Source organism: Lepidochelys kempii, chromosome 1 (genome assembly GCF_965140285.1).
Source record: "Lepidochelys kempii isolate rLepKem1 chromosome 1, rLepKem1.hap1, whole genome shotgun sequence".
Taxonomy (NCBI): Eukaryota; Metazoa; Chordata; order Testudines; family Cheloniidae; genus Lepidochelys; species Lepidochelys kempii.
Window position 1 is genome coordinate 235608622 of NC_136380.1, and position 58716 is coordinate 235667337.

The 58716-nt window shown below is 41.8% G+C and overlaps 1 protein-coding gene across 1 annotated transcript; it reads right to left on the reverse strand.

The window, feature by feature from the left end:
* Positions 1-624: 624 nt before the first annotated feature.
* On the reverse strand, positions 625-37726 carry SLCO1B3 (solute carrier organic anion transporter family member 1B3). Its single transcript, XM_073329735.2, has 14 exons — positions 37592-37726; positions 34759-34900; positions 34538-34670; positions 30615-30739; positions 29619-29765; positions 28491-28589; positions 21164-21409; positions 19228-19392; positions 10872-11067; positions 9961-10123; positions 7281-7465; positions 6035-6099; positions 2349-2466; positions 625-1165 (listed from the first exon to the last, which is right to left on the reverse strand). The coding sequence occupies exons 1-14, from the start codon at positions 37718-37720 to the stop codon at positions 949-951; spliced, it is 2130 nt and encodes a 709-aa protein (XP_073185836.1). The 5' UTR covers positions 37721-37726; the 3' UTR covers positions 625-948.
* Positions 37727-58716: the final 20990 nt, after the last annotated feature.

Consider the following 58716-nt stretch of genomic DNA (forward strand, 5'->3'; position numbering starts at 1 on the left):
TGATTGGTTTTGATAAGGTGGAAATATTTCATTTTGATAAAGTTAACATGTTTTGTTTCAGTAAGGTCGAAATGTTTTATTTTGACTTTATTGGTTCAAGTTTATATCATATTATCATTTATAAAAGCAATATAATATAAAAGTAAAAATTTTATGACATTTATATTATAAATGATAATGTAATATGACATAAAAGTTGTAATTATGTCAAAACCAAATGTTTCAATAAGGTTCTTTTGATGTTTCCTAAACAAAATATTTTGAAATTTTCATTTCACAGTAAAAATCTTGAAATTTCAACTTTTTGTTCCAATTCAGGATGAAAGCAAAACTTGAAATGCTGGAGTTTCTGATGGAACAGAAATTCCATTTGATAACCAGCTCTCCTTACAACGTTAGTAGGCACAACATTTTCAGTTGGAAATATGATTTTTCAAGTTGAGTGTCCCTGAGGATGCAGGAGGAAAAGAGGGTTTGGGCCTTCCACCTAGCTATTCCCTAGCAGGCCAGAGTTCAGAAAACTACACTAGCTTCTTACTGTACTGTGCAGACCCTTGCAACTATGCAAGTCCTTTTGACTTCAGTGGACTCAGTACAGGTGGATCTGTGGGCAGGACTGGGGCCTTCCAGTGTAGTATCTGGAATGCAGTTACTGTGCCAGAAACCACATTCAAGCCATTTAAAAATTACAAACAGTTGCAATTAACAATGCCAAACAGGATTTTCCCTCGTTAATTAATGGAATTTGTTGTGCGTGTCATTGATAAGCAGGTTCATATAAGGTAGTTAAATATAAATCATATGTGCACCTAACTGCCCTTGTCATTGACTATGTGTTCATTCTGGTTTTTCATTCTGAGCAGTGTTATTGTTTTATTCAGGACATTCTGAAAGTTGATTTTAAAAGATGCTGTCCTGATTCATGCAACATGGACGTAAGTGGTTTTTCTAAATACATGATTCTTTTTCCACATCGGAAGAACCTGATAAATATTCACTGCTCTTTGAGTTAGCTTCTTTGTTCATAGGAACGCTTTCTTGCCCTCCATTTTCTGTGGATTTGGGACCCCTTGCTTGGTACTGTTTCTTCACCATTGTATAAAACAGGAAAGCTAAGAAGTAGGATGGTAGTCTGAAGCCTGCTGTTAGGCCAAGGTAGGTATACCTGTGAAGGGAGAAGACAAAAGGTAGTTCTCCTAATATAAACAAACTTCAAAAGAACTGCAAGTACTAACATTACTTATAAACGGATCTTTTCAGGAATGGTACAAAAATCAAAAATGCACAGTAGTCCCTGAACTCTTTAATACAATAGTTAAGGAGACAAAATCTAAAGCGACCTTGTGAATGGTGCTATAAAGTGGACATTTTCACTGTTTGTTTACACTGTGATTTATGCCTTTGAAAATATGTGTACAGTAACAATCAATCATTTCTCCTCTACTCCTGCTGAATTTGTAGGAGCTTCTGGGGCCAGGATTCCTGCAGCGCCTGTATGTGTCATGGGCTCCCTAGTCCTGGCTACTCTGCATATAAATAAAAATCCTCATGTGGCCATCAAGAGTTGCATGAAATAAAACAAATGTGAAAAAAAACCAGTTGCTTTGAGTATTCTTCAGGCAGATATTTTTTGGTTGTGCTTAAAAAGCATTTCTCTACCATGTCCTCAGCTGCCCAATAGCTTTTATTTTTCATTTGTTCACACATTAAACATGGCCAATAAAGCAAAATTGGCAGTCTTCCCAATGTGCATGGTAGGCACTGTGAATTTGGATGTCTTTTCTATTCCTGCTTGTGAATCACATGACGACTATGGATTTCTGAGCTGGTCCAAAGTGTAGAAAGTATATCCACTATTCAGGAAAGACTCAGTCATTGATGTCAATGAGAGTTTTGCCTGAATGAAGAAAAGGAGTACTAGTGGCACCTGAGAGACTAACCGATTTATTTGAGCATAAGCTTTCGTGAGCTACAGCTCACTTCATCGGATGCATGCAGTGGATGCAACCGATGAAGTGAGCTGTAGCTCACGAAAGCTTATGCTCAAATAAATTGGTTAGTCTCTAAGGTGCCACTAGTACTCCTTTTCTTTTTGCAAATACAGACTAACATGGCTGCTACTCTGAAACTTGCCTGAACGAGTAAGGCCTGTATAAAGAACTGAGAAGAGACTTCAGTATTTGGCCCCAAGAGTAGTTAATGTGAAGATTTCTTGACATTTGAGATCCTGTACTGACCTATATGAAGGTGAAGCCAACATTAGATGACCGGGGCCAGAGCATCAAATAATTTAGAGTCCCGATGCAGAAAAGAAACTCACGACCACTCTGTGTTTTGATTTAACTTACCTGTATGCATCAGAATCATATATCCTACAAGCTCCTCGCTGCCCACAGCTTCCGCTTCCCCATTTCAAGCATGTCCTGTCGATTAATGCACCAAAATAAATGGGGGCTGGAATTCCGGCTGCAATAAAACATTCAAAAATATATCACTATGTCATATTATGAGGCACAACTTTAGAAAATATGATAGCATTTTCATACTAAGCTCCAACCCTGCCCTGTCCTGTAGTGGTACTCTGGTGGGCAGTGGGATATAGGGAGCCGCTTCTTCCCTTTATAGAAATTGGACAGGATCCTTCAGAATAGTGAGCTGGGTGACCACTTTTGGTGCTGTTTGGAGCTCCACAGTGACGTGGTCTGACACCTAGTGGGCCTGGCCAAGCTATCAGCCTGTGGTGACACACATGGCTTTCTCCAGCATGTATTAGCTCAACAGTTCCCAAACTGTTCTGTAAAGCACTGGTGGTTGGCAGCTCAATCGCTGCAGCAGTTTTCAGGACTTAGTGGTGCATGGACCTCATGCTGATCCTCTACACTGGGGTGAAATTCATCTTATGGCTCGCCTCTTTGTTTCCTACTGAAAAAAGTACATGGCGGGGGGTGGGGGTTAGGGGAAGAAAGAGAGGGAGATGAAACCAAGTCCTAAAGTAGACGGTAGGCAAAATTGTCAACGCTGCTTCAGACCCAGATTTTAAAGGTGTTTAGGCTTAACCCCACACAGTGTTACAAGGTATAACTTAGGCACCTAAGTCACATTTTCAAAAGTAACAGGCACTTAAGGGCTAAATTCACAAAGGATTTAGGTGCTGTGATACTGAATGTGGCAATGCCTACCTTTTAGGCCTATAGAAAATCATTGGACCAACACTGTGATTCACAAAGACCTGAGTTGGGCACCTAGGCTCCTGTATAATGCATGGGGAGAGACAGGCACCTTAGAATGTGATTCATATAAGCCAGCATGCTAGGTGGGGAGCTATCTAGTGGGAGATGTTGCCTAGATGGGTGTGTGCTAAGCCCTACCCCTCTCACAGAGAGACTGAGACCCACAGCAGAATACCCCATAGCTCAGTGGTTAGTGTTCAAATCCTTTCTGCCCCTTCAATAGCAGGAGGGATTGAATCCAGGTCTCCCACCTCATAGGTGAGTGCTCTAACTGCTGGGCTAAAAGGCATAAGGTGGGCACCATCTTCTCCTCCAGTGGCCAGATTTTAAATGGGACCTGATTCGGTAGGCGTCCTCTGAGCACACCAATTGGATTGGGCCCCACACATGAGTCAGGCCAGCAAACTCCTAGCTTCCTCTGTTTGTGAATCGCTCAGGGGTTACGGGGGAGATAAGTGTCCAGATGACTAGAGTGAGGTAGCAGCACACATGTTCAGATGGGTGCTGAGGGAACTTTCAACCTGAAACCTTAGGTGCCAAGTGATTTTAGGTGTCTACAGTGTTCGGTGGCAGTTTTGTGAAATGCAGTGGAGCCTAAAACTGAGATTTAAGCACCTGAGTCTGGGATTTAGGAGTTTAGGTACCTTTGTGAATCTAGGCCTAGAAGCTAAAGTCCCACTGACTTTCAATGAGACTTAAGCTACAAAGTCAGGTAGATGTTGCAATACTGAGCAGAACAAAGCCTAAATACTTCTCAAAAGCTGGGCCTGAGTAATTTAGCAAAGTCCTATTTATTTCTAAGAGTGATGTAGACACTTAGGAATCTAAATCTCATTGAAAGTCAGTGGAACTTAGGCTCCTCTTTTGAAAATGGGCTTTAGGTACCTTTGAAAAGTTTACTCAATGTAATTAGTTTTTCAAAATAGAACAAAACATTTACTGCACTGAGGACAACTAAAAATGCATGCACACATTCCTAAAATAACTGTCCGAGATGCTATATGTGCCATTGGGATTTTGTGTCTCCGAATGGAATGAGAGTTGGTCTGTGCCTTGCAAATGAGTGGGGCAATGATACTTGGCACAATCTTCGTATTATACTGTAGTTCAGACTATGAAAAAGCTTAGAAATTCTTGTGACTGGCCAAAGGAAGAGCAAGATGCATCTGTCATTGCACCCTCCACTCTGGCTTGCTCTGCACTGTGCTGCCCTTTACCCCTGTAAAATAATTTTAAAAAATCCTGGCCCTGTTACAATCCATGGGAATTTTGGCATCAACATTAATAATGCCTGGATTCCAACCTGTACTGAACCATGTTTGTGCCAGCTTTGTTTCTGCATTAAAATATTGCACTCCTATATAGGAAAACACTGGTTTAATCTAAAAGGAGTGTATTCTCTGTGTGTTCTATCCAGAGGGCTACATGTATATATTCTGCTCTTATGAGCGTATCTATGATCTGCTTCTGCAGGTCCATTTCTAACTTCGATGGCCCTAAACAAGCTGGGAGTGTGGACTTTTCTAATCTGATATAGCTTGGTCTGAAACCTAGAAAACCATTATGACACTTCTTCTTACACATTTTTTCATTTTTGGATAGTGCTCTAGGCACCTGTCCCATGAATTAAAAATCACAAAAACAAACAGACAAAGAATTGCCTATAACCATATCCACCTCAGCCCAGGGGTGCTGGAACAATTTGTATAGAGGGGGTGCTGGGAGCCACTGAACCAAACTGTAAACATAAGAACGTAAGAATGGCCCTACTGGGTCAGACCAAAGGTCCATCTAGCCCAGTATCCTGTCTTCCGACAGTGGCCAATGCCATATGCTCCAAAGGGAATGAACAGAACAGGTAATCATCAAGTGATCCAGCCTCTGTCGCTCATTCCCAGCTTCTGGCAAACAGAGGCTAGGGACACCATTCCTGCCCTGGATGGAAACCACTTCAAGCCATGGGGTGTTGCCACACCCCTAGTTCCAGCACCTACACCTCAGCCCACTCCCTCCTCGCTGCCTTGGAGAAGAGAGAGAAAAGATAGGTGTTATAGCATGTCTGGAACATTCTGGGCTCTGACGGACCAAAGAGGGGATTAAGTTCCAAAATGGAGGACCCTTCACAGATAAGAACCTGCCAGCAGTTCCCTCTTGTTTATATTAAATGAGCGCCAATTTGACTCTCTCTTCTGATCTCAACTGCGGCAGTATGTCACAGGGCGAGAGGCCATCTTCCAAGCAACCAGGGCCCTAACCTTTTAGGGCTCTTTATGGGTTAGAACCAACACCTTGAATTCCACCCAGAAGCTTATTGGAAGACAGTGCAGATTGTGGAGCACTGGCCTGATGTGCAATTCCACTTAATAAGCAGGCTGCAGCATTCTGCGAAATAGCATCAGCTTCTGAATGGTGCCAGGGTGCAGGCCCATGCACAGCGTATCACAGCAATCTCAGCTCAAGGTGAGGCATGCGTAATTGTGGCAAGGTCCAAATCAGAGAGGAAAGGTTGTTTTGTCAGGTGCAGTTGCAAAAATATGCTCTTGGCCACATCTTGGACATCCAGGAGCAGCCCAGAATCTAACACAGGGACTGTCTTTTTGTTTTTTGTTCCTGCAGTGCCTACCACAGTGGGGTTCTGCTTGATGGCTGGGGCTCAGTATTACAGTACTATTACTACTCCCACTAGTACTATTAATAATAATAGCACTGCCAAATTGTGCATCTGTTTTGCGAATGCACTTGGTGCCATTTAAAGCCACACAGACAATCAAAGGTATCTAAAAAACTCAAATAATTTATCTTACCTAGGGCTCTCATAATGAGTGTGTACAGACCAACTGCAAGAGATTTCAGCTCTGAGTGAACACACCTAAAATAGATAGATGTCAGTCACAATAATATGTCTCCATAATACCCAGACGCACTCATTAAAATTTATTATTTCCCCATAGAATTATTATTCTTAATGACAGAATACAAAACTTCAGAAGAAAGCTGTCTCATAGATTTGCCAAAAACACATTAAATAATGTGGGAAAAGTGAGCTAATCAATTACTCTTCATTGAATATTCACTGGGAAGTCAATGTACTGCACATAATTAGTGAGGTGAATCTATATGAAATACTGGCACCTTCTACCCACGTTTTGCAGAAGAGGGTGTCCCTAAATACCCGTTCTACTGCCTTTTCATTATGAGCATTATGAAGTGATGCGGACTACAATATTGCCCTGGGTCAAAACTTCTAGAAATGGCATAATTGGAGCAGCATCTTGTAACATTGTAATGACATTCCCAAAAGCTGTGTTTTCAAGAGCCACATTCTTAGCAAAGATGCAAAGCAACTTGCCGCTCAAATTTCCAAGAGATTAAACTAAACTGCTGCCACAAGGGAATCTGACAAGGGTTCTGAGTTAATTATATACCCAAACTGTGTTGAATCCCTTTAAAGTTATTGTCATGAAAAACCACCTTCTTAAATAACAACTTTATCTATATACTACATTAGCACCTCTTTCTGCATATTCATATATGACAAAGTAATTTTTAGAACTCCTTAGAATTCCCACTGATTTTGCTTCCAGATTGCCTTTGGGATTTCAGAGTGACCAAACTTTCTTCCTATCAAGCTTTTATTCATCTCTTCACATAAAGAAACAGTGGCAACAAAATATGTTTCAGCTGGACTTCCTTTTGTTCTTCAGTCTACTTATACAAACTACAGAACCATTTGTGTTTGTAGCTTTTAATCACAGAAGCAGATCTAATTGTTTTCTGTGCTACAAACACAAAATTCAGATGTAAAAGCCAATGTGGGTCAGATTAATAGAAACATGGAGAAATTAACTGTAATGTATGAACATAATAGTTAAATTTGGTGGTAGTGCCCACCAACTGATTTAATTCTTCATAATTAAAAATGGATTCAGAGAAGACAGCAGTAAAAGTGTGTTAGATTTCAAGAAAGTTAGTGTAATTTGGGGAAATTAAGTCTCCCACGATGGGAAAAGCCCTTAGTGATATTAAAATAATTATTTTGGTTTCACTTACCTAAACATAACCATGTATAAAGGGGTGCCTCCTAAAGCATAGAAAAAGGCACTTATAACTTGTATTACTGTATAATAAATAAACTTTCTTGAGCAGTCACCACTTTTTGGACATTGTCCCAAAATTACAGAGGTATTTCCTGATTGTAAACCTGTAATTTCCATGCAGCTGCAGTTATGATACACCTAAAAGACACAATTTTGATTTGTCGGTATATCATTAATGCAATAGGACATACAGCATTAAAATACAAGCAAAACCTCACATGAAAACATGACCCAGGTAAACACACCAGGAGCCTCTAACCAGCTCTTGTTTGCATTTCTCAGAGGTTTCAATGTTCAGTAGTTTCTTTCCTATGTGTCATGTACTTCTTGTACATAGTAGGTTGCAAGGCTTCTACTAGCAGGTCAAGCTTCTGTATCAATTATAGACTGTCTACCAGGGCTGTCCCTGTCAGGGCAGGGCCCGGGACATTAGAAACTTGGTGCCTATCTGCCAGCAGAGCGGGGAGGGTGGGGTGCTCTCTCCAGCTCCACCCAGGCCCTGCCCCACTCCACCCCTTCCCCCAAGGCCCCACCCCAGCCCCACCTCCACCCCGCCTCTTTCCCACCCAGGTCCACCCCCTCCTGCGAGTGTGCTGCACCCCTGCTCCTCCCTCCTCCCCCTCACAGCGCTGCCTGACGCCGCAAAATGTTTGATCCACGGCAGGCGGTAGGTGCTGGGAGGGAGGGGAAGGCACTGATCGGCGGGGCCCACCGATGGGCAGAAGGCACTGGGGAGAGGGGGAGGTTGTGGTGGTGATGGGGGGCTCCTAGTCACCCCCCCCGCCTGCCTGCTGCTCACCTCCCCATTTGTCTCCTCACCCCACTCACTCACCCACCCACCTCACCTCCCCGCCTGCCTCCTGTGGGGCCCCCCGAGGCCCGGGGCGGATGCCCCAGTTTGCCATACCCTAGGGACGGCTCCGCTGACTACAGAGCTTATTTCTCAGAGATACACACCAGGTGTCTTTGCCATAGAACCCTTTAATACTCTGCCGGGTACAGCTAAAGATTAGCTTAAATAAGGTAAAAAGAAAAGGAGTACTTGTGGCACCTTAGAGACTAACCAATTTATCTGAGCGTAAGCTTTCATGAGCTACAGCTCACTTCATCGGATGCATACTGTGGAAAATACAGAAGATGTTCTTATACATACAAACCATGAAAAAATGGGTGTTTACCACTACAAAAGGTTTTCTCTCCCCCCTCCCCACTCTCCTGTTGGTAATAGCTTATCTAAAGTGATCACTCTCCTTACAATGTGTATGATAATCAAGGTGGGCCATTTCCAGCACAAATCCAGGGCTGAAGGTGACGGCTAAAACGCCCCCAACTAAAACCCCTCCAACGCATTATTAAGGATCTACAACCTATCCTGAAGGATGACCCAACACTCTCACAAATCTTGGGAGACAGGCCAGTCCTTGCCTACAGACAGCCCCCCAACCTGAAGCGAATACTCACCAGCAACCACATACCACACAACAGAACCACTAACCCAGGAACCTATCCTTGCAACAAAGCCTGTTGCCAACTGTGCCCACATATCTATTCAGGGGACACCATCACAGGGCCTAATAAAATCAGTCACACTATCAGAGGCTCGTTCATGTGCACATCTACCAATGTGATATATGCCATCATGTGCCAGCAATGCCCCTCTGCCATGTACATTGGTCAAACTGGACAGTCTCTACGTAAAAGAATAAATGGACACAAATCAGATGTCAAGAATTATAACATTCATAAACCAGTCGGAGAACACTTCAATCTCTCTGGTCACGCGATTACAGACATGAAAGTTGCGATATTACAACAGAAAAACTTCAACACCAGACTCCAGCGAGAGACTGCTGAATTGGAATTAATTTGCAAATTGGATACAATTAACTTAGGCTTGAATAGAGACTGGGAGTGGCTAAGTCATTATGCAAGGTAACCTATTTCCCCTTGTTTTTTCCTACCCCTCCGCCCTCATTCCTCAGATGTTCTTGATAAACCCTGGATTTGTGCTGGAAATGGCCCACCTTGATTATCATAAACATTGTAAGGAGAGTGATCACTTAAGATAAGCTATTACCAGCAGGAGAGTGGGGTGGGGGGAGACAAAACCTTTGTAGTGGTAAACACCCATTTTTTCATGGTTTGTATGTATAAGAACATCTTCTGTATTTTCCACTGAATGCATCCGATGAAATGAGCTGTAGCTCCTGAAAGCTTATGCTCAAATAAATTGGTTAGTCTCTAAGGTGCCACAAGTACTCCTTTTCTTTTTACCTAAGTGTAGTTACACTGGTGGCTAAAAACCTCAATGTAGCCAAGACCTGATTTACAAAAGGCAAACAAATGGAGGTCTGCCTTTAGGCAATGTGTAACACTCATCAGTGCATGTTGTGTGTTCCCTCAGTGCCCAATATGAGTTTGTTACAGCCCCCAGATACAGAGCCTGGCTCTTTTGCTCAAGCTGCAGAGACTCAAGCATCGAGCTCTGGAAGTTTGTGGTTCTCAGTGATCCTCACAAATACATGACAGTTCCTCTTGCTCTGTAATTGATTTGATCTTTTCTAAATATACATCACTAATACACCAATGTTCTTAAGCAAAAAAGATAGGAAAAAACTGGGTAAGTCTCTTACTGTGTTCTTCCCATGTCCTGTCGAAGCCTTGCATCCAGCAAGACAAGCTGACATATACGTGATTCCATTGTCTCCACAGACAGGATCCCATTGGTTCGTGGCACATTTGCAGTCAGAGTTGCAGACAGAAAATAAGGCAGTTTCATGTTGTGCAACTGGTTTGCTTATGAGGTAAATTTACAAAGGCACAACATTGTTTTATTACAAAATGCATCATTCAATTAAACATTAAAGGACAATATAGCAAATTTGTCTTTCACTCCTACTTGATATCCTCATTATTATAGAACTAAACTAATATTCCTGGTAAACAAGGTTAAATTGTTCCTATTCTTGTAACAGTGATCCTATGGCCTCAGCTTCCATCTCACACACATTGAAATACAGATGACTACTGGGTTATGAAAAATTCTATGACAAAGAAAGGGATTTCTGCCCATTATAGCCCAGAAAAACCAGACCTTTAGTTCTAACACACAGTGAAATTCTTGACACTATCGGTGTCCAGTCCCACCATTCTAGCTGCCTAAAACCACACCCTAAAACTGTTATTCATTTTATACATGAATCACACTGACACAGTTATTCAATTCAGATCCATACCCCAAACTGATGTAATTATGAAGCCTCCCCAAAAAGTAGCAGTATGTAACTTGCAAACAAAGTATATCAGTATAAAAAGAGGGCTACATTCTCATCTGGTGTAAATTAATCTAGCTCCATTACAATTTATACAAACTTAGAATCTGACATTTTCTAATGGTATAATGCTTCAATATTTGTGGAAGATACACTAAGTACTAAAATGGTGTGTTTGTATTCAATCATGACAAAACATCATGCTATTTGTAATGCTTCTCTGCTACCAGACAAAGGAAATGTGCTGTATCTTACATAAGATGTATACATACCCATCATAAGATACTGTCAATCCCGCCACTTCATGGTTCTCACAGCCCACAAAAAAGTGTGAGAGGGTTATGAGAAAAGCCATCAGTGACATCCCAAATCCAAATTTTGTAGCTCCAATCATGCCCATTTTGTATTTCTTCATTATCAGCCCTCCTAAGAAAATCCCAATGCTTACAGCGGGTAAAGCAGTTACTCCTGTAATAAAAGAGAAAGGAGGGATACTGGAGAGGTGTAGTCACATTCTGTCACACAAAACTGATTTAACACATGAGCTGATTGAAATTGGTGAAAATTTTCATAACATACTGCCTGAAAAAATTCATCCATTTATTTCATATGTCTCAAAACACGACGACATTTCAAGGGTCCAAAAATCTCCCCTAATACGTTTGCCAATGAACCTGTGAAAATTACATCTAGATCTATGTAATTAAGGACCAAACTCTGACCCAACTCATGCAGCACCATGAGAGGGTAAGGGAGCATAAGGCACCTCCTTATGCCCTTGTGTTGACTACCTGTACCATAGGTTGCAGCAATGAAGAGGAAATTGGATCTGGAGAACAGCTAGATTTTTCCCTCCCACTGGAAGGAGCATTGGCTTTGCCCCCTCCAAAATATCAGCCAGAATAGTTGCACCAGCATGTTGGGTGACATGCACTGCACCATGCAGAGGCCCAATGTGGAGTACCACCCAATCAAGGCAGTGGGGACACCAGGAGGCAGACAGTGACAGACATCTACACTAGCAACTATATATATGTCCATGTGCAGGCTTGTGACATAACCCCCGCAATGTCCACACTTAAACCCCAGAAGCATGTGTCTCAAGGTGAGCAGAGGGCACGTAAGCTAGCATGCCTGAGGGTGTGAGCAAGTACACACCTTAGCTGTGGAACAGCCCCATAGCTGTGCCAGTTTGCAGTGTGAATGGAAATGAGGAGCATCTACCAGGTTTCAAGTTTCAATACTCCTTCAGTTCTAGTTCCACAATGCACTGAATCCTTTTCTTCCTGATCCTTACAAAACCTAGGTCCCTGTCACCTTGTGCACTGGTAGTAGTGTGCTGCACTGCCCCCGGCAGAACAGTTGTCTGTTGCAGTCTTTACGGGTGTGTGACATTACCCAGGGTATTATCTGGACCACAGGTGCCAGCTTCCTCATTTCCCTGGGAGTGCCCAATCCCCCATTCCAGCTCAGACCCTGCCCCCACTCCACCTCTTCCCCCAAGGACAAATCCTGTTATCCCAAATAGAGTTTCCCAGACACTTCAGTCCAAATACAATGGTTTAGATGAATTCAAGCAAAGGTCTCTCTCACAGCAGTCTTACTGACTGAATTCCTTTCAGTCAGGGCCCCTCCCCAGTCCAGTGATGCTTCCTTTGTTCTTCAAGTGTTGTTGATGCCATGAGTAGAGATGAAGGTAGAGAAAGATGTTTTGGGGCATTTGCTCCCCCTTCTTATATGTTTTTCACTTCTTTGAGAATCACCTCCAGCTGAGGTTTAGGAAACAGAAAGTCTGCGTGGATGGGACCGCTCAGCTGTTTCTTTGTAAAAATGTAGATTTCCCCCCCACATTCTTTTTCCACCCAAAGAATCGCCACTTAACCAAGTGATGGGTCATTTGATTTTGATGACACTTGGCTGGGGTGTTGGCTAGCCTTTTGTCTCTGGAAAACTGCTTTGTGACTGCTCTCAAAATTTGGAATTTGTCTTAGTACCATCACACAGTAGAATCTGATAACTTTACATACAATGGTGCCACACATATTTAACCAGGACAATAATGATCAGCAAATTACAATAGAACTGCAGAGTTACGAACCGACCAGTCAACCACACACCTCATTTGGAAACCAGAAGTATGCAATCAGGCAGCAGCAGAGACAAAAAAGAAAAAAGTAAATACAGTACAGTACTGTGTTAAACATAAACTACTAAAAAAACAAAAGGAAAGTTTAAAAAAAGATTTGACAAGGTAAGGAAACTGTTTCTATATTTGTTTCATTTAAATTAAGATGGTTTAAAGCAGCATTTTTCTTCTGCATAGTAAAGTTTCAAAGCTATATTCAACTGTAAGCTTTTGAAAGAGCAACCATAATGTTTTGTTCAGAGTTATGAACATACCAGAATTATGCACAACCTCTATTCCTGAGGTGTTCGTAACTCTGATGTTCTACTGTATGAGTTTTCAAATGATACCTCAACAAGGCAGTCACTTGGCCCGTGGAGCTGATCAGTGTGTGGAAACAGCATACCATCCTCCTTAATTTCAGCCAGAGCAGCAGGAACATTCACCTCTACCAGGAAATTGCACAGAGTCTGGCTCAGTGCTATGAATGCATGAAGCATTTGAGGCTCCTGTACAGGAAGTAGTAGGTTTGGAAGGGCTTATCATACATGCGTTTTCTACAAGGAGCTTGACTCATGCTTTCAAGGACCTCCAGCACGGAGCCTGAAGTGGCTCATGATCACTTCCTCAACCCTGAGGCCTCATTGTCCAACAGCACATTGATGTGGGCCAGAGCAAGGAGGCAACAGGGACCACACAAGATGCCCCAAAAGACCCAGAGGATGAGGAGCATGTGATTCTGCATCTTTACCCAGAGAAGCAGGTTGAAGAAACATTCCATTATGAACCTGAGGAGGACCCCAAGCCATGCCAGGAACCAGAACCCCAGGCTGGTGAGTTATAGTGGATGTCCACACTCCCTAGCAATATCCCCTCTTGCTCTGGTGCTAAATTCCCTATTTTAATGTCAAGGACTTTTGAACTACTGTGCACTGATTTTTCTTCCCTGGATAATAGATCATGCATTGCTACAGTGTTGAAGACATGGCACTGCCATGATTCATCCCCTTACCAAACACCTTCAACTTTCCTTCCTCCATCCAGTCCCCTCTCTGCTCCACCTCCGAAATGGTCCTCAAACAAGACAGAGTTCTAAATCAATAACTTTATTGATTTCTGATGAACCACAATTATGCATTTGGCTTCTAAAGCGTCTTTTTTTTTTCAGGGGAGGAAGGACTGGATGTGGAAGGGACCGGCACACAGTTGTAGAAAACTTACAGTTGGGTGTTGAAGAAAAAGTTAGTAGCAGTGATCTTTTCTGCCTTGGAAGATTACGAAGTCTGTACAGTCCCTGTCTTCACCCTATCACCACCCAGAGCTATGCTGCATGAGCCAGGGCTAGTGAGGGTGGCAGAAGGGACTGGTCTGGCAGTTGGAAAAAACAGTGTAGTGCTGTTTCCCTTTCCAGTTATCTGAGGTGAAAGGTTGCGATGCTTAACTGTATCTTCAGGAAACCTAATGAAGTTACAGATTGTCCCTTTCTCTCCCTTTCCATTTCACCTTTGCTACACAGACATAGAGGCAGGATTTTCTCACAAAATCAGGTGTTGGGATGGTTCATGGTTCCAATCTCCTTTTCCATTAAACCTCTGTATTCCAGCTCAGAATTTCATCCATTTCCAGCCAAATTCCCTCCCCATCCTGTAAGCACATTTCAGCAAATTTCTGTTGAAGCAAAAACTCCAGTTGATTCTTCAGGTTCACCAGCAGTGCAAGTCTGCCTGGTCCACCTTTATAGCTGACCAAGCCCCTTAATTAGGCAATATGTAGTAGTGGGGGTGACCATTAGCAGAAACAGTTCTTTGGCATACTCTCCTTCACAGGACTGGAAAGCCACTTCTCTTTTCCGTTTTAATACTCTGAAAACAACCATATTCTCCAAATGTTGGCTAGTCTTAAGGGAAGAAACTGTAAACTGATAACATAGCTTCTGGAAGGAATTACTCCACCGCCACACTCCTGTTTGAACATTATGAACATTTTATATTGCTACAAACAGTAGTAAGGTTTTCTTATCATTACTAGCCTCTGCTCCTTCCTCATGGACCACAAAAGGTTTCTGAGAATCAAGGATAGTGAGACAGCTACATTCCTGGAATGCTGAAAAGTAACAAAATTGTGGGCCTTTACAGCAAAGTTATGTTATGTGGGGGGATTTCTCAGCTTATTATAAAGGCCAAAAACATAATGCTCTTCTTCTCTTTGAGAACTAGCAGGACTTTCAGCTCCCAAGAGTGAAACCATGGCACCAAGAGGGTAGGAGCAGCATCTCAGGGACAGCAAAGGCAGACAGAGAAGGATTCTGGAGGAGCTCCTCATAAACTGGAGAAACCAAGAGCAATTTGAATTCCCCAGAGCACTGGAGGAGCAGTCTCTTCAGCAGGAACTGGTTCATGGACATTGAGACACACCACAGGGAACAGGAACATTCTCTAATGGAGAGGCTCATTTGATGGCTGAAAGGGTGGGGCATCCACCTGCTGCCAAGACCCCACAATCATCCCATCTGCTGCTGCTGCCGCCGTGTCTGGCTGCCAACCAAGGTGCTGCTGAGCTGGAGGATCCTGTTGCAATAACTCCCTCAACTGAGTAGGAGGAGAACACTGAGCCTGCAGTAGTCCTAGAACACTAATGTGCACCAGCCTCCAAAACCCTTTGCAAGAGACATCCGCAGATCTCACCACAAGTCATTGTCCTACTTCGTTCACCCCTTCTAATGAGGAGGGGAAGGAGATGGGTGCAAAGACAAACTGTGGGCCGTGTTCTCAATAGTAAACAGATACTTTGCTAACAATATGTTATTGTTCTGATTTCAAAATCTTCCCATTGAACCTTCTACTTCATACTTTTAGTAAATCTTTTGTTTTGTTTAACTTGTGTTGGCCCTCCTTCCTAATGATGAACTGAAGGTGCTTTTTCATTCTTGAATGGGCCGCAAGCTTCCTACTTCATTTAATGGAATGGTGTGTAAAAATCTGGTGTCAATAGTTTTGAATCCCCCCAAGGTTCAAAAATACTTTAAGTCACACAATTACACAGAAGGGATAGGGAACCACTACTATTTTTCAACCTAGGAGATGTCCAAAGCATAGAAAAGGGGTCAATCAATCTTTTAAAGGCTTTATTAGACATGTTGAAAATCAAAACCAAAGAATAGTAACAAACAAAAAGGGAACATGCCAGCAATAACAAACTATGGCAGTACCCTGTACAGAAATACCCCCTTCCTGCCTTGCCAAATTTTTAAGAATTTCAACTGTACCAGGGACTAGTGCTCTATAACAGTCCTTAGTTGCACTTAACTCTGCTGACAATAAAAAGTCAAAAAGCACAATGCAGTACTTTCCCCCATCAAAGCAAACAGTCATAAACTAATTTAAAAAGTTTAAGTGCTCCAAATAAGCGAGGTTTCTAAAGAAGTGTGAACAGTGTAGACAAAAACATTGCTCAATGAGCTCAGAATAACTCAGTTGCCACCCTCCACAGCAGAAACCCAGCACCAAGGTGATAACCCAATAGCGGTGCCCTGTTAATTGTCATTACTGTGTGCATTGTCACAAGAATGAATGGCTAATGACCTTTGGCTACAGGGGAACAAAACTCTCACAAAGCTGTGTAGCCCTATAAGTACGTACCAATGTTTCCTCATGTGCATATCCCGCAGCTATACAGGATGAATAGATGTCCCTTGGCACAGGCAGGTGTCATCCTCTGCCTCTCTGCTGTGCCAAGATATATGCACATATGGCATCACTGATTTTCCTCTCCCATTGGGAACCAGGACCATGTGTTAACATGGGTGGAATCCAGCTGCCTGTACAGAGTTTGTAAATCAGACTTGTCCTGAGATCACTCAGGATGGAAACACTCCCCTCTATCTCACAAATGTTATGAAGTATGCAGCAGACAATGATTATATGAACAGTGTTTGCCACATTGGCATCCAGACAGCTGCAAAGGCAGCACCAACAAGCTTTCAGTTTATCAAATGTGCACTCCACTACCAGTCTGCAGCTACTTAGCTTGAAACTGAATTCCTGTTTTCCAGGGTCATTGATGTTGGGTACAGTTTCATGAGCCAAAGCAGAAGCAGGTATGCCACAATAAAAGTTGACACAGACACACTGTATAGAACCAGAACATTTCTGGGAAATAAAAACCGTTTCCCCCCACTTCAAGTACAATCTTGATCTCCTCAGCACCCAGCATCATGCACCTTTCCAGTGTTTCCCACATTTGTATTAATGAATCATAGAATATCAGGGTTAGAAGGGACCTCAGGAGGTCACCTAGTCCAACCCCCTGCTCAAAGCAGGACCAATCCCCAACTAAATCATCCCAGCCAGGGCTTTGTCAAGCCTGATCTTAAAACTTCTAAGGAAGGAGATTCCACCACCTCCCTAGGTAACGCATTCCAGTGCTTCACCACCCTCCTAGTGAAAAAGTTTTTCCTAATATCCAACCTAAACCTCCCCCACTGCAACTTGAGACCATTACTCCTTGTTCTATCATCTGCTACCACTGAGAACAGTCTAGATCCATTCTCTTTGGAACCCCCTTTCAGGTAGTTGAAAGCAGCTATCAAATCCCCCCTCATTCTTCTCTTCTGCAGACTAAACAATCCCAGTTCCCTCAGCCTCTCCTCATAAGTCATGTGTTCCAGTCCCCTAATCATTTTTGTTGCCCTCCACTGGACGTTTTCCAATTTTTCCACATCCTTCTTGTAGTGTGGGGCCCAAAACTGGACACAGTACTCCAGATGACACCTTGCCAATGTCGAATAGAGGGGAACGATTACGTCCCTCGATCTGCTGGCAATGCCCCTACTTATACATCCCAAAATGCCATTGGCCTTCTTGGCAACAAGGACACACTGCTGACTCATATCCAGCTTCTCATCCACTGTAACCCCTATGTCCTTTTCTGCAGAACTGCTGCCTAGCCATTTGATCCCTAGTCTGTAGCGATGCATGGGATTCTTCCGTCCTAAGTGCAGGACTCTGCACTTGTCCTTGTTGAACCTCATCAGATTTCTTCTGGGCCAATCCTCTAATTTGTCTAGGGCCCTCTGAATACTATCTCTACCCTCCTGTGGTCTACTAAGCCCCTGTGGTCTACTAAGCCTTTCAGAACAATTGAATGGTAACCTTTTTGGGTCACATACTCAGTTGTGCCCCTTGTGATGGGCAAAATATTTGGATATGAGTGCCATTAATGGTCCCTGCACAGTTCGGAAACTGCATCCTCTGAAATTCATATATTATTTTTGGAACTTTTCTTATGGCAACCCATGGGTAAATTATTTGCCTCACAAATCTGCACAACAACCACCTTGACAGTGGACTTTCCAAACCCAGACCTATAGCTGTTTGGTGTTGACAGCTTCCAGAGGGCAACAACAACCCACTTCTGAATCGGTATGGCTTCCTTGAATGTAGTGTGCTGGAAGGGTGCTGGAAGCTCTTCACACAGCTCAATGAAGGTGTGTTTCTTCATTCAGAAGTTTTGAAGCCACTACTGGTTATCCCAGGTTTCCAAAACAATATGATCTCACCACACTGTGCTAGTTCTCCTCCATCAGAAGTTACGGTCAACTAAAGAGACTACCATGACAACACTGGCATTCATCATAGCTGTACCATGTGAGCTGAATGAATTGTCATTGACCTTAAAAGTCCGCCATCTTCCATGTGTCAGAAAATGCTGTCCAAATTCCATCCCGTGTCTCACAGAGTGCATACTCCACTGCATAACCATTGGTCTGCAATAAGGAGCAGAAGCAGAACCAGATAATCATCCATTTGCTCCATGTTTTTCACCTAGTTTTGTAGAGAATAACTGAAGGGCAACATGATCAGGAAGTGCCATAGGCAAATGTGTGAAAGCAGGGGACCATACCAACAAAACACAGCAAATCTGTTCCTACAGTGTCTCCCTGTGATGCACACAATCCTGAAACACTGTTCCTGAAACATTAAGCGCTAACATTAAGTACCTACAGCTAGAGTGTGGACACAGGTATACATGTGTGCACAGCTTTATACTAGTGTCCAGCTCAGCATGCCTGTGTATGTGTATATGGGAAACACACACAAGTATGAACATGGTATGAACATAATCCAGTGCTCCGCTATGCGCACAAGTATAGACATAGCCTGTAATACTCTGAGGTTATGTCTCACGATCTGCCACCTGGTGTGTCTGCTCCAAAGTTGCTCATGACAAAGCCACAATAGAGTCCTTAGCAATTCTATATATTCAAAGCTTCATGTAAATTTATCCTGGAAGCCATCTATTACAATTTTGGCTCATGTAAAGGAAACAAAAAGAGACACATTACAGTCACCCTAACTGTCCACCACAGAATCAGGCTCTATGGTGGCTTTGTATAATTCCCTCACAAAAGGTGTCTCTTTTTTTTCCTTCAAAAAAACCCCCAAAACTCACCATGCTCAATAAAATGCACATCAAAACACTTTTCCAAGCACTTTAACACTCACCTGTTATAAAGTTAGACTTAGATGCTGACTGACCATACTGCTGTTCCATGTATTTTGGTTTGTAAGTCAAGAAACCAACAAAGCTACTGAATTGTAATAGTGAACAACACAAAAACATTACATAAATTCTATTACTCAATACTCTTTTCAGAGAGATAAAGAAATCTGAAAGACACAATATACAATTTTATTTTAAAAAATGCTTGGCATAATTATTGGTAAATAATCTATGAGATTCAGAGCCAAATTCTGCCCTCAGACACCTATGTGCTTATCTCACTGTAGGATTTCAGGTGAGTATCTGAGGGCAGAATCTGGTCCTCAATTAGAATATAGGCTGTGATATTACAGTAAAATCCTCTGAAATGGTAAACTTCAGTGGAGACATACCAACTGAGGCCCCAGTCCACCAGTGAGATCTACACAGAAGGCCCCTGGGGAAACTGAAGTCAATGGGGCAGCACACAGGCCAAAGGGACTATCTGCTCACATGAATCTCACTGTAGGATCCAGGTCTAAGTGATTTCTCCGTGGTTCCTCTGTACCTTGTGTCATGTCTTGCATTGGGAACTGTAGCCAATGATTTTAGTTTATTGTTCATTTATTGTGTGATGTTATAATTAACTAACAGGTTATGTCATATATAATCATTGTATGCAAAATAGAGTTAAATTGTAGAAGTATAAAATAGATCAGTAGTTAGAAAGGATAATTACATAGTAGGTATCTAAGTAAGTAGGGCTGAAGCACAAGGCCTACAGGCTGAGGCCTGTAAGATTTTAGCTTAGCCATACTAGGCTATAGCCTTAAGAAATGCTTGACATAGGTAAGTGACCAAAGAATGACCCTATCCCCCACAAAATTACAGGAAAAGATATACCAATGGATGAGACTGTGAAAAATTAACAGAGTAATTTTTTGCTTACAAGATATCCGGTAGTCACATTTTTCTAACACATGCCCTAACCGCAGGGTGCACTATGTGCATAAATGCTAACGGGGTATAGTCAGAATCACATTATAAAAAGAGGGTGCCTGGATTAGGAAAACTGAGCTCCCTATGGGAAACTCCAGCAGGAACCATCCTTCTTCTGATGATCAATTGGCAAGGCAGCCATCAGACCTTAAGAATAGCATTAAGGATGTGTGAGTATAATGATATTTTTAACTTATGAATAGGTCTTCATAGAATTTTTTATATGCTTAGGTAATCATAACTTCAATTGTAACTTTAACAAAACTTGTAAAAGAGTCTAGACCTTGTAGGTGTGAATGTGCGTGTGGTCACTAAGGTTGGTCTTTACGTGTTCCTAGACACTCTAAATCTGAAGCAAGTAGCAGAGGTAACGTTCACTCTGTTGAACATGCAACTCTAGCCACCAGAGCCAAATCCACAATGGTTTAATACAACATTACTAAATTCACTTTAAATAAAGTAAAAGGCTGCAGAACTGAACCAGAACAGGAGAAGTGTAAAGATGACACAACGTCATCTTTTTCCTTGCCTCTACCCTCCCACATTCCTGCACTGAGCACAGCTCAGCCCTGAAGGGAAAATCAGGCCTCCTGTATTTTTCATTGCAGACAATTCATTTAACATTTTCCATTACATCTGTGATGATCATGAAAATAATATGGAAATAATTGTGACTTGCTGGGAAAAGAACCTTCTGATTTTTTTAGGCTTAACCCTCACTAATTTTAACACAGACTTTAGTTAATTTTGGTCACTCATTTTTCCTTAGTTCCAGTTTGATTCTAGTACAAACTTTTAAATGTAAGACCTAATTACATAATTGACTCAATGCAGGCCAACCTTCATGACCACCCAGAAACCCAATGACTTCAAATAATCCTTGTGGGGTGGGCTTGGGGTGTTCCTGTGTTACATTGTACTGGTAGGTTTCCAGTTTAGCAGAATATATAAAACACTTGCCTTTTGAAGTTACTGACCACTTCACTGGCTGATGATTTTCAGATTCATGATGCTTGCTCTGGTCTTCTTTAATTTTGGAGAGATCAGATGAAATTTTGTCATTGTTTTCTTCCTCCTGCTTTTTCAGACTTTTCGGCAGGAAACAGAATGGTATGGCAGCAATGAGATTAATTATTCCAGCTATAATAAAACCAAGCCACCATGCACCTACCCACCGGGAGTCTTTTGGAGTTATGGTTATGCTACCTAGAATAAAATGAGACAAAAAAGAATTCTATTAATGAAGAAAAAGACCCCCCCCCCATCCTCTATAGTTGCTGGGAAATCCACATTATAGACTGGAAGGAAACTCAGTATTTTCAATATTTAGTGAGATATATTGAAAGATAACATAAAGCAAGCAGGGCATCAGCAGTCATATAATATCTTGGTTGGTGTTGTTTTTCACTTGCCTTCACACATTTGCTGACTTAGAATCATAGAATTGTAGACTTACAATTAAGACTTACAATTACATAGAAGGTCAGAAGGGACCATTATGATCATCTAGTCTGACCTCCTGCACAACGCAGGCCATGGAAAATCACCCGCCCACTCCTGTAACAAACCTCCAACCTATGTCTGAGCTATTGAAGTCCTCAAATCGTGGTTTAAAGACTTTGAGGTGCAGAGAATTATCCAGCAAGTGACCCGTGCCCCATGCTGCAGAGGAAGGCAAAAAAGCCTCTGCCAATCTGCCCTGGAGGAAAATTCCTTCCCGACTCCAAATATGACAATCAGCTAAACCCTGAGCAGGTTGGCAAGACTCACCAGCCAGACACCCAGGAAAGAATTCTCTGTAGTAACTCAGATCCCACTCCATCTAACATCCCATCACAGGCCATTGGGCATATCTACCGCTAATAGTTGAAGATCAATTAATTGCCAAAATTAGGCTATCCCATCATATCATCCCTTACAAAAATTATCAAGCTTAGTCTTGAAGCCAGATATGTCGTTTTCCCCCACTGCTTCCATTGGAAGGCTGTTCCAGAACTTCACTCCTCTGATGGTTAGAAACCTTTGTCTAATTTCAAGTCTAAACTTCCTGATGGCCAGTTTATATCCATTTGTTCTTGTGTCCACATTGGTACTGAGCTTAAATAATTCTTCTCCCTCCATGGTATTTATCCCTGATATATTTATAGAGAGCAATCATATCTCCCCTCAACCTTCTTTTTGTTAGGCTAAACAAGCCAAGCTCCTTGAGTCTTCTTTCATAAGACAGGTTTTCCATTCCTCGGATCATCCTAGTAGCCCTTCTCTGTATCTATTCTGGTTTGAATTCATCCTTCTTAAACATGGGAGACCACAACTGCACACAATGTTCCAGATGAGGTCTCACCAGTGCCTGGTATAACGGTACTAACACCTCCTTATCTCTACTGGAAATAACTCACCTGATGCATCCCAAGACCGCATTAGCTTTTTTCACGGCCATATCACATTGGCGGCTCACAGTCATCCTGTGAACAACCAGTATGCCGAGGTCCTTCTCCTCCTCTGTTACTTCCAGGTAATGCGTTCCCAGTTTATAACAGAAATTCTTGTTATTAATCCCTAAATGCATAACCTTGCACTTCTCACTATTAAATTTCATCCTATTACTCCAGTTTACAAGATCATCCAGATCTTTCTGTATGATATCCCGGTCCTTCTCTGTGTTGGCAATACCTCCCAGCTTTGTGTCATCCACAAACTTTATTAGCACATTCCTGCTTTTTGTGCCAAGGTCCGTAATAAAAAGATTAAATAAGATTGGTCCCCAAACTGATCCTTGAGGAACTGGACTAGTAACCGTCTTCCAGCCTGACAGTTCACCTTTCAGTGTGACCTTGCATACTACAGATGTCAAACTAACAGGCCTGTAGTTACCTGGATCACTTTTTTTTCCTTTCTTAAAAATAGGAACTATGTTAGCAATTCTCCAATCATACGGTACAACTCCTGAGTTTACAGATTCATTAAAAATTTTTGCTAATGGGCTTGCAATTTCATGCGTCAGTTCCTTTAATATTCTTGGATGAAGATTAACTGGGCCCCCCGATTTAGTCCCATTAAGCTGTTCAAGTTTGGCTTCTACCTTGGATGTGGTAATATCTACCTTCATATCCTCATTCCCATTTGTCATCCTACCATTATCCCTAAGCTCCTCATTAGCCTCATTAAAGACTGAGGCAAAGTATTTGTTTAGTTGGTCCTCACAGAATCAATTCTGAAGCACTTTGAGGAGAGGAAAGTGATCGGGAACAGTCAGCATGGATTCACCAAGGGCAAGTCATGCCTGACTAACCTAATTGCCTTCTATGATGAGATAACTGGGTCTGTGGATGAGGGGAAAGCAGTGGACATGTTATTCCTTGACTTTAGCAAAGCTTTTTATGTGGTCTCCCACAGTATTCTTGCCAGTAAGTTAAAGAAGTATGGGCTGGATAAATGGACTATAAGGTGGATAGAAAGCTGGCTTGATCATCGGGCTCAATGGGTAGTGATCAATGGCTCCATGTCTAGTTGGTAGCTGGCATGAAGTGGAGTGCCCCAACGGTCAGTCCTGGGGCCGGTTTTGTTCAATATCTTCATTAATGATCTGCAGGATGGCATGGATTGCACCCTCAGCAAGTTTGCAGATGACACTAAACTGGGAGGAGTGGTAGATATGCTGGAGGTTAGGGATAGGATACAGGGGGACCTAGACAAATTAGAGGATTGGGCCAAAAGAAATCTGATGAGGTTCAACAAGGACAAGTGCAAAATCCTGCACTTAGGATGGAAGAATCCCACGTACTGCCACATACTAGGGACCAAGCGGCTAGGCAGCAGTTCTGCAGAAAAGGACCTAGGGGTTACAGTGGATGAGAAGCTGGATATGAGTCAACAGTGTGCCCTTGTTGCCAGGAAGGCTAACGGCAATTTGGGCTTTATAAGTAGGAGCATTGCCAGCAGATCGAGGGATGTGATCATTCCCCTCTATTCAACATTGGTGAGGTCTCATCTGGAGTACTGTGTCCAGTTTTGGGCCCCACACTACAAGAAGGATGTTGAAAAATTGGAAAGAGTCCAGCGGAGGGCAATAAAAATGATTAGGGGGCTGGAGCACATGACTTATAAGGAGAGGCTGAGGGAACTATATCAAATATCTAAACAAATACTTTGCCTCAGTCTTTAATGAGGCTAATGAGGAGCTTAGGGATAATGGTAGGATGACAAATGGGAATGAGGATATGGAGGTAGATATTACCACATCCGAGGTAGAAGCCAAACTCCAACAGCTTAATGGGACATCAGGGGGCCCGGTTAATCTTCATCCAAGAATATTAAAGGAACTGACACATGAAATTGCAAGCCCATTAGCAAAAATTTTTAATGAATCTGTAAACTCAGGGGTTGTACTGTATGACTGGAGAATTGCTAACATAGTTCCTATTTTTAAGAAAGAAAAAAAAGCGATCTGGTAACTACAAGCCTGCTAGTTTGACATCTGTAGTATGCAAGGTCTTGGAGAAAATTTTGAAGGAGAAAGTAGTTAAGGACATTGAGGTCAATGGTAATTGGGACAAAATACAACATGGCTTTACAAAAAGTAGATCGTGCCAAACCAACCTGATCTCCTTCTTTGAGAAAGTAACAGATTTTTTAGACAAAGGGAATGCAGTAGATCTAATTTACCTCGATTTCAGTAAGGCATCTGATACAGGTCCATGGAGATTTATTAGCTAAATTGGAAAAGATGGGGGTCGATATGAAAATTGAAAGGTAGATAAGGAATTGGTTAAAGGGGAGACTACAGCGTGTCACACTGAAAGGTGAACTGTCAGGCTGGAGGGAGGTTACCAGTGGAGTTCCTCAGGGATTGGTTTTGGGACCAATCTTATTTAATCTTTTTATTACTGACCTTGGCAGAAAAAGTGGGAATGTGCTAATAAAATTTGCGGATGACACAAAGCTGGGAGGTATTGCCAATACAGAGAAGGACCGGGATATCATACAGGAAGATCTGGATGACCTTGTAAACTGGAGTACTAGTAATAGGAAGAAATTTAATAGTGAGAAGTGCAAAGTCATGCATTTAGGGATTAATAACAAGAGTTTCTGTTATAAACTGGGAACGCATTACCTGGAAGTAACAGAGGAGGAGAAGGACCTCGGCATACTGGTTGTTCACAGGATGACTGTGAGCCGCCAATGTGATATGGCCGTGAAAAAAGCTAATGCGGTCTTGGGATGCATCAGGTGAGTTATTTCCAGTAGAGATAAGGAGGTGTTAGTACCGTTATACCAGGCACTGGTGAGACCTCATCTGGAACATTGTGTGCAGTTGTGGTCTCCCATGTTTAAGAAGGATGAATTCAAACCAGAATAGATACAGAGAAGGGCTACTAGGATGATCCGAGGAATGGAAAACTTGTCTTATGAAAGAAGACTCAAGGAGCTTGGCTTGTTTAGCCTAACAAAAAGAAGGTTGAGGGGAGATATGATTGCTCTCTATAAATATATCAGGGATAAATACCATGGAGGGAGAAGAATTATTTAAGCTCAGTACCAATGTGGACACAAGAACAAATGGATATAAACTGGCCATCAGGAAGTTTAGACTTGAAATTAGACAAAGGTTTCTAACCATCAGAGGAGTGAAGTTCTGGAACAGCCTTCCAATGGAAGCAGTAGGGGAAAACGACATATCTGGTTTCAAGACTAAGCTTGATAATTTTTGTAAGGGATGATATGATGGGATAGCCTAATTTTGGCAATTAATTGATCTTCAACTATTAGCGGTAGATATGCCCAATGGCCTGTGATGGGATGTGAGATGGGGTGGGATCTGAGTTACTACAGAGAATTCTTTCCTGGGTGTCTGGCTGGAAAATCTTGCCTACATGCTCAAGGTTTAGCTGATCACCATATTTGGGGTTGGGAAGGAATTTTCCTCCAGGGCAGATTGGCAGAGGCCCTGGGGGCTTTTCGCCTTCCTCTGCATCATGGGGCACGGGTCACTTGCTGGATAATTCTCTGCACCTCAAAGTCTTTAAACCATGATTTAAGGACTTCAATAGGTCCGACATAGGTTAGGGGTTTCTTACAGGAGTTGGTGGGTGATTTTCCATGGCCTGTGTTGTGCAGGAGGTCAGACTAGATGATCATAATGGTCCCTTCTGACCTTGAAGTCTATGATTCAATGACTCTGTAAACTGGGATTATTTAGTCTGCAGAAAAGAAGAATGAGGAGGGATTTGATAGCTGCTTTCAACTACCTGAAAGGAGGTTCCAAAGAGGATGGATCTAGACTGTTCTTAGTGGTAGCAGATGACAGAACAAGGAGTAATGGTATCAAGTTGCAGTGGGGGAGGTTTAGGTTGGATATTAGAAAAAACTTTTTCACTAGGAGGGTGGTGAAGCACTGGAATGGGTTACCTAGGGAGGTCTCCTTCCTTAGAGATTTTTAAGATCAGGCTTGACAAAGCCCTGGCTGGGATGATTTAGTTGGGGATTGGTCCTGCTTTGAGCAGGAGGTTGGACTAGATGACCTCCTGAGTTCCCTTCCAACCCTAATATTCTATGATTCAAGCAGAGTCCCACACACACCATGGATCCGCTAGGACACAGTACTTTTTACTAACCTTTTTTCTTATAGGACCTTCCAGCAAAATGCTTAATCATGTGCTTAATTTTAAGCACATGAGGAGTCCCATTGGCTTCCTTGAGATTTGTCACATACTTAAGTCCGTATTATGGAGAATGTGGGAGCTGCCTGTAGTATTTTTATGAATATCATATGTCCATCTATTTGTTGGATTGTTTATCTATTGTTTGCTGTGTGACTACCGAAGAGTTAAGTCATGCAAGAGCTGGGAACACTGGGCTGAGGAGCAGATGATGGCTTCAAATAAGCCCTACTGCTGGTACACACATACAATAGAGTTGTCAATTCCTATTAGATTTTACTTCTACCTTGTAAGGGCACTGTCTGGCTGGTGATTCCATGTGTGTGTGTGTGTCTGTGTTTTGACAGGGTGGGGAAATCCACATAGGAAATCTAAACAGAGAGCTTTGTCACTGATGGAAGGACAGCCTCTGATGAGACAGTAAGAGACAGGGATTGATGAGTCTCTTAGTTTATCTCAATTTGCAAAGCAAATGTGGGGGTGCCTGGGATAAGCCAGGCCTGCCTTAGCTTAGCTTAGGTAAGATATAGATGTATATGGACTATTGTTTTAAGATCTGTTTTTCTGAATGCCTTGGTTCTGACTCAACAGTGCTTTGCTTTAAGAAACTTGCTTGGTCAGTGTAATAACCACTTGTTGAAGCTCCCAAAGGAAAGTATGTACGAGGGTCCAAAACCCGAGTTGAACCTGCTAAGAAATCACGGTTCGTCCAAAAGGGACTACAGCTGAAGGCCAGGTCTCATAGTGAGAGAGTTGCATGATTCCATCTCAAAAAGAAGTGGAGGTAATGAGGCCTGTCACCTGAGAGATTGCACTTTAGGAGACCAGGAGTAGTTATAGCTGTAGTTAATCCAGTGACCACGGCATATATGATCAAAATTTTGTTGGGATCAGGGCCTTAAAAAGCAAAATAAGCAAATATCTGTATGGGGGCACTGTAAACAGTCTCACCCTGCAAGCATATGCTCAGATATTAGGCTATTTAAAGATCACCAATGGGTGTTACATTTCAAATGCCTTTATTAACATTATTTATTTATATTACACATGCACAGGTGTGTGCAATGGAAAAGAGTCGGCATACATGTCTGTGTGTGAAAAGTTGAATGCACACCAATGGACACCAAATAGAAAGCCCTTTGAAAACATCACCTCATATATTTTCTTTTTTGTTTAACCCTTAGTAAAATTTGAACTCAGTAATAAAGAGTAATATTAAACAATTAACATATTATATTCTCAGCCAACATTTGAAATTAACCACCTAAAATGAAAAATTGATATGCTAGGCAAAGCCCATCAGGAAGGGCATGACTCAGCAAAGCATTCAGTGAGGGTGCTTAAGCACATATTTAAATTTAAGCATGTTTAAATGCTTTATTGAATAGGTATGGATTTAAGCCCATGCTGAAGTGCTTTCCTGGATTGGGCCTAAAATATTTCCCATACCTACAACTTTTAAAATTATTTTTTCAGTGAAAACACTTTGTTCTCACCTCACCTTGAAACAAAGATATTTATTATTTACCGAAAGGCATGAAAATATTTGGCGTATCCTGATATAAAGCACTGGTCATATTGATTGTTATACAACAGTTTAATATAATTGGCTCTCCATTTTTCCTTACCTAGATCCACAAATCCAATATCCACATACAAGCTGGCACACAGTGATCCCAACAGGTAGCCGATTATTGGCCCGATCATTGCTATTGTGTGCAAACATGCTGAAAATATAACGAAGTAGACACAGATAAATTTACAGAAATGTGGCCCTATATGTTTTCCACCTATTTTTCTTATTCCTCTCCTAGACCCAGGGTATTCCAGGAAGTGCAAAGACTAGCATCCTGCCATGTGAGATAGGTTTTTTACTCTTCTCCTATTTGGTGAAAAAAGATCACCTTAGGCAGTATTAATGTATCATTTATTGATTTATTTAAATTTGTTTAGTGGCCATCCAAGACTACAAGAGCCAAATTAACTCCATTCATATAAAACTCAAGTTCAAGTCTCAGTGCAGGTAGAATGAACCAGGACTCGGTGGGTTAAGACAAAAACATTACATGGAAATTTATACAGCCTCGTCATTTTCTTTTGAAGGCAGCAATGGACTAGGAATGAAGGCTACCTCACTACTGTGAGGGTAACTAATTCTTTGGTTAGTTGGCCAAACTAATTAAATAAAATAGAATAGTTTTGAAACAACCCAAAATGAATTTTTTTTAAAAAATTTCAGCACACTGAAAAAGTCACCAAAATTTCATATCAGGTCAAATGAAATGTGTTGTACAATCTGAAAAAAGATGTTCGTTATTGCGGGGGTTTTTTGCCTTTATAAAAAGCTGTTTATAAAAGTGAATAAAATTTTGAAATGAAAGATAATTTCAAATTGAAAAGCTGACGTTTCATTTAGAAAAAGTCACATCCAAATATTTTGACTTTTTCTGATTTTGTAATGTGTGTTTCTGGGTTTTTTGGGGGGAGGGAGGTTGTTTGTTATTTTATTTGACCAAAACAATTTAGCAAATTCAACACAAATTCACAAAATGTTTCAATTGATGCAAATCTGTATTTATCAGAAGAAAAAAAAAAAAGCTTTGTCAAAAGATTTTGCCTGGTTCCAATGGAGAGAGCTATTTTTTTTTTAAAGGACTCTTTAGGGGAAAGTGTAGATGATCTACTTTTAAAGCTAAAGCAGATTTGCTCCTGTCACTGTTTCTTTGTAACCAGCCTTTTCATCCTCTTAAGATTACCTATGTATAAAGGAGCATCTTCTTCTTTAGCAAAATCATCAAGGTAAGAAATTCCTAGTGGTGTTATTGGCGTTTCCCCAATTCCACGTAACAAGTTGCCCAATAAGACATATATCCACATATATGATGATGCTTCCTTTACACAATCTGTAAATAACAGTAATTACCATCTTTACAGTAGAACAATAAACCATGAGCCTGGCTATAACACCATTTAACACACTCTCTCTCATCTTGCTCAATTGTTTTTTCTTACATAAGACTAAGACTCTGTCTAGGTAACCAAACTCATTAAACCTGTCTAGGTTGCCAAAATCATCAGCCCTCCCTTTAACAACACTTCTAGATATCAGTCACATGCTTGTCTATCAAACATAGTCATGCAAGGATAATGGTCTGTATTGTTAGGGAAAGAATATCTAGGAAAAAATAAACAGATTGAAACTGTGATAGACATACTCTATGACATTTCATTTACACCTTCAACTATGTCCCCTGATCCAGGCTAACAGTTGGCTCATGGGTCCTATAGTGACATTTTTCTCCTCCTATGCAGCATACAGCTGGAGATGCTCTTTTGGTATATTCTAAACTGATAGTGAGGTGTGTGAAGATCACAGAAATGCCAGTTAATTTCCAGTTAACTTTAACTCAGCTTGGACCCTTAAATTTTCTTTGGGAATCAATTCTCCTCACAAATTATATGAGAAATTCCTTTAATGTCAATGTGAGGTACTTATATCCAGAAGGGTGGGAGAAACTGGGCCCAAGTAGTTCAGATACTTCTGGATTGGTAGATGTGCTTGCTCTGAGTGAGATTTACAAGGCTGCTGTATCACTGAATTGTCACTAACACCCTCCAAATAAGTTAAGGCTTAAATGGGGTTTAGAATTGTACTAGCCCTCCATACTGGGGTGAATTGCCCTCTTGTGTGAAGACCGATTTATAAGTAGGTCAAAATTGTCACATTTAGACGTATTTACAGTTACACTCACCTGAATCTGGATGTTCCGATAAGGTTTCACTGACACCAGTTACATTTTGATCCACGGAGCAGGGAGAGAGACTTGAAGTTGAGTTGACTGACAACACTGCATGAGATGCTGTTTCATACTTATAACTGAACACATACAACATTATATTTAGTTGTGATGTTTCTGGGCAGTTGAAGAAATACAGGGGTATATTTTATCTCAGTACAGGGGGAATTTTGTGACTGCTGTTTTGGCGAATAGACAGTATGGGCATCTAACTGGAAAAAAAAATTTGAATGCGGTGCACAGACAAAGTGTTAATTGAACAGTTAAAAGAGGGTCACTTAAGTAAAAAAAAAATAAGGGGGTGGGGAAAAAATGAGCAAAAAAATATCAAAAGCAACTGTAGTGTAAATCTACAGTCCTCTAGCCTGCCACACGCTAATTGGCAATATGGACCTTGCTACTGTGCACTGAAAGTCCATTGTGCAAACAGCAGTGTATCAAACCATACTACCGAACTACAGAACTTTTAGTGTGCAGTAGAAGGGTCCACACAGCAAGTTAATGCATAGTATACTACAGCGCTGTAGATTTACACCCAGTTTGTCATGCACTAATTCTCCATATAGACAAGCCCTTCGTTATTTCTTGTAACTACAGTCCTATAGTCTCTTTGAGTTAAGTAATAGAAATGATAAGCCTGATGCTACTGCAAAACAGCAGAAGAGTTAGAAAGACTTTCTGCTGAACATAATTCTTTAGTTTTCTTTTTATGATTATAAACTTCTTGTGATATATATGGCAATTTCCTGCAATATCCGGGACAAACCTTATTGAAGTGAGTTTAAGTATTTTAGGAGTTCATTGTATTAAGAATGTAAATGTTTATGTATTAGTGTGGAATTGTATGCAACTTCTTTAACTGGGAAACAGGACTAATGTAAACCTTGGAAGTGGTATGAGCTTCAACAGGCCAAACAAGACTGAACTTTCAGTTGAGTGAGTTTCCTAGGAAATACTTGGCATGAGGGGAATGTAAATTACCCACCTCAGGAATCATTCTTTTGAATCATTCTGCATCTTGAGGAGAAACTCATTGTCTGACTGATTATCTATTCATAGTCTCTTCAAAGACCCAAACTGGATAAAGGAGTGACACACAGATTGATGGGGATTCTTGTTCCAAGACAAAGCAGTTATGAACTTGTAACCCCAGAAAACTCCTTTGGTGAGAATTGGGGGAGTATTCACCTGCCACAGTTGGGGTGATCTCTGGCAAACTAATCAATATGCATGTCAGTTATTTTATTGTTTTAATATGTTTTCTCTATAATGCTTTTACCATAAGAATAAAGGTACTTGCTTGGAAAGAGCTACGTGCTAACTTAACTGTGGGCAATAACACTGTTTATAGCCTCTGAAGAGAAGGCAAAGGAAACCTGCTTAGGCAGTCTCTTTTGCTGAGAATATACAGTGTAGGCAGGAAGTGTGCAGCCTAAAAATCTTCCAGTCATGCGGGAGAGAGACACACCCATTTTCCTGAGAGAAGTAAGAGCTGGGGAACTGGAAACTTGTGAGTGGGTGCCCTTGCTGGACCATAGAGGGGGAATACAGGTGCAGTTGCCTTGAACTGTGACACCCATAAAGGATTCTATTGTATTGAATATAGGAATAGAAATGTGTTGCATTGTTTATTTGTCACTGTATCAAAACTTCTGCTAGAAGAAATGTCATGGGTAGACAAAACAGTGCTTCTCTGAACAAAGAGAGGATGCATTTGTTGGCAAATTAGTTTCATGAGACATGAGGATTTTTAGCACCCTGAACAGAACTTTTGGCCCAGTTCTGCAAACACACACCTGAAAAGTCTCACTGAAGCCTCACATGAGTAATGACTATTTGCTCAGGTAGGGGTGTGCAGGATCAGCCCTTACAAATGTATGGCATAATACTGTAAGCTACTAATTAGACTCCTCCTTTAAAGTTCTGGATTTCTTCAACTCCCATTTCTGTGGGGCACCTTCACAGGTGAAGTTTGGAACCTTATATGAGTGACCTATGTCACAGTTTCCAGGTAACTGCACATGTATTCCCCACTCATGGTCCACCAAAGACACACACACTAGGCTCCCAGCTCCTCAGTCATCACTTCTCTTGGGCTGAGACCTACGTCTCTCTCCCTCCTGAGCAGAGTGTTGAGGCTGATCTACTGATTCCTGATTTACAGTGATATCCCCAACAAGCCAGACTTTCTAAAAGGCCAGCGTCTGCAATTTGCTTTCTCTCCGGAGGCTATGGCAAGTGTATTGCCAACAGATATACGTTACCACACAGCTCTTTCTAAGCAAGCACCTTTATTCTTAAGGTGAAAGAATTACAGAGAAAACACATTCAAACAGTAAAAGAACCTATATGCAGAGATCACCCCTCCCCCACTCCAACCTCGGGTTTTGGTAAGTGTCAGTGCTTCAAAATGCAAAACTGGGTTTCCCCCATGGTTACCATTTCATAACTGTTTCAGATTCAGAACCAGAACCAAGACTGGACAGATCAGCCAGTTTCTTTTTATAGCTCAGGCCTTTGATCTCCCATCTCCAGGAACAAATAATCAGTAAAGATATTCTCCTCAAGATGTGGCTTTGAAAGGCTGATTTTCTTGTATAACTAGAGGTTGGGAATTTGCATTAACATTAGGTATTCCCCAGGAAATCCACTTCACACTTCTTGTCCCAAAAGTCCATCCTTGTCTGGCACATTTTCAGTATAATCCTTTGAACTCCTGGGCCTCACATCACATCTTCCCCCTAGAGAAGTTATGCACAATCCTGAACCACAATAATACATTTAATACAGTGGACCTCAAAGATACTTAAACTTAATTCAATAAGGCTTTTCCCCAGGATATTTCAGGGAATTCCCATATTTGTCATGTTCTACTCTTCCATTTTACCAACATACAAATGACTGTGAGCAATTATTGAAGAACTAGAGTTTGTGCTGCCGCGGAGACACCATCATGTTGGACTTTAAAGATATTGGACAATGTAGTCAAACACGCTCTTGGAGTAGAATGCAGCTTTTCGACTTTTTTTGGATTAAGGCCCCAATATAGCACTGAAAAACTTTAATCACAGGAGTAGTCCCACTGACTTCCATTGGATTATTCCCACACTTCAAGTTTCACACATGCTTAAGTGCTTTCTTGGAATGGAGCCTCAGGGTCCTGTTCATAACTACAAAAATACCCAGTTACAGAAATCATATGAAATAGTTTTATAATATAATTATTCTACTGAAATTGTTGTGATTCATCATACTTTAACCTTCCGTGCAATAACCCTGTTTAAGGTCAGACTCTACCATCCTTCCTCACACTGAGCAATATCTCAGCCCTTCAGTAGTCCCAGCATTTTCCCTTAGACTCTTCCCTTAGAGTTAGCCATAGTAATGTCTTGAAAAGCAGCATGATGCACACTAGGGCTGACTGAAAAATTTTCTGTTAAAACTGGTTTTTGGTGGAAAATTTTGGTTTTCAGGGAATATAAATTCACATGGAAAGTGTCCACTTTCTGCAGAAAACGTCTGCTTTTCCTCAAAAGCCTACAACCCAACCAAACCAAAACATTTCTAGCTGAAATTTGAGACATTTTGGTGGTTCTGATTTTTGAAAAAAAGTTGACATTTTTTGAAAAAGTTGACATTTTGAAAAAAAGTTGACAAAGGACCGGGGAAGGAATTCCCACCAGTTCTAATGTGCGTTAATGTATGTGTGGAGTTGCCTGGCTTGAATATTTATTCTGATATCCAGAATATTAATTTAGTTTTAGGCCCTTTGATAATCCCAGATTTTAAAAACACAGTGGTGTTCGTTTGATAAAATGGAGAAAGTGGTATAGAATCCCAGTGCTATGGTACTTAAATTAGCCTTAGTGAATACTTACTATCCCATGAAGAAATGAGGCATTGCTGTTAAAATACTTCCAGCTGACATAATACAACACCCCAAAGCAATGATTTTTGGTCTATGAAATTTGGCTCCAAAATAACTTACAAATGCCAGCACCAGCAAATTACCTAAAAAAGCAAAGAAAACATTACTAGTAGATGCTGTTCATTGTATTTGCTCTGAGGAATTTACTGTTTGTTACGGAATAACAATTACCAATCTCAAAACTTCCATCAATTAAGCCAGCTACAGAGGAGGGAATATCAAATCTTCTTTCTATCTGAGTGATGGAACTTTTCATAATTGTTCCAGATAACGTTTTGCACAAGTAGCTGAATGACAAAGCAGCGAGAAACACCTGAGGAAAGATCAAGACAGAAGGTGGGAGGTAAGGGAGGAGAAATTGATAATATAGAAACCAAGAGAGCTTAAATCTATAGAACAATCTGTATGAATTAAATTTTAATTTAATTAATTTTACTAATCAAACTCCAATAGGGAAAATGTGATTTTTCTAACACAACATGAGGTCTTGATCCTGCAAGAAGCTCCCTCTGGGCTTTCAGAAGGTGTTTTCTTCCCATTCTTGGCTCACTGTGATCGAGAGAAGTCATGTGCATGGGACAGCCCAAAGCAGCAACTAACTTTGTTCGTGCTTAGGGATGGCATTGCCAACTTCAGCATCCAGAAAGCACAGCCTCCTTTGCTTTGCTGGTCAAAGGCTCCCCAGAATAGAATTTGTGCTTCTGAACCTAAAAGCCATCTGTAGATGGCAACCAGTTCAGTAGAGACAGCTTACCCTACTGAAACGTAACATCAATTTTCAAGCTATCCACAACACTGAGACCAACTGAAGAAACCTTGAGGCCTCGAGGTGCTACCAGAATACTAATAATTAACAAGAATAAGAGCGCTGGTCAGAGGCCACTTGCTGAAACTAGTGCAAACTGTCAATGAGTCTTAGCTTCAGTTCAGTTATTACTTTTTTTAAGCCAGATTGTCAATCCCCAGGTTAGAAATCGTGTTGGTATTACAACACTGGGCTTTGCCACAAGCTTCACAATATCCCTTTTTTTCGGAGGTCTTGTACAGATTCTTTGGCAATCTCAACCCTGTTGGGATGCAGTTTGAACTATTTGGATTATATTTTTGTTGTACCCCTTTGCAAAGGAAATGTTTGTATTTGACTTTTTTATAGGTTTAAAACAAGAGCATTTGAATACACACTTTGCTTTGACACACAAACTCTATTAAGTATTGCAATGATTGCAGATAAAACCATGCTTATGATGACAAGACAGTCTAGGAGTGCTTAAATATTATCCAGATATTTCAGCATAACAGATTTGTACTGAATCCCAAACAAATAAACCTATTGCCCTCAGGGTAAAAGTTAAAATAGCTTGTTTAACCTGACAGTAGATAAGTGGACAAATTAAACTGCGTTTTGAACTTTATGATGCTATTTACTGCAGCAGATGACAAGCAAAGCAAATCCTAAGAGAAAATGTTTTTAAAAGGAGTTGGACGCTGGTTTTGCCTGGAAATTTGACTGAAAAAATCTTACAGAAGCAGGCTTTAGTCTAAGAATTTTCATATTTACTGGGTCCAACAATTCTGAGATTTTTGGGGTGGGGGCCACTATTTTCAGTAGTTTTACATCTGGTCCAGACTGAAGCCATGAAATGCAAATAAGCACGAAAGTAGGAACAAAAAAGTTAGTTGAACTGTTCTAAACCTCACCACACAAGCAAGAATTTAGCAGAACTGTTCTGACACCTCCCCCCTGCAATGGACTCCAAAGTCTGATAGGAAGATGAGGTGATTCTCATTGTAACTGAAACATTTGTGCCCATCCCAAACATTAAAGTTATTGTGTCTATTAAATTCTAGTTTCTATAACATTCTGTGCCACACTCACCGCTGGGATAAGTGGATACAAACTCACTGACTTCCATGCCTGCTTATGCCAGTGGTGAAGCTGGTCCAATGAGACTCCCAGGGGTATGAGAGTTTTGAGAGCAGTTCAGCTACTACTGGAGATATATAGGGGTAGCAAAACTGGTTCAGCTCAAAAAAGAAATGTGCTAACCTTTGCCCAAACCTTGAACCAAGCCATTTTAAATATGTGAAAAAGTTGGATTCGCTAATTTTTATAATTCTGTTACAGGCCTCTGATTGGACCAAATTCATCGCTGGTTGCAGCTCCATTGACTTTAATGGAGTTACAGCAGGTATGAATTTGACCCAAGGGCCTAGCCTGGGCAGAAATCAGACACATCATTATACCATAAGAAATCCTGATTTCATGGTACTTCCAGCTCAGCCAGAAGCAGTAAATACTATGTCTTTAACAAGAAAGCAAAATTCTCATTAGTTTTCCAGCCCTATTTGCCCAAGATTTTAAATAATTCAAGTGAGGCAGTGTGATCTAGTGGATACAGCATCAGATGAGGACTCAGAAGATCCAGGTTCTATTTTGGTTATGGCACTCTGCTGGGTGACCTGGGGCAAGTCACTTCACCTCCCGTGCCTCGGTTTCCCTACTGTAAAATGAGGGTAATGATAATTACTTTCTTTGTAAAGTGCTTTGAGATCTGTGAATAAGAGCTAAGCATTATTATTTTCCTGACACCTTGAGTGTTTGGCCAAACCAACTCGTTGAACTTTGCCTATCAGGACAGGGACTCAGTAGACCCACTTCAATTCCTGGCTCTGCCACTGGTCTGCTGGGTGACGGTGGGTAAATCACATTCCTCCCTGTGCTTCAATTTCCAAATATGTAAAATGCGGATAAAGATGCTGACCTCCTTCGTGGAGCACATTGAGATCCATGGATGAAAAACTCTACAAAAGAGCCATATATTATTTATTTATTATTATTGGCTTATATGTTTTTTAAATAAAACTCCTACTATTCTTTTATTAATTGGGTGAAAAAAATAGTGGGGAAAAGAACCATGCCTGCTTATGTACCTTGAAGAAGAACACACATATTATCAATGATTAACAAATAACAACAGTAATTAATAAAAGTAATCCACTGAACCTTCAAGCCAGTGCAACAGGAAGTTTTCTTTTTGACTGGTACTTGTTTGATTGCTCCATCTTCCAAAGGTTGGGGAGGCTCCACTGCCAGGTTTGAGTGATTAGCATTTGAATCCGTTTCCACTGTCATGGTTTCTTACCTTGAATTGGTTATCTGTTTTGTACAAGAAAACATGAGAAAATTCTAATAAATCCAGGGCTTCTTCCACAGAAATAATGAAACAGAAATCTGTAACTAACTTGCCCCTAAAAAGATTTACACCATGGCTAACATTTTCACAAGTGGTCACTAATTGTTTCTGAATAGAGACAACTTGCACTTTATTTTCAGATGTACTGAAAATCTGCATTTCCCACTAGGACAGATACTCTGGAGATGGTATCCCAGTAGACAAGTCCACTGGCACTTCAGGGCCTCAGCAATGCTAAAAATCTGGCATGTGTTGGGCACCAAAAATTAGTGAATGGTTATGAAAATGTGGCTGCACATTTATAGAACTAAATGGGGGTTGGGAGAGAGATTCTGTACTAAGATTTTATGAATACCACAAAATAAAGAACATTGCAAATTGAGTTTTATTTATGTCGCGGATCCCAAAAATGATCACTGTGAAAGTGGAGGAGGAGACGTTGTAATAGGAAAGGAAAGAGATGGGGAGGATAAATACACCATAGGGACAAGCAAAGGGTTTAGTAAATAAGAACCGGAGCAGTGCTCTCACAAGGGAAAAGCGTCTCTATAATATATAACAAAAAGTACTGGGGGCACTGAAAATTAAGTCCATATGGGAAAAGAAAACATAGGATATAAGTGTTATAAGGAGACCTTTAGAAACTGATGGCAAAAGTGAAAGCCATCAACATCTAAGTGTCATCAACTGTAACCAAGTTTTTAAGTCTCAAGCTATATGTTACATTAGCAAGAAAAGGGTAAGTCATAGCAAACACTGAACAACTGGGATGCTTACTGAAGCACCAGCTACAAACACTGTATCCACTACACTAGAGTTGTACTTGTAGGAGGAGATTACGAGAGAAAGTGAGCGGATTTCACACAAGGTCAAAGTAAGACAGGGTTATGCAATTCTGAGATAGCTGTGTATGCTGGGTGCTCAATGAGGCACAAGACTTGGTACATTCTTTGCTGGAATGTAAATAACCAGGATCGCAACAAGTCCAGTAACAACATGAAAAGGTAGTGGGCTTATCCTGTGTTCCTTGTGTACCAAAAATATCCAATGAATTCAAGACTTCACATTAATTTGGGAAGGGGAATTACTCCATCTATTTCATGTCATAGAATAATAAGGAACTGCATTAAAAAAACCCACCTGCTCCCTAACACAACCAGCACAACTCATGTGCTGTCCTCGGGGCTACATCAGCCCTGTCTTTGCCTTGCTGGTTGACAACAGATTAACCCCATCCCCAAAGGCCCTTCAAAGTCTCCCACTGGGGTATTCAGCCCCTGATCACTGGATACCCACAGGAATCCCATATGCTCTGTTCCCAAAGGAAGAGAGTACCACAGTTTACCAGCCCCTTGGATCCCTCCCCCCTGCTCCTGTAATGCTTGCAGCACTTGACATCAATTATTAAAACTAAGGGGAATGTATTTAGAAAACATAGAGATTCAAATAAAAAGCAGTATGAGAGATGGAAACAAATGGTGACATATAAACCACGGCCATAATATGCATTTTAAAGCCCAAAGGTAACTAACAAGTTATCCTTCTGTCTAAAGAAGTTTATCTCACTCAAAGTTCTCTCCAGCATTTCCAACCACTCCTGATTGAGATCCCTTTTCACTAAACAAACTCATGGTCAGTTTACTTCCTAGGTGAAGGATACCAGGGTGTGTCTTTGCATCCTCAAATATACCAGTACAGACCTTTGAGGTTCACCTCAAGCTAGCCCCCTCTGTTTACCTCTTCTTGTCAGTTTCCTTCTTAAGTCTCCACCTGCTCCTCATTTGCTTTTGACTTAGAATGCTAATAGACTCCTATTGTATGACGTACAATACACAATGGTCCCCCCCCCCCCCGGAGATAAGTGTCTCCCACCCCCTTTCTGGGGAGGATGTCTCAAGACATGCTACCTTTGAGTGAGCTGTTTTTAACTACAGACGTAGAGAACAATTTTCAGTGTGGATAAATAACTCCTCACATATTCTCCATACTTACATCTCACAGTGATTATGATAACTAGTGTGACACAGGCTTTTGTTAGAGACCTTACATGACATTATTTTGGTGGATCCCAGGGATCCCTGTACCCCTATATGTCCAGAGTCCTCTGCCAATTGGTATCCAGAGGTTCTTGGGTCACAGTTACATATTGAGTTAGTGGTAGAGAATTGTTATTTGGACTAAACTGCAGGGATAAAAATTTCTGTCCCTAATGTATAGCCTGAGTAATCTGGGGAATTCTGTAGGGGCTGGGCTGCAGCAGCTGTGCACATGCATGCACACCCCATTTGCAGAGGAAGTGGCCAGTGGATCTACATGGTCATGGATCTGCTTGGCAATTTGTCTGATCTTCCTCTAGCCCAGCATACCTCCAAAGCCCCATTCTGTGCTGATGTGCAGGTAATCCTTAAAAACAGTATTCTGCAGACATGTTCTTAATCTTTCCACTACCAGTTCATAGAATCACACAAGTTCTGCTGTGGGTCACTGAGCATGCTGCAGCTTTGGAGGAGAGGGAAAGATTTCCCCCTCCTTAAAACAATAGAATTGTTTATTGTTTATTAAAGATTAGTTAGGCGGATTAGGTTTTATTTGTTTTTATTGCGATGCAGTGCACATATTCCATTTTGTGTTCTCTGCTGTGTTGTGTGTTTTAGAGCTAGGTGAGTAATAAAAATGATATGGGAATATTTTATCCCACAAAAATTAGTGGAAGTCATATTTTTTTGCAAATCATAAACCTTATTTAAAGAAAGAAAACACTTGCTGGCATATACTACTCCAATTAGAAAATGGAACAAGGCCCTGACCTGTAATTGGATCCATGAAGGAATACCCATATGCTGTCACCGAGCTCCATAAAAGAGTGAATCCATTGAAACAAACAAGTTGAGAAGTGCGTTTTTCAATAGAACAAGGAGATTGGAGTATTAGAACTAATAGGCCCAAGCCAGAACACAAAAATCATACAGTGCCAAAATCAACTCGCTTCACCTTTCCTGGCCCCCTTGAGAGTTGAGGATGAAAGAAAGAAAAAGTGTAGAGATCAACAATTCCAACAGTGCAGCTGAAACAGATTTGTGAAAGCTGGCTGAACCTTCCCTCCCTTCGGGAAAAGCCAGTAGCATTTTCAAGTATCTCTGCCCTAGGTCATACCACAGAAGACTGTGGGCAAAGTTTTCAAAAATGCCCATTGGTTTGATACAACTCCTGTTCACATCAATGGAAAAACTCCCATTCACTTGAAAGGTTTAGGATCAAGCCTTAGAGCTTGTCTACACTTAAAACGCTGCAATGATGCAGCTTCAGTGAATACACTTCCTAGTCGGACAGGAGGTTGGGGAAAGGGGCTGGGAAGATTTTAGGAGCAATGGAGGCAGCTGGCTTAGTGTAGCTGGACAAGTCAGTGATGGAGTCCTCAAGAGCCCTTGATACTCTGAAGTATTTTGAGACAGAAGCCCAGGAAGGAAGCAGCGGTATCTACTTTTGGCCGGGGATAGATAACACCTCTGCTCCTGATGCTACAGAAGGGGCCGGGGGGAAAAAACTGGTGTCAACATTGCAGGAGAAGCTATGTGGAGGGGCCAAGGGTTAGACCTGCTGGCATGCGCATTCTGCTGAACTTGGCTGACCCTAGCTCATGTGCAAAGAATTTGGGTGCTGGGTGGGTTCCATGACCACATGACGTTAGGAAAAAAGACCAAAGGCAAATTTGCTGCAGGTATTAATCTGAACCAAAACATTTCATATGGTAAAAAATAGCAGCCATATTGCTATTCACAGCAAATCTATTACCTAAGTCTTTTACTTTTAACTTCACTCTTATTTAGAATTAATAGGCCTATTCCTTAGACACTATTATAAATTATTTGTTTTCTTCTGCAGAAATCTCAGACCTAGATTTTCAGAATTGATTAATGATTTTGGGTACACATTCTGAGATACCTTGCAGGAGCTGCATTTTCAGCACTTTCTGAAAATCAGACTCTTTTAAGGTGTCTCAATTGCACCCAGAATCTTGGCCTCAATGTATAAATGTCATTCCCATTCCCAGGAATGTGAGTAGATTGGTACATGATCGGTTACAGGCTCTGATAGTAGACCTAAACACATACCTGTGTAGTACTTCTTCATCAACCATCATACAAAATCATTTTTTCTAGGCAGCTCATCTTAATTGAGAAATTCAACTCAAAATTCAAATGAAAAGTGATTATACCTCCTCTATTTCCACAAAATGTGCCAGGCTATCAGCAAGTATAAATAAATGTAGTCTAATGATCTCAATGGAGCTATGTTGATTACACCAGCTGAAGATCTAGCCTGATGCATTATCTTGCCATTTGCTTGGATAGCCATATCGGTGTCTCTTCCTCAACTTTAGCAAGATTCGAAGTGTTCATTTTACCAAAAAGGAAACACAGAGAGGTGACTTTAAGGGATTTGCCCAGGAGCATTTCAATTAGTTGCATCATCTCTAACCAGACATTGCTGTTTACGTACATGACTCCATTCTAGCAGATCAATGGCCTATGGTCATTGCATTTTTCAAGTAAGGGTGCAGGGGAAAAGAATAACTAAAGCATTAAAATTTGTCACAAGCATACAACCAAGTGCATACACAACAAACTCACTTAGACTGCAATTCAAAGTAAGCAAATGATACCAGTGGGGGATTAACATTGTTCCAGTGATGTTCTCACTGTTTTTCACAGATCTGTGTCTGTAGATTCATTTCCCATTGCATTTGTGTAAGGACCTGATTGATAGCATATATCATTTGTGACAGTAAGAAAATATAAAGAGCTCATTTTTGTGTTTGATAAGTACATCTATTGAGGCTCAGTTCTCAGGGTATAATGTAAGATCTTGGGACTAAACTATATGGACCATTTACTTTAGTTGGAGTTAAGAGCTTTCCCCACATCACATTAGACACTCAGCACCTGGCAGGTCATATCCATAAGATGAAATTCACCAATGAGCAGAGGGCCGGCCCATAGCTTCTGCATCACATAAGCCCTATTTTGAGGACTTAGATGAAACAGAAGTGGAGCACTCTCTGCATGGGGTTGAATTTTACATTTAATAATATAAAAACATTCAGAAATTCAGTTTGGCTTCCCATTCTTTCTTACATCAAATCACAATGGAGAAGAGAGCATCACATATATTTATCCTGGATAACATTTAATTAGTTTGCAAAGATCAAGATAATACAGTAGTTACAAATTAACAGAAAGGAGACATTCCAAAATGTCAAAAGAAACACTTACAATTCCACAAAGAACCTACACTTATTAGGTTTTTGGCTAGTGTTTCTACTTGAGTCATTTTAAAAAGGCAGTACCAGCATGCAATATAATACCAGATGAAATATAATGGGCCAGGTCCTGTGCAGAAGTTAAAGGAAGCACATTGATTTACACCAGAGGAGGAGCTAAACTAATAGTCTCATTGATTTCTGAATACATTAAAACAAATGAAAAAATACCATTTTAATTCTCAGCTTCCAAAATATGAAGAATTAATAATATTTTTGATTACTTTTGAGTACTCCACAGGGCTAAGTCCTGCTTGCATTACTCATGAAATAAGTAGTGATATCTATATCATCTATATATCTGTATCTGTATAATGGACTTTTTAATGACAACAGTGTACTCCCTCCCAACATTTATTTATGTATACGTAAACTATATCTATATCGACATATCATGTATGTGTACGTACAGTGGTGATCATTAAATGTTGACATTTACCGTGTGAAAGTAATTGGCCTTTTCAGGTACAATTTAGCATCAGAAATACCACTAATGCCATGGTAATGCTAATTATCTTCAACCAGTAAATGGCAATATTTTAATGGCTAGCATTATACTTAATCAAAGGGTGTTTTAAACAGAGATTGATCCTAAATGTCTAATCTGAAATTCAAAGGGAAGTAAAAATAAAATTTAAAAAGTGCCTACCTAGATTATGTATCCAGCACAGCAGCAGCTACTTCATCACTTAAATTGTTGAAAAAAAGTGGATCCTCTCCTTAAACAAGGCTGTTCTGATCTTATCAGTTGACTCATTAACTTTCCAGCATGGTCATTTTACTAGGCAAATAGAAACGACAGTTTAGGAACATTGCTTTAATCCTCTGTCTCTGTACAGTTCCATCTTCTTTTCCCAGTCCCAAAATGCATGCATACTACAAGATTAAAATAACATAGGTAGAGCATGCTTAGAATGGAATTCTGCATTTGTAATCTGTTTTGTGAAGCTCCCATTTTCCTGAGACAGAAGAGTACTCCTCTTGCCTTTACATAGTGGATGATCCAATCTTAATATAGCTGTAAACTAAAATAAAGGGCAAAAAGGAAAGAAAGCAAAAGTTTGAATTTCTTTTCAAAAGCTATGATTCTGAATGTTACTTCAGCCCTGAGGCAGTCTGACAGCATACATTGTTTTTGTCTATTGTATTTAACTGCTTTCTGTAGTTTCTAACTGCAGATAAAATATGTTTTGCTGACTCGGGCTGATATCAGGTCCTCTAGGCCCTATTAACTCCAGTCAAGGACTAGAAGAGGGTAAAATGGGTGTTGCTAGGTACAGGGACAAGAAAACAAGGAACTGTCATGCTAAGGAGAATGTTTAGGTTTGTGTTTCAGTGCTGTTAACAGCACTGGCAAACCCAGAACGGTGGTATATTTAGGTCATCTTAAGTATGTGTATAGTCTCTTTGGAGCAGATCTTCACCAGCTTATCCCTGCCAATAATCCGGGCCATTTCAAGGTGTCATAAATAAAGGGAAGGGTAAACCCCTTTGAAATCCCTCCTGGCCAGGGGAAAGCTCCTCTCACCTGTGAAGGGTTAAGAAGCTAAAGGTAACCTCGCTGGCACCTGACCAAAATGACCAATGAGGAGACAAGATACTTTCAAAAGCTGGGAGGAGGGAGAGAAACAAAGGGTCTGTGTGTCTGTCTATATGCTGGTTTCTGCTGGGGATAGACCAGGAATGGAGTTGTCATAAATATAAAGGGAAGGGTAAACCCCTTTGAAATCCCTCCTGGCCAGGGGAAAGCTCCTCTCACCTGTAAAGGGTTAAGAAGCTAAAGGTAACCTCGCTGGCACCTGACCAAAATGACCAATGAGGAGACAAGATACTTTCAAAAGCTGGGAGGAGGGAGAGAAACAAAGGGTCTGTGTCTGTCTGTAGTCGTCTTGGCCGGGGACAGAACAGGAATGGAGTCTTAGAACTTTTAGTAAGTAATCTAGCTAGGTATGTGTTAGATTATGATTTCTTTAAATGGCTGAGAAAAGAATTGTGCTGAATAGAATAACTATTTCTGTCTGTGTATCTTTTTTGTAACTTAAGGTTTTGCCTAGAGGGGTTCTCTATGTTTTTTAATCTAATTACCCTGTAAGATATCTACCATCCTGATTTTACAGGGGGGATTTCTTTATTTCTATTTACTTCTATTTTTTATTAAAAGTCTTCTTGTAAAACACTGAATGCTTTTTCATTGTTCTCAGATCCAAGGGTTTGGGTCTGTGGTCACCTATGCAAATTGGTGAGGCTTTTTATCCAACATTTCCCAGGAAAGGGGGGGTGCAAGTGTTGGGAGGATTGTTCGTTGTTCTTAAGATCCAAGGGTCTGGGTCTGTAGTCACCTAGGCAAATTGGTGAGGCTTTTTACCAAACCTTGTCCAGGAAGTGGGGTGCAAGGTTTTGGGAAGTATTTTGGGGGGAAAGACGCGTCCAAACAGCTCTTCCCCAGTAACCAGTATTAGTTTGGTGGTGGTAGCGGCCAATCCAAGGACGACGGGTGGAATATTTTGTACCTTGGGGAAGTTTTGACCTAAGCTGGTAAAGATAAGCTTAGAAGGTTTTTCATGCAGGTCCCCACATCTGTACCCTAGAGTTCAGAGTGGGGGAGGAACCTTGACATGGTGGCATAGTGGTGGGATTAACCTGAAATCATTTTGAGATCCAGTTGAGATTTTTTGAACTAGAAATACAGATTTTAAAAAGGAATTTTTTTTTTCCTTTGGAAAGGAAGTCTAGAAAGCAGCTGAAACTGAAAGCAGCTTGGTTTTTCTCTGCTTTGTGGCCAAGCAGAGACAAAAGGGGATTATTTTTGTGAATTGCAGGTTTTCTTTGCCTGGAGGCAGGGTACTTAACTCCTGCAGGGAAATTCACAGTCTTCCAACCCAGAGTTTGTTTTTTTTTCTTTTCTTCCTAAAAGTAAATAGGGGTGTGTGTTCTACCCATTTGCTTTTTCTTTGGGCTGGGTAAGCAGGTTTCCAAGTAGTTGGAGGTTTTTTGCTTTAATTTGGGCCCAGAGCAGAGACAAGGGAATTGTCTTTTTCTGTAGGCTGACAATCACTATCAGAGAATAGGTATTCTATTCCAGCACAGAAAAATTTTACAGCCAAGTTTTGTTTGTTTATTTCTAAACCTTGGGTGTAAAGTTAGTTAAAAACAGAGAGGTTAGAATGACAAAATCCACAGCTCGACTACAGCTGGAATTAGCCAAATTTCAGGCTGAGGAAAAACAAAGGGAACATGAAAGACAGATAGAACTCATGCGGCTGGAGAAGGAGGTACAGGAGGCTGCCCACAAGAGGGAAATGGAAGCAAGGAAGCATGTGGAGGAGGAGAAGGAAAAAGAGAGGAAGCATGTGGAGGAGGAGAAGGAAAAAGAGAAGAAGCATGTGGAGGAGGTGGAGAGGATAAAGGCCCAGCAGAATATACCAACAAACCCTAGCAATCCTTCTCCAGGTACCACTTCCCATCCCAGAAAGTTCCCCACCTACAAGGCAGGTGATGATACTGAGGCCTTCTTAGAAAACTTCGAAAGGGCCTGCCTTGGGTACAACATCTCTACTGACCAATACATGGTAGAGCTGAGACCGCAGCTCAGTGGACCCTTAGCTGAGGTGGCAGCTGAAATGCCTAAAGAACACATGAACAAGTATGAACTGTTTAAATCCAAGGCGAGAGTCAGAATGGGGATAACACCCGAGCAGTCTCGTCGGAGGTTCAGAGCCCTAAGGTGGAAACCAGACGTGTCATTTACCCGACATGCCTACCACATTGTGAAACATTGGGATGCCTGGATATCAGGAGCAAGTGTTGAATCTCCAGTAAATTTGCCCTTCCTAATGCAAATGGAAGAATTCTTAGAGGGTGTTCCTGAGGAAATAGAAAGATACATCCTAGATGGGAAACCCAAAACTGTAATCGAGGCAGGAGAGATTGGAGCCAGATGGGTGGAGGTGGCAGAGAAGAAGAAAACTGGTCGCAGTTGGAGCGGAGACCAGAAGGGACCACCCCAGACCACACCCTATTACCGGGGGCCGCCCAAAGCCCCACCTACCTCCCAAAGAACCCTCCAGACCCCTTATCGTCCCACCACCCCGTTCTCCAGCAACCCTCCTCGCCCCAGTGACCCGTCAGCTGGACGATGTTTTAAATGTAACGAGCTGGGGCATGTAAAGGCCAACTGCCCCAAGAACCCCAACAGATTACAGTTCATTGCGCCGGAATCACACCAGAGGTCCACAGGCCCAGATACCTCCCTGATACCCTTGGAGCAGAGGGAAACTGTGAGTGTGGGCGGGAAGAAGGTCACCGTGTGGAGGGACACCGGAGCACAAGTGTCAGCTATCCATGCTTCCTTAGTGGACCCCAATTTAATCAACCCAGAGATCCAAGTGACGATTCAACCCTTCAAGTCCAACTCTTTCAATTTGCCTACAGCCAAGTTGCCTGTCCAGTACAAGGGCTGGTCAGGAATGTGGACTTTTGCAGTCTATGATGATTATCCCATCCCCATGCTGTTGGGGGAAGACTTGGCCAATCATATGAAGCAGGCCAAGAGGGTGGGAACAGTCACCCACAGCCAGGCTAAACAAGCCGTGAGGCCTAGCTCTGTTCCGGAAACTTCTATCAGGACCCGGTCAGAGGTGATGGACCCGCACCCCAGGCCAATGTCTGCAACAGCAGTAGTGGATCCAGTCCCAGAGACCCAGACGGAACCAGTCCCAGAACCGGAACCAGCCGAACAACCAACACCAGACCCAGTGTCAGCACTGAATCCAGTACTTGCAACCTCAACACCAGAGGGCCACACCGACCCTGAACTGGCAGCAGCCGATAACCCGACACAAGAGGCTCAGCCGGAGCCTGAATCCCAACATAGTGCACCAGCGGAGAGCGGTTCACAGTCAACAGAAACAGCTCCATCCCCTATATCGCTTCCAGAGGGACCAAGCCTAGGTCCACAATCCAATGAGGGACTGATGTCTCCAGCATCAAGGGAACAGTTCCAGACCGAACAGGAAGCAGATGAAAGCCTCCAGAGAGCTTGGACGGCAGCACGGAGCAACCCACCGCCTCTCAGTTCTTCTAATCGATCCAGGTTTGTTGTAGAAAGAGGACTTTTATACAAGAAAACTCCTTCTGGTGGACACCAGGAAGACTGGCATCCTCAGAGACAGTTGGTAGTTCCAACTAAATACCGGGCCAAGCTCTTGAGCTTAGCCCACGATCACCCTAGTGGCCATGCTGGGGTGAACAGGACCAAAGACCGTTTGGGGGGGTCATTCCACTGGGAGGGAATGGGCAAGGATGTTTCTACCTATGTCCAGTCTTGTGAGGTGTGCCAAAGAGTGGGAAAACCCCAAGACCAGGTCAAAGCCCCTCTCCAGCCACTCCCCATCATTGAAGTTCCATTTCAGCGAGTAGCTGTGGATATTCTGGGTCCTTTTCTGAAAAAGACAGCCAGAGGAAAGCAGTACATACTGACTTTCATGGATTTTGCCACCCGATGGCCAGAAGCAGTAGCTCTAAGCAACACCAGGGCTAAAAGTGTGTGCCAGGCACTAGCAGACATTTTTGCCAGGGTAGGTTGGCCCTCCGACATCCTCACAGATGCAGGGACTAATTTCCTGGCAGGAACTATGAAAAACCTTTGGGAAGCTCATGGGGTAAATCACTTGGTTGCCACTCCTTACCACCATCAAACAAATGGCATGGTGGAGAAGTTTAATGGAACTTTGGGGGCCATGATACGTAAATTCGTAAATGAGCACTCCAATGATTGGGACCTAGTGTTGCAGCAGTTGCTCTTTGCCTACAGAGCTGTACCACATCCCAGTTTAGGGTTTTCCCCATTTGAACTTGTATATGACCGTGAGGTTAAGGGGCCATTGCAGTTGGTGAAGCAGCAATGGGAGGGATTTACACCTTCTCCAGGAACTAACATTCTGGACTTTGTAACCAACCTACAAAACACCCTCCGAACCGCTTTAGCCCTTGCTAGAGAAAACTTACAGGATGCTCAAAAAGAGCAAAAAGCCTGGTATGATAAACATGCCAGAGAGCGTTCCTTCAAAGTAGGAGACCAGGTCATGGTCTTAAAGGCACTCCAGGCCCATAAAATGGAAGCATCATGGGAAGGGCCATTCACGGTCCAGGAGCGCCTGAGAGCTGTTAATTATCTCATAGCATTCCCCACCTCCAACCGAAAGCCTAAGGTGTACCATATTAATTCTCTAAAGCCCTTTTATTCCAGAGAATTAAAGGTTTGTCAGTCTACAGCCCAGGGAGGAGACGATGCTGAGTGGCCTGAAGGTGTCTACTACGAAGGGAAATGTGCTGGTGGTGTGGAAGAGGTGAACCTCTCCATGACCCTTGGGCGTATGCAGCGACAGCAGATCCAGGAGCTGTGCACTAGCTATGCGCCAACTTTCTCAGCCACCCCAGGACTGACTGAACGGGCATACCACTCCATTGACACAGGTAATGCTCACCCAATTAGGGTCCAACCTTACCAGATGTCTCCTCAAGCTGAAACTGCTATAGAACGGGAGATCCAGGATATGTTACAGATGGGTGTAATCCGCCCCTCTGAAAGTGCATGGGCATCTCCAGTGGTTCTAGTTCCCAAACCAGATGGGGAAATACGTTTTTGCGTGGACTACCGTAAGCTAAATGCTGTAACTCGCCCAGACAACTATCCAATGCCACGCACAGATGAACTATTAGAGAAACTGGGACGGGCCCAGTTCATCTCTACCTTGGACTTAACCAAGGGGTACTGACAGGTACCGCTAGATGAATCTGCCAAGGAAAGGTCAGCCTTCACCACACATCTCGGGCTGTATGAATTTAATGTACTCCCTTTCGGGCTGCGAAATGCACCCGCCACTTTCCAAAGACTTGTAGATGGTCTCCTAGCGGGATTAGGAGAATATGCAGTTGCCTACCTTGACGATGTGGCCATATTTTCGGATTCCTGGGCAGACCACCTGGAACATCTACAAAAAGTCCTTGAGCGCATAAGGGAGGCAGGACTAACTGTTAAGGCTAAGAAGTGTCAAATAGGCCTAAACAGAGTGACTTACCTTGGACACCAGGTGGGTCAAGGAACTATCAGCCCCCTACAGGCCAAAGTGGATGCTATCCAAAAGTGGCCTGTCCCAAAGTCAAAGAAACAGGTTCAATCCTTCTTAGGCTTGGCCGGTTATTACAGACGATTTGTACCGCACTACAGCCAAATCGCTGCCCCACTGACAGACCTAACCAAAAAGAAACAGCCAAATGCTGCTCAGTGGACCGAAAAGTGTCAGAAGGCCTTTAACAAGCTTAAAGTGACACTCATGTCTGACCCTGCACCAAGGGCCCCAGACTTTGACAAACCGTTCCTAGTAACCACAGATGCGTCCGAGCGTGGTGTGGGAGCAGTTTTAATGCAGAAAGGACCTGATCAAGAATTCCACCCTGTAGTGTTTCTCAGCAAAAAACTATCTGAGAGGGAAAGCAACTGGTCAGTCACTGAAAAAGAATGTTACGCCATTGTCTACGCTCTGGAAAAGCTACGCCCATATGTTTGGGGACGGCGTTTCCACCTGCAAACCGACCATGCTGCACTAAAGTGGCTTCACACCGTCAAGGAAACTAACAAAAAACTTCTTCGGTGGCGTTTAGCTCTCCAAGATTTTGATTTCGACATCCAACACATCTCAGGAGCTTCTAACAAAGTGGCTGAAGCACTCTCCCGTGAAAGTTTCCCAGAATCAACTGGTTAAAATCATCCTTGAGATGTGGAAAATATTGTTAGTCTTTATGTACTTGGTAGTATATTTAGAGATGCATGTGACTTATTAACTCTGTTTTTCCTAGAGCTCCAGGAAGAAATCCCAGCCAGTGTTTCACCCTAGCTGAGATTTGTGGGGCGTGTCATAAATAAAGGGAAGGGTAAACCCCTTTGAAATCCCTCCTGGCCAGGGGAAAGCTCCTCTCACCTGTAAAGGGTTAAGAAGCGAAAGGTAACCTCGCTGGCACCTGACCAAAATGACCAATGAGGAGACAAGATACTTTCAAAAGCTGGGAGGAGGGAGAGAAACAAAGGGTCTGGGTCTGTCTGTAGTCGTCTTGGCCAGGGACAGAACAGGAATGGAGTCTTAGAACTTTTAGTAAGTAATCTAGCTAGGTATGTGTTAGATTATGATTTCTTTAAATGGCTGAGAAAAGAATTGTGCTGAATAGAATAACTATTTCTGTCTGTGTATCTTTTTTGTAACTTAAGGTTTTGCCTAGAGGGGTTCTCTATGTTTTTGAATCTAATTACCCTGTAAGATATCTACCATCCTGATTTTACAGGGGGGATTTCTTTATTTCTATTTACTTCTATTTTTATTAAAAGTCTTCTTGTAAGAAACTGAATGCTTTTTCATTGTTCTCAGATCCAAGGGTTTGGGTCTGTGGTCACCTATGCAAATTGGTGAGGCTTTTTATCCAACATTTCCCAGGAAAGGGGGGGTGCAAGTGTTGGGAGGATTGTTCATTGTTCTTAAGATCCAAGGGTCTGGGTCTGTAGTCACCTAGGCAAATTGGTGAGGCTTTTTACCAAACCTTGTCCAGGAAGTGGGGTGCAAGGTTTTGGGAAGTATTTTGGGGGGAAAGACGCGTCCAAACAGCTCTTCCCCAGTAACCAGTATTAGTTTGGTGGTGGTAGCGGCCAATCCAAGGACGATGGGTGGAATATTTTGTACCTTGGGGAAGTTTTGACCTAAGCTGGTAAAGATAAGCTTAGGAGGTTTTTCATGCAGGTCCCCACATCTGTACCCTAGAGTTCAGAGTGGGGGAGGAACCTTGACACAAGGATATGAAGAACAGCATTGCATTTGATTTGAAAAGGTGCTCCTGTAGTAGATCGGGCCTGCTTGCCAGACAGAATTTTATCCAAAACAGAGAAGACTTTGGTGGTTTTAACACATGCAATTTGTATCTATGCCCAATCTCCACCTATGCATGACACCCAAATGAGATCCCACACACTGCAGACTATGTAGACCTTAATAAAGTTAGCATGGATCTTCTTTTACCTGCTGACATCACTAAACTACATTGACATTTAGGTTATTATAGTTAGGCTTTGCCTTTAACATCCCTTTGAGGTGGTAGTTTGCGCCTCTCGTTTCAGGCTCTCGGAGTGACTGACTGCACTGGTTTACATACATTTCTCATTTTGAATGTTATCTTCCCAACCAGGACTACAGGTGCTGCTTTTAAATACCAACTTTAGTGTCTGTAGTGCAAGATCTACCATGCAGAAAAAGGTAGAAGCTTGTACAGGAGCTGCACAGCAGGTCAATTCAAAAGCATTAATGAAAGGAGAAAAGTGAAGCTTGGAAGGTTTTGTTTAATATGTTTAGAAGCCCACTGAAGGTGGTAAATTAAGGAGCAGGAGGACTTCATGAGTGGTACTCTCAGAAACGCCACCTCGCCTACTTTTCTCCATTGCGGAACTCTTTTCTGATTCCCGTTGCTGTCCCAGACTCTGCTCGATATTTTAGTCTATTTTTATATCTTTAGCTTTCTGTGCAGAACCACAGGTAGCTTAGTCAGAATTAAGTAATCAATATCTCCACATCAGCCATGAGTTCAGGGGAGCTCTCTTTATAGTACAGAGAAAAGATGTGATAGAGTGTTACCATTTCATCCCCGAAGTAAATTTCATGTTATCTCCATGCAGCTTAGACCCTGATTTAAATAAGCACATGGCCATTGAAATCAATGGATTTAAGCACGTGCTCACAATTTAGTCAAATGGACCCTAAACACATGCAGAAGATCCTGATTCATGGGTCTGGTGGAGATATGGTTTCTTCCTCTCTTCCAAGGGGTAGTCCTTCTTCATGTGTTGTTGCTTGTGTTCACAGCTGGGCATGAGGCATTAACCTTCCAGCTTCTGCATGTTTACTTTAAAGCAGTTGGCCTGCTCCAATGGTCTAGAAGATTTTATACCTCATTACACCTGGTACCTCATTATTTATTGCAGGGTGAGAGAAAGGGTTTCTGCTGGTGTGAACAAAAAGACACTAGTGCTACATAATACAAACTCCTCAAAGTGCATCCACAAGAACCCTCCCTCTTCTTCAGACATGCCGTTGGCTCCAACGCTTTTCCCAAAGGCACTGGGATATATTCATAGCACAGTATTTCCTTTTCTTTTATGTCACCCCACAAGAAGGTGGAGTCTTCCACCTGTAGGTCTCTAATGTCAATCTTTTACCATTGGACCTGTCTCCAACTTCAGTATCAACAACCAGTGATTTTTTTTTCTTTAAACTCCATGTGGCGTAGGAAGCCACAACACTTATGAAGCTATGGACGAAGCGAAATACATTCTCCAGATGGGAAATTATTGAGCTTTAGGGGAAACAAATTGGGTTGTTGTTTCTCCGCTTGTGGTGGATTTTTGTTTGCTTGTTTTTTGAGGGAAGGAAAAGTATTTCCTTGGTTTCCTCAGATTAATAAATGCTTCCAAAGCAATTGGTCTCAGAAAGTGTGCCCGGTCCTCTGTACATTAAAAATCTACCATTTGTTCTGAAATGAAAGGGCAAACAATGAACCCCCTTTCTCCTATTTTATACATGGCTAGGGGAAATCTCATGAAGTTTCTTACTGTAAAACTAAGTTACTTATCTTTTATCTAGGTACAAAACTTCTGTCCAAGCAACCATGCTATGAGTTGCCTACCTGAGCCAGAAGTGTTGAGGATGGTCCATTATTAATAAAATGGAAAACGGAAAGCACTTTGGTATAACCAAATATTATAGGATTCCCATCCTTGACCAAAAAATATGTCTCAGCCTTTCCCCTCACCCCAATCCTCTTACAAAAATCACAGTTTACATATGTTAAGGGAAATAATTGGCATGTGACCACAAAATCACCATAATCTTAAAACTGAGATGTTAGCAACATCTGACTATACCTGAAGCATGAGCGAACTAGAAAAACCGCACTAGAAGTCACCTTTATAGCAGTAGCTATTTGCAGAATCCTCCAACTGGAAGGCGGCAACAGACTCCTGCCAGTAGAAGTAGCTACCAATAGCAGTTGGTAGCTTAGCAATAGCCGTCTGTAGTCAGGCAACAAGGGAACACTGAACTAAGCAGCTCTGTTTTGAAGCCATTTTTATTCTCAGACCACTAATCCTTAAACAAAGGATCCATTGAGCCTGAAAAGTTAACTCATGCAGGGAAGTCAAATCTTCTCCATCTGTACTGACTGGTTGATGCTCTTAATGTTAGAATCTGGCTGTCAGAAACAAACTCAGAAAATGGATAACATAGAAGAAAATATAAAACAATTAAGAGTCTTCTCAAAAAGCTTCACAAGCTGATTATATGTTCATTTCAGAAACAGTTTGGTGTTCCTGTTATTTTGGTGCATTTCCCACACAGCGTATTCCAGTGACTGCCTTGTTAGGCAGTCAGCAGAGTGAAACTAGGGACGAATTTGGTTCATTGCCTTGATCATGTATCTGTATGGGGGGAAGGAGGAAGCGGCATCAAGACATTGTTCTTAATAAAATAGATGTCTCCAGCCTCCTATTTAAAATACAGTGAGTTGCCAGTAGTGGGAGCTACTTCCCACCTACATAGCAGCACAGACCCCGATTCTCATTCTTTGTACCCAATCTCTCTCAGCATCTCAGTACAGAGAAATTATATATATATATAGTTATTGGGTGTTAAAAGTGCTGAGCACTTTCTAGGATCAGGACCTAAATTCACGCCTTGTCATCTGAGCATAACAGCACTGGACAAAGAAAAGGAGTACTTGTGGCACCTTAGAGAATAACTAATTTATTTGAGCATAAGCTTTTGTGAGCTACAGCTCACTTCATCCGATGAATAAGCTTTTGTGAGCTACAGCTCACTTCATCAGATGAAGTGAGCTGTAGCTCACGAAAGCTTATGCTCAAATAAATTGGTTATTCTCTAAGGTGCCACAAGTACTCCTTTTCTTTTTGCGAATACAGACTAACACGGCTGTTACTCTGAGCACTGGACAGTAGATTCAGAGGGTGAATTCCTGGCCCTGCTGAAGTGAATGGCAAAACTCCCATTGACTTCAAAAGGTCCAGGATGTCATCCAGAGATTTAAAAGTCTGGAGGGACCATTATAATAATTTAGTCTGATCTCTTGCATAAAACAGGCCATAGACTTTCACTAACTGACTCCTCTATCAAGCCCATAACTTCAGTTTGAGCTCGAGGTTATCTTTTAGAAAGACATCCAATCTTGATTTAAAGACATCAAGTGATGGAGAATACACCACATGCCTAAGTCAGTTATTCCAATGCTTAATTACTCACACTATAAAATTAATTACTTAATTTTTTAATATTTTGCCTGATTCCTATTTTGTATTTGTCCAGCCTCATCTTCCAGGCACTGGCTCTTGCTATGCCTTTGTCTGATGGATTAAATATCCCTCTAGCATCAGAAATTTTCTCCCCACATAGGTATTTAGAGGTCATGATCAAGTTGCCTTTTAACCTTCTCTTTGATAAACTAATTTGATTGAGCTTCTTGAGTGTCTCACTGTAGGGCAGAGTTTTCTAGACCTTGAATCATTCTTGTAGCTCTTTCCTAAACCATTTCCAATTTGTACACATCCTTTTTAAGGTATGCGCTCCAGAAGTTGACACAGTATTTCAGTAATTGTCTCACTATTGTCATATACTGTGGTTATACCACCTTTTTATTTCTACTCAATAGTCCCCCATTTCTGCATCCAAGGGTTGCATTTGTTGTCCACGTCACCACATCGCACTGTGAGATCATGGTCAGTTGATTATTCACCATGACACCAGAATCCTTTTCTGAGTCACTGTTTTCCACAGTACAGTCACTCCATCCTATAAGCGTGACCTACATTCTTGGTTCCTAGCCCTTGCTTTTAGCTGTGTTAATATGTGTGTTGTTCAAGTGAGCCCAGATCACTCCATAGAACTCAACTGTCTTTATAATTATTTAGTGCTCCTCCAATTTTTAGGGCATCTACAAACTTTATCAGCAATTATCTTTAACAATTATTTGGAAGAAAACATATTGAATATCACTGGCCCAAGACCAGATTCCAGCAAGACCCCACTAGATATGCTCCATGAGATGATCATTCCCTGTTTACAATTACTTTTTGAAATTCTTCAGTCAGTCAGATTTTAATCCATGTAATATGTGCTGGATCCATTTTGTGTAGTGTTTCTTTAAATCACATTGTCATGCAGTACTAAAGAAAAAGTGTTACGGAAGTCTAAGTATATTATGTGAAAAGTTACTTTTGCTAACTATATGTGTAACATCATCAAAAAAAGAAAAGGAGTACTTGTGGCACCTTAGAGACGAACCAATTTATTTGAGCATAAGCTTTCGTGAGCTACAGCTCACTTCATCGGATGCATACTGTGGAAAGTGTAGAAGATCTTTTTATACAGCCAAAGCATGAAAAAATACCTCCCCGCACCCCACTCTCCTGCTGGTAATAGCTTATCTAAAGTGATCACTCTCCTTACAATATGTATGATAATCAAGTTGGGCCATTTCCAGCACAAATCCAGGTTTTCTCTCCCCCAAGCTCTGCGATACAACCGCATTTGCTCCAACCCCTCAGACAGAGACAAACACCTACAAGATCTCTATCAAGCATTCTTACAACTACAATACCCACCTGCGGAAGCAAAGAAACAGATTGATAGAGCCAGAAGAGTTCCCAGAAGTCACCTACTACAGGACAGGCCTAACAAAGAAAATAACAGAATGCCACTAGCCATCACCTTCAGCCCCCAACTAAAACCCCTCCAACGCATTATTAAGGATCTACAACCTATCCTGAAGGATGACCCAACACTCTCACAAATCCTGGGAGATAGGCCAGTCCTTGCCTACAGACAGGCCCCCAACCTGAAGCAAATACTCACCAGCAACCACATACCACACAACAGAACCACTAACCCAGGAACCTATCCTTGCAACAAAGCCCATTGCCAACTGTGCCCACATATCTATTCAGGGGACACCATCACAGGGCCTAATAACATCAGCCACACTATCAGAGGCTCGTTCACCTGCACATCCACCAATGTGATATATGCCATCATGTGCCAGCAATGCTCCTCTGCCATGTACATTGGTCAAACTGGACAGTCTCTACGTAAAAGAATAAATGGACACAACTCAGATGTCAAGAATTATAACATTCATAAACCAGTCGGAGAACACTTCAATCTCTCTGGTCACGCGATTACAGACATGAAAGTTGCGATATTACAACAGAAAAACTTCAACACCAGACTCCAGTGAGAGACTGCTGAATTGGAATTCATTTGCAAATTGGATACAATTAACTTAGGCTTGAATAGAGACTGAGAGTGGCTAAGTCATTATGCAAGGTAACCTATTTCCCCTTGTTTTTTTCCTAACCCCCTCCCCCGCCCCGAGACGTTCTTGTTAAACCCTGGATTTGTGCTGGAAATGGCCCACCTTGATTATCATACACATTGTAAGGAGAGTGATCACTTTAGATAAGCTATTACCAACAGGAGAGTGGGTTTGTGTGTGGGGAGGAGGGAGGGAGAAAACCAGGATTTGTGCTGGAAATGGCCCAACTTGATTATCATACACATTATAAGGAGAGTGATCACTTTAGATAAGCTATTACCAGCAGGAGAGTGGGGTGGGGGGAGGTATTTTTTCATGCTTTGTGTGTATAAAAAGATCTTCTTCACTTTCCACAGTATGCATCCGATGAAGTGAGCTGTAGCTCACGAAAGCTTATGCTCAAATAAATTGGTTAGTCTCTAAGGTGCCACAAGTACTCCTTTTCTTTTTGCGAATACAGACTAACACGGCTGTTACTCTGAAATCATCAAAAAACAATATCAAGTTTATCAGACAAGACATATTTTTTATAAAATCATGGTGGCTGGTATTAATTATGCTGTATCAACTTTGCCATGATTTTGCCTGGGGAGTCAACAATCCTGGGGGAATTCTGTGCCACTGTGCATGCGCAGAATTCATGTCCCCTGCAGATGTCTTTGCTTCCTCACAGAAAAATGACTTTCTGACAGGGAGGCAAAGGGAATCTGCAAGAGCAATCACACGCCAGTCCCTAGCTGTGCAGGTTCATTGTTTCAGGCATCCAGAGCAGCCAGCAAAGAGGTAAATCACCGCAGAGCTGGAGACACCCCAGGCAATGGCTCCTACCCTGGCTGGGCTGGAGGCAGGAGAGGATGGGACTTCCTCTTCCCCTGCAAGAAGTGGCCAGGGCTGAGTCTGATTAACTCCCAGAAACCTCCCCCAGCTGCAGGAAGCTCAGCATCCTCCCTTGCTTCCTGCCCCCATCACTCCTCAGCTGTGGCAGTTGAGGGGGTCACTGTAGAGAAAGCTGCTCCCCCATGCATCTGGACCTTCCATATCCAGACTTTCATAACAAGCCTCACCCCATACACCCAGAATCCCCCTAGTCTTCCATACCTGAACCCCACCCCACCACACTGAACCTGAAGCCTCCCTGCACCCAGACTACTGCCCACTGAGCTCCCTGCACTCAAAGCCCCATCCTGATGAGCCCCATCC

Excerpts from the sequence above, each read along its gene's own strand:
- SLCO1B3 (XM_073329735.2), bottom strand. The coding sequence starts at position 37,720 with ATGACAGTGGAAACGGATTCAAATGCTAATCACTCAAACCTGGCAGTG. Across the intron at positions 28,590-29,618 it reads AGATGCTCCTTTATACATAG|CATGTTTGCACACAATAGCA; the intron begins GTAATCTTAAGA and ends TTATATTTTCAG. Across the intron at positions 7,466-9,960 it reads CAGGACATGGGAAGAACACA|GTGTATCATAACTGCAGCTG; the intron begins GTAAGAGACTTA and ends TGTGTCTTTTAG.